Source organism: Molossus molossus, unplaced genomic scaffold, assembly GCF_014108415.1.
Source record: "Molossus molossus isolate mMolMol1 unplaced genomic scaffold, mMolMol1.p scaffold_m16_p_6, whole genome shotgun sequence".
In the NCBI taxonomy this organism is placed as follows: domain Eukaryota; kingdom Metazoa; phylum Chordata; class Mammalia; order Chiroptera; family Molossidae; genus Molossus; species Molossus molossus.
Window position 1 is genome coordinate 114,731,636 of NW_023425399.1, and position 72,089 is coordinate 114,803,724.

Sequence of the window (72,089 nt, forward strand, 5' to 3'; positions counted from 1 at the left end):
TGGATTTTTTTTTTTTTTTTTTTTTACAAAGAATGGCTTCCTTTTTGTACCCTTTCTCCATTTTCATGGCACCTTAATTTCATGAATAACCCAAGTTATATTCTACTCTAAATAAACATACTTTTTATTTTTTTTTCAGAATGAAGAGCAAGATTTTTCAGTACTTAAATGGTTTGACTCGAGGGGACCCCGAGGGACCCCCTGAAGTGACTGTGAGCCACTTGACGGTGTGACTCAAGAGCACCGGGGACAAAAGTCCCAGATTACTGGTTCTATACAGTAACTGAAGGGAGACTTTTAAACAAACCTATTGAGAGAAACGGATCTTTCAAAATGGTTGTGAATCACAAGCTGGTAAAATAAGAATCACAAGCTGGTAAAATAAGAACAAATAAAATTCCTTAGACAATTCAATATGTTGATTTAACTGCTCATTCTCTTCAGAAATGTTTCTAGGGAAACGTCACCCACTGAATTCGTTCAGTTATTTTCAACAATGAACTTTCTGAATTTGAGTTTTCCAAATTGCTGGTGCACAGGCCCTGAACAGTTCTGAAATGTCTCAAGTAGAACAAATTATGACGCCAAAGTGATTCCTACACATTTAACCACAAAGTAAAATGAAAAGTTATTCATTACAGCTGTCTTAATTCCTGTTTTGCTTTCACAATAATTTTATTTTGATTTACTTATTTATTTATTTTTTATCCTCACTCGAGGACATTTTTGCATTTTTCTTCAGATAGAGCGGGAGGAAGAGAGAGAGAGAAACAGCGATGTGAGAGAGACACGTCGACTGGTTGCCACCCACGCGGCCCTGGCCACATGACCCCAACCGGGGCCGGGGACAAACTGCAACCGAGGTACGTGCCCTTAGCGGGAATCGAACCTGGAACTCTCTGGTCCACGGGCTGATGCTCTAACCACTGAGCAAACCGACCAGGGCAACTTTCACAATAATTTTTAAATAAATGTAAATTCTTTTCGATAAAGCAACACATTTCAATGGTACAGAACTTTACAAGGAATCTCCTTGACTCCTTCCATGGCCCCCAGGCCCCTCAGTCAGCTTTCCAGGGCTTCTCTTGGGGATCTTGAGAGGTGCACGTGTACACAAACCTAAAGGCATCGGTGTACAATGAATATGTACACACACACACATGCACATACACCCCCACACCTCTGTGATTTTTTTCACAAATTATAGTAAACTCTACGGAATTTCCCGCGTCTTACTTTTTCATTTGTCCGTGTATCTTAGAGGGTCTATGGGGATATATGCACCGAGCTCTCTTACCATTTTTCACAGGTATATGGCATTTATTGGACCAAGTGGCATTGTTCCCTTAACTACTTTTTACAAGGTATTTAGATATTTATATGATTCTCAATTTTTTTTTTTAATCTTTGAAAAAGTGCTGCCATAAATGTCCTAAAAATAAATTCTCAGAAACGCGATTCCTGGGTGACAGTGTTGTCATTTCACTGTGGCAGACCTGTCCCTGTCACCTGCCCCAGAACCATGTCATGTCACCCTTGCACCACTAAAACATGAGTCTCCTTGCTAATAGTGTTTGCATATTATGCTTTTCTCCTTTAAATAAAATACTATGTATTTTATTAGCTTGCCTTAAAGGTTTTTAAATTTTACCAGAAACCATTTGACGATTTACGGGGTGCCAGACATGCCGTAGCCGCTGAAAACCCCGCGGAGCCCTCGCTTACCCACAGGCATCCCTGTGACAGGAAGGAGGACAGGAAGGGGCGTGTTACTATGATGATTGGCACCAGTTAGAAAGCATTGTCCCAATGACACAGTGAAACTGGGCAACAAAGGTGGGTGGGGATGAAAGAGGCTCAAAACTCAGCAACTCCTAAAGGGGGGCTTGTCCTCCTGAGGGAGGGGTGGAGCTCCAGTCCCCTGTATGAATTCCCTTCCCTGCTAGCAGGACTAGAAGGGCCGGATCATGTTCCTCCTTCTCTCAACCCTGCAGAGACCTCCTGGGAAATCATATAAAACGTCATGAAAGGTCTGAACTGACGCTGTCATCACCAAGCAATTTTCCTGGATACACACGAGCTCTGGCTCCCGGGGGCCCGTGCTCCCCTCGAATAGTACAGGCAGGGTTTCATCTGGGGCGGGTGGCTGCCTGCTGACCCTCCAGCAGGGCGCTGCAGCCCCAAGAGGCCATGCCCCCCGACAGCTGAGCATGAGCAGGCGCTACACTCTCTCCAGACGATGCACACTGTTGTCTGACTGTGTGCACATAAGCTGCACCCCCGGTTAAAGAATAAACACTCACAGGAAATGAACACCCGGTCGTATCTGTGACGGAGATTGCTCGGAGAACCTGGCACACTGTAGAGTGGGCACCGCCATGCTTCTGAGGCGTTAGTGACTGGGAAGACGGGGGAGAGGAGTTAAGCCTTGAAAACCAAACACATACTCAGGGTTTATCAGCAAATCAACACATTTTCTTCCACAGAACAGAAATCAAAATTCATAATGCGGGGACACCACCTATTTTAAACATACACGTATCTTACATCGTTGGACTTGGTATATCCTTGCGAATGAACAGATTACTAGCGAGAATGAAGACATGGTCTAGCAACCAACCGTCTATCAGACTAGGTAGGGAACAGCTTTCTTACTCTTTGACCCACAGCATCAGTTGCATAGTGAAAACAAAAATAAAATGCATATACATATTCTACAATTAATTTTTCTGCTTGATCTCAACTCATTACTTGCACTGAAGGAAAGAAAAAAATAGTATCTATAATTAAGTCATTTGTTTTTATATGTTGTCATTGGAGCCCGAGTCTTCAAAAAAAATCATAAAATTTCAAATAACCGTAGTGCTTTTCACCAGCAGTTACAGACATGCGCAGAGTGGACAAATGTGGGCGGCCCCAGGCTCTTTGCCACCCGAGGCTGCACGGGACCACGCTCGGCCTTCCTGGCTCAGCTCTGACACGGTGAACACGTGTCCCTTCGATGGTATAATTGGTGCCCGTTTCATTTTTTAAATTTGTGTGTTTGTTGCTGGTGGTTCCTGGTTTGAAATGGTCCCCAAGCACAGTGCTGACGGCCCATCCAGTTCCCCGCGTCACGAGGAGCAGAGATGTGCCTCAGGAGAAAGCGTGTTGGTAGATGAACTCCATGCAGATGCATGTTCTAGTCCTGCCGGCCACGCGGTCAAAGCTAATCTATCAACAATACACGTTTTGTTTTGTTTTTTTAAAAAAGGGTCTCTTTTTACAGAAACACACATAAAACAAGATTCTCTATTGATGAGTCATTGAAAACTGTGTGACCCGCGTCTCTCGGGAACCGAATTCTGTATCGGTGAGGAGCAAGGGCTCAGCATTCACAACCTCAGTGTTGACGGCGAGTTTATGCGGCATCGCTACCAGTGAGCGGGTGATGAGCATCAACGACGTTTAGATATATTCAGACACCTCTGGGGTCTGGTAAGGAAAACTCACGCGCCTTTCTTTTCCGAAGCTCCAGCTGTCCCTGACGTACTCGATACTTTGATGTTCTGTCTGGAGGAAGGTCGTGTTTGTCCGCTCACTGCCTCGTGCACCTGACACACGGGGTGGGAGTGTACTCACAGCCCGTGGGAGCTGGAGCGGAGACCAGACTGGCAGCTCTGTCTTCAGCATAAAGCCACACAACTGGGCGGCCAGAGAAGAAGTGAGCAGTGGGGACGATCATCTCTGAAAATGCTTCGCAAGAAACTCCTGCTGCATCTTCTGTTTGCCCCCCCCCCCCCAGTTTGCTCACACCCCCTGTCTGTCGTGTACACTTCTGGAATAACATGAACACTTCTGGACACGGTCAAGGTATAAGGGACCTAACGGCAGGATAGCAACGTAACTTCCTCAATAACAGTGAAATGAGCAAAAACGGAAAAGAAAGAAGAAAAGGAGAGAGGAGGGGGAGGGACCATGCCCAGGACGGCAGCCGGCGCCGCTCCAAGTGACGGACTCCCGTGGGAATCCACTGCTCCCGAGCCGGGCGGAGAGAGACCCCACACAAACGCAGACTGGAACGTGCGGAGACGCGGTGTTCAGAGGTTCTCAGCCTTAAAAGTGCACCAGAACCTACCTCTAATCAATTAAACCCATCTTTGGGGGTCAAGCTCAGCGACTACTACATTTTGTAAAGCCCCCAGTTGACTGCGATTTGCTGAGTGGTCCGAGAACCCCCTGAATAAGACAGCTTAAAGAACAACTCTATTGTAATGGTTTTTACGTCGTTAACAAAAACCTTTGCTCCTGGTTGAAGCATGACCTAAGGCATGAGTGACACCATGCTCAGAGAGCCCCCCTGTCCCCAGAGCGCTTACAGGGAGCTCGGGGAGACAGCCCACAGAAATCCGAACTTGGGTGGTGAGCGCCACAGCCCAGCAGTGCTGGGTGGTGCGAAGGACCAGAGGAGCAGCAACGATCGGAATAAGAACAGAATGTGGCCACTGCGAGAAGAGGCCCCTGTGCATAACCATGAAAGGCCAGGCTTCTTCAAGGAACATGAACAGCTCCGAAAACCAGCGGCCTGCGGTGGGTTAGTGAATTGATACTGGACGTGTCCGGCTGGGTTTCATCGTCTGAACACTGTTATTCAGCCTCTACCGTAATGAATAGACTGAGGGTAGTAAATGGATCAAGAAAGAACAATGTAACCATTATAATACAAATACAGAGCATTCCTGCTGAAAAGGATGCCAACCGTATCATTGCGATTTTGATAAGATAATGTAGCAATATTGAACTGAGGATGACAAATAGAATGTCTTTATCTTCCATCTAACGATGACCTTCCCTAAACCACTGTGTGCTATCAAGTTTTAAATTCTCTTTCTCTTTCTCATCACATCCAAACTTCCTTAATAGTCATGATTTTGCGAATTATCTTTATATTTCCAGAGACTAGAGGGAGCGCTCCCAGGTATCAATAGGGGAATGGATGACCTCACTCTGAACAGCAATATTGATGGAGCTCCAGACTCTTCGTTTTTGAAGATGTACATTTGATGGGTCTTGTGACCAACATGAAGTGAGAGGAGAGAGGGAAGGAAATATTAATGATTTCTGGCAAGGATTTCACTGTGTGATTGGCTTCTAAGCATTTCGACCCTTCCTGCTTAAAGCCCAGGTCTCAGAATTCCCTATATCTATACAAAATAACTTTGGACTGGGATTAAATCGTTATTATGTATTTGTATCTGTATTAGAATAAAGAAAACAATTCATTCAAAATACCTTTTATTCAGGATTTTTAAATAAAATGAATTTGTTGGTTTTTAAAACCTACACTCTAACCTTAGCATTGTAGACAATGTAAGATTTTCCGAAGCATGTTCATATTTTTTTAAATGTAGTCCTTAACATGATCTTTAGAGGAAAGTATTATTACTACCATGTTATAAGAGAGGAAACTGACTTTCTAAAATGTATATAACTCCTCCCCCAAAGTTAATCAGCTAGTAAAGCAGAGGACTGAGCCAATAATTAAATCTATGAATGTTGATCACAAATTCCATTCTCTTTCTCTTCTGCACCCAAGACAGTCCTCAAAGCCTTTGGTAGGTCTTCCGATTCAAGTGACTGTCGTTCTAAAACTCCAGGAAAATTACAGGAAGAAACTAAAACGGGAAAGAAAGGTATGACAGCAAAGAAAATGAGAAATCAGCCACGTGAAGCTGAGAGATGCCAATGCAGTTATGAACAAAATTTATAGAGCGATTTGGAGTTAATGAGTTACCGTGGAGAAAGTACTGCCTAGACTCTATCCTTAAGAAATGAGTTCTTTGGATTTCACATAGACGTGAAATAACATGTCCTCTGTCAAAAGAGAAAGAAAGAAAAGAGAGAAATAGAAACGGTGCTGGCTGCCCATGTCCACGCCGAACCCCCAGAACATCCCTGGTTCCACCGTCTCCAGTCTCAGAGAGAAGTACGGTGGAGAACAGGGGGACTAAGTACAGTTGACCCACAAAAATGTTCTTCCCACTTTGTATCATCCCCAGATTATCAGTGTAAACGTAGAGACAACACGCAGAAGCCAAAACGTGGTCTGATTTGGGCGTTAGGTCACGATTCCAGTGTTCTCCATGTTGATCCTGTGCAAGTAAGTTCAGAGCGAGCTAAGGACAGACAGCTGACAGGGACAGAGAGACAGATCCAACAATCAGGGCACAGAAACCTTTCTTGTATCTGTGGGTACAGTGGGAAGTCAAGAGACACTTTCTAATGTCGATCCACCAAGAAACAGAGGATTAAGTAAAAGTTTAAGTGCAAAGAAAAACAATACAACTGAAAACAACACGACTGGCCAAAATTACAAGGAAGAAAGAAGGGCGGACGTTGGAGGAGGATAAGGTAAATAAGCAAAACGTCCATCTTTTGAAATTGAGAAGCAATTGGTGTGTCCACAGCTTTCTAGAAATTGATGCATGTGTGTATATTATTTAACGCTGATGCAACAACCAAAAGGATTCAAACAGGGAAACGCGGAAAGGTATAACCGGGAGGGAGAAGACAGTAGACAGCTTCTTACACAAGTACGTAGTTGATGTAAAAATATTCATGACGTTCTATGCCTTCTTCCGTGTGCATGCAGTGCTTTGACAAAAATAAAGATAGTTAGCTTCTGAGAAAAGCAAAGCATATTGTCCTCTATAAATGTGTCTCCATTTTTCTGGTCTGACAAACATCCATTGCTTTCCAACTTTGAGAGAGAAGCATTTCATAAAAACCCTAATGCCGTTTAAAATTTTAAAAGAGCTTTAACCTATCTGACTCAGAACACAAGTCCAGCTTTTTAGACGGACGTTCTTTGTCCAGTGACCTTGACGCGTCCAAGTGATCTCCAACCTCATCGCATTGAACCCTGTCCTTTGCGCTGTCTTTCTTGTATTTTGCTACCCGTAAAAGACAGAAGAAGTCAGGGTAATTAAAGTAAACAGACATGGGCAAACGAACAAAAGCAGCAGCTGAGACTCAGGTGGCCAGAGGGCTTGGAAGGTTTGGATGCCAAGGCTGGATGGGGTCCAGCGCCAGCACTCGGACCTCAAAGCCTGGTAGGTGCGCATGCAGAATACGAACAACCAGAAAAATGGTCTAAGCAAATGAGCTGAAGTATGGTTTGTTTTAGAACTTGTTCTTTGCTTCCTAAACGTCTTCTTGGTTTTTTTTTTTTAATTAAATTCGAAGTTTCTTTGGAATGAGAAAGCAATGCAAACCGTGGTCCGGTGAGCATCCGTGTAAGACGGCTATGCACCAGGCTCGCTCCGAGGCGCCCGGAATACATCGGTGAATGAAACAGGCCAACCTCGGCCTTTGCAATCAATCCAACTGCATGAAGGCGGATCTGGGATTATGTAACTACAGAGTCAACTTGTTCAGGTCCAATTGTGGCTTTATTGGATTTATCACGAATATTCACTCACAATTACTGAACTATGTAGATGTAACATAGAGAACAAAGAATGAACATTGCTGCCCAGCCGATGTGGCTCAGTGGACTGAGCCTCGTCCCATGGACTGAGAGGTCCCGGTTCAACTCCCGTCAGGGCACATGCCCAGGTTGTGGGCTTGATCCCCAGTAGGAGGCGTGCAGGAGGCAGCCGATCCATGTTTCTCTCTCACATTGATGTTTCTCTCTCTCCCTTACTCTCTCTCTCTAAAAAAATTAATAAAAAACCTATATTTAAAAAAAAGAATGAACACTGCTTAGAAAGCAAACACTACACTGCAGCGGAGCAGTACACTGACTCTCAGAGGCGTAGGAACGGAATCAAGATGAGCTGCTAATGTCAGACGGCTGTTTCCTATCACTGGGGTTAGAATGGGGTAACTAGCCCTGGCCGGTTTGGCTCGGTGGTTAGAGCATCAGCCTGTGGTCCAGAGAGACCCGGGTTGGTTTCCGCTAAGGGCATGTACCTCAGCAGCAGTTTGTCCCCGGCCCTGGTTGGGTCGTGTGGGTGGCAGCCTCTCGATGTGTCCCTTTCACATTGATGTTTCTCTCTCTCTCTCTCTCTCTCTCTCTCTTTCTCTCTCTCTCTCTCTCTCTCTGTCTCCCTCCCACTCTATCTGAACAAAAAATAGAAAAATGTCCTCGGGTGAAGATTAAAAAAAAAAAAAAAAAGAATGGGGTAAATAACGAAAACAAGAACATTCTCTCAGGACAGCAAATGTTTCAACCTCCGAGTTATTAAGAAAATGTATATTTAAATGAACAAGTCAGTGGCAACATTTGTGCGTGTCTGTGTTTTGGACTGATTGAACAAGCACAGACCGTGTGGGCCAGGCACACGGTAAACACTTGACCCAGAGGACTGCATGCTCCTCGTCACACTCTGAGGACCGGGTGCTACTGTCCCCCCATTTCACAGACTGGGCCTTCAGACACAGAACTTAGAAAGCTCGACCAAAGCGCCCATCTAGGAAAGGGTGGGGCTGCGATCAGCCTCCAGGAGCCTGGGTCCCCCTATTCGAACCCGCCGCCTGTGCCGGGCGGACAGGTAAGCTGACACCTGACTGTTGGCAGAATCAAATGCTACAGCTTTTACAAAAGAATCTCACTGTGTATATTGTCATTCAAAAGGCATACGTCTTTCGCCCAGACATATCACTACTTAGGAGAATTTATTTCTACAGAAATAATAAACCAAATCTGAGGATGCATATGCAACATTGAGTGTAGCAGAAAAAAATAAAAAACGTAACAAACGAAACTCACGCACACACATCCCGCCTCAGAAACACACAGGATGATTAAGAGCAGATCAAGTTAGAATAAATTAAGCACACCCCTTCCAGAAAACCATGCACCTCTTAAAATAAGACAGTTTGATATCAATGTGTCCCAAAGGGCTTAATAATACATGTTTCAGAGAAAAGTAAACAAGGCACCGCAGAGTAATGTCCAATATAATGCCCACTTTTTACAGAAAAGGAAATGCTACTTATGTGTGCATCTGCGTTTGTGTGTGGTGTGCAGGACTGTAGGGGAGAGTGTGTGACAATACGTACCAGGGCAGCAATGAATGAATCAGAGAAAAACGACAACAAGAACAATAGACTACAAAATAAAAGCAATTTCTTTGAAAAAGGTAATAAATAAAACAATAATCTATGCCAAGACCAATTTGTAACAAATTACAAATAAGCAAAATAAAGAATAGATTGGAGAAGATAAATTCAGACATAATCACACCTAAGAAAATGATTTAAAATACTGTATAATAATGTGTGTCTCAACAATACTAATGAATTCTAGTACCTGATTCCAAAGTAGACAAAGGACATGAACAGGTGCTTCTCCAAAGAAGCCGTACAAGTAGCCAACGCCTCTGTGAAAGCTGCTCAGCATCGCTAACGGGCAGGAAGGTACAAACCGAAGCCACAAGGAGAAGGCGCCATGCACCTGTTAGGATGGCTATGCTCAAGAAAGCCAGCGATAACAACTGGTGGAGAGGATGTGGAGACATCAGAACCCCCATTGCTGCTGGGCATGAAAACGGTGCGGCTGCTATAGAAACTACAGCAATTCCTCAAAAAACGACCAGCAGAATCCCGTGTGATGTCATGGCTTAGAGAACGCCTCTGGCGTGTCCTCTGCTCCGAGCACCCTGCCCACCACGCCGCTCCTGACACCAGCTATGTGGGAACCCCCGCAGCCAGCAATTCTGCAACCCAGCAGGGTGTCCTACGATTTAATTCAATTCCACTGTGTGCTTAGTTAGTGCAGGTCCCAGAGGTTAAGGGCCTGTTCCCACAAGACGGCCCTCCACACCTGTCGCCCCATTTCAGATGCCAATCACAAGTCCATGTTGCCCCCAAAGCTCTGATCCACTGGCTCTGGATCCGAGCTTCCCACACATCCTCCTTGGGTTTGATGACTTTGCTAGAACAACTCAGAGAACCCAGGAAAACAGTTTACTTCCTCCCGTCGGTGACCCGGTTAGGATTTGAACTCATTCGTGTCTGACCTGAGGACACTGTTTGGCTCCAAGGGTGAGTTTGTTTACATGCTCCTGGCTGCACCCGGCTGTTGTCGCTGACATCTGTTGCTGTGGATAAGATAAGCACTCGGTAGCTTATCTGGGGACTCACAGATAAGAAGTCTAGGACGCGCAGCCATGAGGTCATTGCCATTTAAACTTGAAACAGGAAGAGTCACTGAGGAGTCGCTGAGAGTGCGGGTCTGGGCGCGTCTACCCTTTGCTGATCTAATAGCTCTGTGCAGATCCCCGCCGCCCCGCTGTGGCCAGGCCACCTCGGTGTCAACCTGCAGAACCTCAGGAAGGGGAGGGACATCTGCCCGACCTTGGGGAGGCTGCTTCTCAGTGGCCCCGCCGGTACTGGTCTCCGTAGTGAAGACCTGCAGAGCAGCCCGCCTGCCCGCCACCACCATGCCATCTCCCCCGAGCACGTCCCAAGCTGGCACCCGGCACCCAGCTTTGAGTTGGGGGGCTGACTCTGCCCATAGAAAAGTGCCCTTCAACCAACCTTGGGCTTGATTTCTTTTGTCTCCCCTTGGCCCGGAACAGCAGTGTAATTCATCTCTCCTTGATTTGGAGAATGTTATTTCTCTATTGGTTTATTAAGAGACATTATCCTCTATGCGACTGGCTTGTGAAATATTATTATAAATTACACTTCCTGCAGGGAGCCTGTGTTAAATAAATGATTGGCAAAGACTGTCTCGGTCTCTGGGCATAATGTGCCCTGGAAGAAATGATAGATCGCCAGGTGATTACAAAGGATACAGATGGACAACCAGGCTGAGAAGATACCAGAAGCCCCCCCCCCCAACAGGAGCTGTGGTCCCAGTGAGCACCCTCCTGGCACACGGACGCATTCTATTCCCCACCCCCTACTTCTACACACCCCAAAGCACATGGGTTTTTACGGAGCTTTCATTCATTCTTAACTATCCTCTTAGATGTTTTTAAAGAACAAAGTCTAGTTTCTTATTTGGCCTTGTTACCAACTTCGCGTACAAGGATTCTGAAAACTCGGAGTTGATGTGGATTTGAAGAGTCCTCGGGGTGAAGCGATGCCCAGCTCGCTGTACTTGTGAACACAGAGATCGGCTAGGATGTTTGTTAGACTGTTAATGAGCCCGAGGCCCCGGGAAAACACAAGGCCACCAGCAAGCCGGCAGGGATTCCGCACTCCTAGTGGGTCTGAGGGTAATGTAGTGAGCAGGCCCAGGGTATCCCACAGAATCGTTCGGTCTCATTTCATGCCTCAGCGTAATGAACCTGAAATCCCAGCACGTACCTAGTCTACCCGGCGTGTTCTCCTCCAGCGCGCTGTCTGATGACACGAAGCCGGGTGGGATGCTCCCGGCTGCCCTGCTCAGCCACATCGGCCCCAAGGGACCAGCTGGGCCACTGCACTCGAAGACGGGACCTTTCACCAAACAGCAGGGAGGGAGTCAGCGTCGCTCTCTGCTGCGGTGGCTGCCTAGGATCCTCTATGGACCCTGGAGCTTCACCGAAGGACTGGGGAGGGCTGCGCCGGGGAAGACAGCCCGGTGTTAGTGTGAGCTCGGGTGAACCCCAGCTGCACCACTATTGGTACAATAGTGGTATCAATGGCATTTGAAAGTGTTGCATGCTCATCTACAGAATACATGGGATTGTGGTGAGGACTAATGAGCTTAGTGCACATACAAGTTGGCACGGATCAGCTGAATAAATATACTCTTCCTCCCCCGTTCCTCCTCACCTCCTCCCCCTATTCCTTCCCTTCCCTCCCCACCTCTCCCCCTTTTATCCCTCTCTCCTTCTCTCCTGTTTCACCCACTACCATCACAATCACAATCTTTTTATTATTATTTTTTCTTTATTGATTTTAGAGAGAGAGGAAGGAAGAGGGAGAGAGAGACAGAAGCATCCATGAGAGAGAACACTGATTGGCCGCCTCCTGCATGTCCCCCACTGGGGATCGGGCCCACAACCTGGGCATGTGCCCTGACCGGGAATCCAACCGGCGACCTCTTGGTGCAGGGTCGACGCTCAACCACTGAGCCACACCGGCCGGGCCACAATCACAATCTTTGTGACAATCCACTCACAGAAAAGGAGGTCATTCCTGGTGAACACAGGAGTGACTTGGAGGATGTCATCTCCTCCAGTTTGGTCCCAAGATGATGCAGACACAGAGGGAGCGTGACAAGGAGGCGGCCCAGCCTGAGGAAGTGGCTCAGCACCAGTGTCCGGCCACTCGCCGCGGAAGCCTCCTGTCCTCGCGCTCACGGGCTGGCCGCCCCAACCGAAACCCAAACCTCGCCGCTGCCTCCCGCTCCCTCTCGGAATGCGAGAAAGCCTGGCCCAGACGGGCTGCTGTTTCGTTCAGGGAACAGGACACGCTAGGCCAGTTAGTGGGGGAAACAGTCTATTTTCTTTGAATTCTGAGAAACATGAGACAGTGTCCTAATTAAGGCCATCAAAGAGAAGAGTGGCTGAGGCCGGGCAGGCCCTCTGGAGGGGGACACTGCAAACAAAGCAGCCTCGGGCCTGAGAAAGAACTGTCGGAACAGGACAAGGACAGCCCAGGAAGCGCCCGCAGAGGACGGTGACCTCTACCGCACCACGAAGCAACAAGGCGTGCTATGCAGAGGTGAGGGGTGCCGGCTCCGGGCTCTGTTCGTGTTTGCTCCAATTCTTGCTTTGCTAGGTTAGTGCCAAAGTCTATACACTCGAATCCTGTCATCTCTCCTTACAGAAATGTTTGCCGACGATCCTCAGACTGAGCACCTAGCAAATCGGGGATACATCAATAAATCTGTCACTTACATTGATATGTATATGTACATATGTGTTTATTGGGACCTACCGCTAAGATAGCTCTTAGTTCACCATAGTGAACTCTATGAGAATTTTGAAAACAAGTTGAATTATTTTTATGTCTTTGAAATATTTCATTATAGTTAAATACTATTAATTATACAGGACTCCATATTTCTAGATAAACTACTAATCCCAGGCTAATTTGATTTTGTATTTGATTGTTTCACTCATATAGTAAGTCATACTGCCAATAACTAAGTTGTTTACAATAAATGTTAATTATAATTATCTCAATATTATGTGGCAGTCATTTTTCCACATTACGGCATCAAAATTGAGTAGGTGGGGTCACTTTTCAGCGAACAAGAAATCAAGAATTAATCAACTCTGACACGGAAATACAGAGCAAGCATCTGTTTCTTTTGACTGGGAATTTTTTTATTCTCAGTTCTCTCTCTCCCAACCCTCTCATTCCTAATTTCCATTAAGACACCCCCAAATACTGTAGGGCCTCACAGAATATTTATCAGCGGTCACTAGCATGTAATTTCGGTTTCCCTAAAACAGTCACAATGGTAACATGAATATTTTGTAAAATAGAAAACTTAAGAGAAGGAAAGGTAACCGTATAGTCCCTTTATAAGATGTTTTCTTTGTCAAGAAGAAAAATTCTGATGTGAAAACTGTGGGGCATTTAAGAACGTAACATTTGAATGACATACGTAGAACGTACTCTCCTAAACACACACTCTCCGCTCAGACACCGACTTCGTGCAAAGCTGGGTGATTCCTGCCTCCAAGGTTTTGCATATTCAATTATTACCAAAGGAAACGCGTTTTCCTTTCATCCAATTTCTGTTTCCTTTGCCCATAATCTTATTCAAACATCCCATTAAAAAATAAAATATCGCCCAGCCGGTGTGGCTCAGTGGTTGAGCGTCAGCCCTGCACCAAGAGGTCACTGGTTCGATCCCCGGTCAGGGCACATGCCCAGGCTGTGGGCCTGATCCCCAGTGGGGGGCGTGCAGGAGGCGGCCAATCATTGTTCTCTCTCATCGACGTTTCCATCTCTCTCTCCCTCTCCCTTCCTCTCTCTAAAATCAATAAAGGAAAAAAAATTTTTTTTAAATCTTTCCACCATTTACCCTGAATTTTGTGACTCTTCTGCTCACTTTTCTCTCAATCTCATCGACACCCCTTTTCGGCACTTACACTGATGTAGCATGAATTTCAGCACCAGGAAATACGTGTCGCAAGAAGGGATGAAAGGGCGCGACGTTCCGTGTGGCTGTAGCTCTGTTCCGCCTTATCGTTTCCATCCAGAGGGCAGCAATGTCCTTGTCACCTTCTAACGGACTGTGATGGATTCATAAGCCACATGGCTTGTTCAGCACCAACTGGCTCGCTTCCGTCCCTCCTGCCCGCTGCCTCCTGGAGTCACTGCCCCGTGAACAGCACCGCAGGGGCCCCATCTGTCCCACCGTGACCCCAGGGAGCCGTCTCAACGGCCGCCGTGCCGGGGCAGCGCGGCAAAGCCAAGCGGACGCAGCTCCCACGTCTGAGCCCACACGCGAAGGGGTCAGTCACGACTCTGTGAGTACCCGGGAATCTCTTCCACGGGGTATCCGGGATCCGACCGTTCTCAGGCACTGTTCTTGATTTCCTCTGACATTCAAATGCGATTCCCGAAACTCGTCACAAGACGGGACGCGTGACCGTAAGCTCGGGGGAGCTGCTGCACTCCTTTATTGCCCTTCTTTGTGGACACTGAAGCCACCCTCAGGGTTGCCCCTACACGTCTGGCCAAGCGCACGTATGGGTCACACGCGTTTGGATGAAATGACCAAATACCTACAACGAACCGTGTCTTCCCTTGAGTTCCCATTTCCCACAGCCTTCCGGACGGCAGGGTTCACAGTCTAGAGCACAGGGGTAATGCTCTCGAGCATCATCTTTTCGGTCCTGCTCGTAACATTCCCCACCAGGCACGTGACATGGGGACAGCAGCCCCAGTGACTGACTTCGCTGAAGAGCATCGCCAGGATGAATTTGATCGAGATGCCCATTCCGAAGGCTGTGGTGACGAGAAGTCCTTTTTCTAATGCTGACTAATGAAAAGGAAAGTCAAAGGTGGACGAACTGTGCCGAAATCATCGATTCCCATCTCACAACTGACCACACATAGGAGCATTTCTGGGCCGATTAAAACAGAACAGTCATGGACTGAGAGTCTGCTGGCACCTGACACCTTGAGGGAATGTCTGATTTAGCATCAAAAGAAGCTTAGACACACGCTTTGAGTAAATTACGGCCATGAACTTGGTACCTGAGAATCTGGGACAACAAATCATCACAGCACAGTGCACATGCTCAACCTTCTCGGCCTTACTCCTTGATGACCCCTCCCTGTCCCCCCAGCTTTAAATCTCTTCTCTGCGAAAACGTGGTCTGAATGTTTCCTCCAGTCACAAGCTGACCTTTCAAGTCCACTGTCGCCTTTCTACCTGCTTGATGGAGACCCGTCAGGTTTCACGGAAATCTCAACGGAAGCCTATCCGTCATGTCACATCTCAAAAATAACAACATATCAACCAATGTCGGCTGCGTTCACTCAAGGTCCTTCATCCATGTAAACTGGAAGGTTGAATTTGAAATCAGTGGAAATCTCTGACGAGTGCCCAATCGAGGGAAATTAAACTACTCCTCTCTCCCTCCCTGAGAAACTGCAGATGAGTCTGGGCTGGCAGGAGGAGGTTCTGACAGGTGTGCAGGAGTTAGCGCACCTTCAGGAAAGACTCGGGATTGGAGGGGGGCCCAGGTGTGCAAGGCGCAGCCTGTGGACGTGTGTGAAAGTGTGGACAGCTGAGAGCATGTGCAACCTAGTGACCGGAAGTACCATGTGTCTGCGTCCTTGCTGGGATGGGAGGGAAAGTAGCAGGGAATGAGGCTGGGGAGGTCACCAGGAGCCAGTTGTGAAGGGACCTATATCCGCTCTGGGCAGGGATCATCACTCACAGGTTGGGAGGGGCCTCTTCACTGGTCCTTTCTTTCCCAGCCTTCCCTCTGCCGTGCGCTTGTACACGTGCCTGCTCATATCAGCGTCCTTATGCACAGCTCTGATAACTCCGCCCCCCACCTGCCAATCTCTAAGAGCCCATAAGGCTTCGTTACACCCACAAAATACTATTTTCTAGACTCCAGCTTTTTTTGCCACTTTCTCCCTAGATGTGTACATATGTTACAAATGGTTTAAATCACCTAGAAAACCTCAACCTCTTAAAATATTCCTCTTCAAGCTGTTTTCTCACCTCACAATAAATTATGTACCCTGGTAGCCTTTTTCATCACCATTACCATCATTATCATCATCCCCACCACATAATAACAACTAGTACTAAATCATATCTAAATGTTCATAGGTATAGGTATAACACTTTTTTTTTTATCCTCGCCCGAGGATATTTTTTTGTTTTTTGTTCAGACAGAGTGGGAGGAAGAGAGAGAGAGAGAGAAACATCGTCATGAAAGGGACACATTGAATGGTCGCCACCCGCACGACCCAACCAGGGCCAGAGACAAACTGCAGCCGAGGTACATGCCCTTAGCGGGAACCGAACCCGGGTCTTTCTGGACCGCAGGCCGACGCTCTAACCGCTGAGCGAAACCTGCCAGGGCGCCCTGGCCAGTTTGGCTCAGCGGTTAGAGCGTCGGCCTGCGGTCCGGAGAGACCCGGGTTCGGTTCCCGCTAAGGGCATGTACCTCGGCTGCAGTTTGTCCACGGCCCTGGTTGGTCGTGCGGGTGGCAGCCACTCGATGTGTCCCTTCACTTCGGTGTTTCTCTCTCTCTCCCTTCCTCTCTCTCCCTCCCACTCTATCTGAACAAAAAACTGGAAAAATATCCTCGGGTGAGGATTAAAAAAAAAAAAAAACCTTCCAGGGCTATAACACTTTTTTCATGACCCCTTTCTTATCTATCTCCCCAAAAAGTGTCACAACATTCTTCTCTGTACCCACTTATAACTTGACTAAACATTTTATGAATTTGTCATATTTTACTTCCTGTTTAATCATTTATGTTATACTTCAAACTCTAAAATATGAGATTGTGGCTGACTCATTTAAAAAACTGTTTAAGGCATCCAATGTAAGCCATCATATATAACATATGTTCATTGTATATTTATTGAATGCATTTGAATTAATACTAAATTGAATTAATACTCAATCAATACCTTGTGCAGAATAGTCTGCAGAATGTATTGTTTCTGGTACAACCATTTTGTACATTTTTAGTATTATAATTGGAATTCTTCTATGATTTAGACCAGGTGATCCCTAAGAAAATAAATTATAAGAAAATAGGAGACCAAGATAATACCAGCATGTACCTTTAAACATACTGATTTTGTAACAAGTTAAAAAATCTATATGCATGCATATAATTTATAAATGACATTTTACTTTTTTTATAGGAAGTAAAAACCAATTTCAATCCAATTGCCTTAAATTTGCTGAATCAAACATAATTTAAATGAGAAAATAATTGTTCCATCAAACACTGAGAGCCCTATGATACTTTATCGACTAAGTTAACTTTCTATTATTCTTGTGGAATGCAGAAGCCCTTGAAAAACACAATTCAAAATTCCATTTACCATTGCAACAACAACAAAAAAATAAAATACCTAGGAATAAACTTAACCAAGGACATAAAAGACCCATTCTCAGAAAACTACAGGACTTTGAAAAAAGAAATACAGAAAGATATAAAAAAGTAAAAACATATACTATGTTCATGGATTAGAAGACTCAACATCATTGAAATGTCCATATTACCCAAAACAATCTACAGATTCAATGAAATCCCTGTTAAAGTACCAGTGGCATATTTCACAGATCTAGATAAAATACTCCAAAAGTTTATATGGAATCAAAAATACCCCAAATAGCCTGAACAATCCTGAAAAAGAAGGACAAAGTGGAAAGGATCACAATACCAGATATCAAGTTATACTACAAAACCATCATAATCAAAACAGCCTGGTACTGGCACAAGAACAGACATATGGATCAATGAAACAGAAAAGAAAACCCAGAAATCGACCCAAGACAGTATGCACAATTAATATTTGACAAAGGAGGCAAGAGCAAACAATGAAAAAAAGACAGTCTCTTCAATAAATGGTGTTGGGAAAATTGGATGCTACATGCAAGAAAAGGAACTAGATCACCAACTTAGACCACAGACAAGAATAAACTCAAAATGGATAAAAAGACTTAAATGTAACTCATGAAACCATAAAAATCCTAGAAGAAAAATCCCAGACATTATACATACCAGAATTTTCACTGATACATCATCTAGGGCAAGAGAAACAACGAAAAACATTAATAAATGGGACTACATCAAACTAAAAAGCTTCTGCATGGCAAAAGAAACCAGCATCAAAATGAAAAGGGAACCTACTCTCTGGGAGAACATATTTTCCAATGATACATTGAATAAGGGGTTAATATCCAAGATATATACAGTACTCATACAACTCAACAAAAGAAAGACAAAGAATCCAATTTAAAAATGGGCAGAAGACCTAAATAGACACCTCTCCAAACAGGACATACAAATGGCCAGGAAACATTAAAAAATGCTCAACATCACTAATTAACAGAGAGATGTAAATTAAAATGACTATGAGGTATCGCCTCACACCTACCAGAATGGCTGCCATCTACAAATCATCAAACAACTGCTGGTGAGGCTGTGGAGAAAAGGGGACTCTAGTGCACTGCTGGTGGGAATGCAGACTGGTGCAGCCACTATGGAAAACAATATGAAGTTTCTCAGAAAATTAAAAATTAAACTGCCATTTGACCCAATAATCCCACTACTGGGAGTATATCCTAAGAAGCCTGAAACACCAATAAGAAAGAATATATGCACCCCCATGTTCATAGCAGCACTATTTACAATAGCTAAGATCTGGAAACAGCCCAAGTGTCCACCAGTAGACGAACGGATAAAAAAGCGGTGGTACATATACACAATGGAGTACTATGCAGCTGTAAAAAAGAAAGATCTCTTATCCTTTGAGACGACATGGAGGGACCTGGAGAGTATCATCCTAAGCAAAACAAGCCAAACAGAGAAAGACAAGTACCACATGATCTCACTTATTTGTGGAATATCATGAACAAAATGAGCTGTCAACTGAAGTCATGGAAATAGAGAACAGACTGAGGGATGGGCATGGAGGGGAGAGGGAAGAGATCAACCAAGGAGCACATATGTACAACCAATGGACAAAGACATGAGTTTGGGGAAAGCAGGAGGGGTTGAGAGTGGAGGGGAGGGAATTATTGGGGGGGAAAAAGGGGGACATTTGTAATACTTTCAACAATTTAAAAAAAAAAAAAAGAAGAACCAATTCCATTCTGGCAGGCAAATCAGAAATGATCAGTGCTGAAGCCGTCCTGTCATTCACTGCACTTTTTTTTTATCCTCACCCGAGGACATTTTTCCATTTTTTGTACAGACAGAGTGGGAGGGAGAGAGAGGAACAGAGAGAGAGAAACATCGACGTGAAAGGGACACATCGAGTGGCTGCCACCCGCACGACCAACCAGGGCCGGGGACAAACTGCAACCGAGGTACATGCCCTTAGCGGGAACCGAACCCGGGTCTCTCCGGACCGCAGGCCGACGCTCTAACCGCTGAGCCAAACCGGCCAGGGCCATTCACTGCACATTTCATCAGAGTTAGAAATGGAACCAACTCTCCAAGTTCAAACTACAATAGGCAGTTTGCAGGCAGGAATGGCACAGTTGATGAGAATCTTGAGGTGCGTGGATGGACCTAGGAAGAAACACGGTTTATTTGTGCCGCGAGGATCATCGGTCTTTCTGAGAAGCCAGAGGGAGCCTCTCGGCAGCTTCACAAGCACATCTGAGAATCCTGTTGCCCCAGAAACTTCCACAGGCGCCATTTTGCAAAGCCATTGTGGCGGGATATTTTATAGCTAAGAAAGCACAGTGGGATGGAGACAGGAAAGAAAGAGGAGACTTCACCAATGAAAAAATGCTGCCAGGATAATTTAGCAAGAAGCTTTGCCCTCGGAAGACCTTGCAAAAGCTCTCGGTGAAGGGTTTTCTAGGACTAACGGGAAATGGAAATGGGGCATCATCACCACTCCCTCCCTCACCAGCCCCAATCAGTGAGCTCTTACCTCGCCTTCCAGTGATCGGAGCCAAGCAGAGCACGTCACCTGGGCTCAGGGAAGGCTCGCACAGTGTCGCCAACCTGCTTTCCAGGAGTTCTCATCAACGGCCGATGAGGAATCTCTGCGAGGAGGCGAACTGTGTTAACTATCCACGTACACACATGGCTTTGATCCGCGTCAGCCGACTCGGTGGGCCTCCAGACATTTACAATCAGGAAGAATGAGCGCTCTTTGTAAACATACCTTCTGTATTTAAAATGAGGCGCTGTTTTATACCTTTTCATTTTGCCTAAAGAGGAATTAAGAGAATGGGAAAATACACAGATGGTAAATCTACCAAGTTTTCAAATACTCGTCAAACTCTCTGAAATCAGAGGTAATCGTGAGACAGCAATGCCTTGGGCCCGTGTTAGCTGCCAGGAACAAAAAAATAGACCCCTGGATCTGCAACACGACAGAGTCATTCTAAGGACCTTCTTAGCAATATCACATGTTTTGGAGGTTAAGCGACATGTTTTCCAGTGTCCTACCAAAGTGGCTCAAACGACGTAAGCAGGATGATTATTTTCTACTGAAGAAAATAGAGGTCTCGCCCACAAATATGAAACCTCAACATTGCCATGAAATGGGGGAGGTGAAGAAACAGGGGCGTCTTTGACCCATTCACCGACCGTAGCAATGTGTGAAACTGCGCATACGGGAAGCCGCGGCGTGTGTGCAGGGCGGGGCCAACGTAGGTGTACGGTCGTTACTGGAAAAATAATACAATTATTGATACATAATAGTGCCAGAATCAACTGCTTATCACACACTCACAACGGTAACCCTGACGTCGCCCCACCCTGTCATAGTGGGGAGGGCAACGGGACACAGGGTCATCACAAGTTCTGATACTATGGTGTTTTGGCAGGGTCTGCAGAGAAAAAACAAAAAATGTGGCTCCCACCAATCTGACCCTGTATTTACCAGCCGTGTGGATGGAGCAAGAGGTATTTCCGTGGGCAGCGTCCACAGGGAGAGGCCACGGTGTTCCGCCAGCAACCGCCCGTTGTCTGAATGAACACAGGGTGGAGAGTTCGACAGAAATGCGGACATCTCTCTGGGCCCTCCTGCTCCCTCCTAACAGCGGCCCATGCTTAGCTTCTCTAACTTAAATGACTGGAGACCAGCAAGGAAGGCAATGACGAAGAGTCTACGGTACTCGTGAACCACGCGTTTGATCAAATGAACGCGTGGTATGTTCCGCTCAGCATTTGGAGAACAGTGTTCTATTTCTCCGGATCTCTGCTTTGAACAACAGAGAACTCACAAGCCATGTAAGTGTCTTTCCGTTGAGGCCATTTATTGTGTTTATTTAAAGATTTTACCTTTGTCTTCACTATCCTGCTATTTGAATATGATGCCGTTAGAAGTGTTTCATTGTCTTTGTCACCTTGTGGTTTCATTTATCCAGCTTATCAAATGCCTTTTATCAAGTCTAGATAATAGTCAACTATTTTTTTTTAATATCGCCTGTCATCCATCTTCTCTATTCTCTCTCTGAACCTTCTCCTGGATGAATATTAAATCCAGTCATTCTCTCATCCACGGCACTTTTCCCCTGAATGATACATTGAGAGCCATTTCTCTCGGTTATTAATTTACTGCTCCGCTGGGCCTAATGTCCAGGGGACTCTGGCTGCTGTGTTGCAAACATGTTGCAGGGGCGTCCGGACTCGATGGGAAGCCTGGGAGCAGACTCCCAGAGGTCCAGGTAGGAAGAGGTGGGGAGTGGAGGAAGGGGGCATATCCTGGGTCTATTTTGACGGCAGAGAAGCACAATTCCCTACAGATCGGATGAGATAAAGGGAACGACAGGAGTCAGGGGTCTATTGAGGTTTTCACCTGAGCACCATGAGAGCGGAATTTCCATGGACTGAGATGGGAGAGGGTGTGATTAAAGCAGAGGAGCCTGGGATTCAGCGCCGGACGTGTTGGGTTTGAAAGTCTCTTAAACATCCAGTTGGCGATACTGACGAAGCAAGAGAAAGAGTGGGAAAAATGAAAAGCAGCCAGCAAGATGGTATATTTTTAAACTAACCATATACCAAACACAGAAACTCACAAGATACCATCTCTAAGGACACAGAGAGGCTAAAAATAAAAGGGTGGAGAGAACTTATCCATGCACACACACACAGCGCTGTGGTAGTCATATCAATATCAGGAAAACATAGACTTGGGGGAAATGAGCTGTACTGCAGAATGATTCAATAATTACTCAAGAAGACATAAAGACCCGAAGTGGGTACGTCCCCAAACCGAGCAGCAGAGCAGGGGAGGCGTCCACAGGCAGAACCAGACAGCCCTGCATCTAGACCTGGAGTCTGCCACCCCTCTCTCAGCAGTCTGGGGAACTGAAGCATTAACCTAGCAAAGTATACCTACAGGAATCCTACGCTGACCTACTGGTGAGAGACTGAATGACTCCCCCCTGTGACTGAACACAGCCCAAACTTCTCTCTCACCCTTTGTCGTCAGTGTCACAGTGGAAGAATGTGAAGCTATATTTTATGTGTCAACTTGACTGGGCCAAAGGATGCCCAGATAGCTGGTCCGTCGTTACTTCTGGGTGTGTCTGTGAGGATGTCGGCAGAAAAGATAAGGATTTGAATCAGTAGACTAAGTAAGATGCCCGCCCTCACCAATGCCGGTGGGTACCATCCAACCCACTGAGGACGAGCAAAGCAAAGACAGGAGAAGGGAAAATCTGCTCTCTCTGCTTAGGCTGACAACTAATAAGCATGTAGAGGTAAATGGAATAGAATATAAATCCCAGAAATAAACCTACAAAAATATCTTCAACTGACACCAACACATGTGTAAAGGCAATTATGACAAAAAGACAGTCGTTTCAACAAGTGATCCTGCAAAAGTTAAACACGCATTTGCCAAACAAACAAAAAAAAAAGGTACCTACCTCACGCTTGATACAAAAAAAATAAATTACAATGCATCATATACCTAAATATGAGACAGAAAACCATAAAACTTCTGGTACTGTGGAAGAAAATATATGTGACGTTGGGTTTGGCAATGAATTTTATTTGTAAGGACAACATCAAGAACCGTGAAAAAAGCAAACTGATAAGTTGGGCTTCATCAAAATGAAAAACTCTGCTCTTCAAAAAACACTGGTAAAAATTTATAAATAGAAACTTTTACTGTGAGAAAATCTTTGAAAACCATATATTTGATACAGGACTTGAATCCAGAATACATAAAGCAATCTCAAAACTCAGTAATATGAAACAAACAGCCCCATTAATAAATGAGCCAAACCTTTCATCAAAGAAGATATGCAAATGACAAATAAGTATCAGAAAAGATGCTCTATGTTATTTGCTATTTTGGAAATTAGGTGTCTTTAAGAGTACTTCTTGAGCTACTCTTTTCTGAAAAAACTTTTACACTGGGTCTACTTAAATTCATATTTATTTCTGGTTACTTCATGTATAATAGCTAACAAAAAGCCAGGTGAGGTGCACGTGTCCTTCAAAACCCAAATAGCTTAACAAGCATTAAACTTTTTCTTTTTAGCTCTGTATTTTATCTGACCAAACAAACCAACCTCCCTGTGACGTGTGCAAGAACACTTCTAACATCCCTGTGACATTCTGCATGATGTCATCACCACGGTGATAAATGAAGTTGCTTTGATGATGAATCATAACTAAATCTTATCTCACCAGGTGGATGTTGTGCCCTGGAGGACTTCAACATTCTCGAGAAGGACGATGAATTTATTCTGTGGTCTTGCCTGGGAGAAACAAGCCATGCCTGTCTTCCCTCCACGTTCACATTGCAAAGAAAGAATCGGCCCAATTTCTCAAAGCGTACAGGTCCCTTGTAGCTGTTGGATTTCCTGTGGAGTGACAGCTACACCTGCCTCAGGCAGAACCATCGATACAACCACTTTGTTCAGGCATCAGTCAATATTTAGTCTCTCGGGTCCACCTCTTTATCTCAGCAAATTGGTGCAGATAAGTACTTTCACTTGCTTTCTTTTTTTTTTTTCTTGAAAAATGTCTACATTTCCTATTGATCTCCAGCAATTTAGTACAGTTTAAAACGTACTGTTAGAAAGAGTTTGGACAATTCTAAAGGTTCCCATTAAGTGACCAATTGAGATGGGATAGAGGATGCATTTGTCTGACATTTGAGCACTTTCCACATGATCCCTTCACTTCAGTTACGGACTCCGCTGCCGCTGTTTAATCCACACGGCGTTTGTAAAGACGTTCTTGCTTTCTCATCTGGGTCTCACCAAATCCTGAGACCTTCTACCACAGTGTCCCTCTAGCTGGGAAGTCTTAGTTTCAGTCCTCTGATGTTGTCTTCCTGTTCCCAAGGAGATGCTGTATAGTTCACTCAGCATCAAAAATCAAATATTTGCCGAAAGACCTCTTCTCCATCAGCAGCTGGTCATTCAACTTTGATCAGTGCATTTGGCATCGGATTCCTTTCGGGGGACAGAACATTCTTGTTATTTTCAGTGTTTTTCTTTCTTTCTTTCTTTCTTTTGAATTTTTTATTGACCTTTTTTTTTTAGAGAGAGAGAGAGAGAGAGAGAGAAACATCAATGTGAGAGAGAAGCATCAATCGGCTGCCTCCTGCACACCCCCTACTGGGGATCAAGCCCGCAACCCAGGCATGTGCCCTGACGGGGAATTGAACCAGGACCTCGCAGTCCGTGGGATGATGGTCAATCCACGGAGCCACACTGGCCGGGCTTTCTTCTTTTTCACTCATAGCTGCCCTCACAGGTGTGAGGTGCTACCTCGTTTTAGTTCTGGTTTGTTTTTCTCAGTGATTCGTGACTGCCTTTTCCCCTATGGAATGATCTTGGCAACCTTGTCGCATACTCTGACCTGTGTGAGGGTTCTGTCCCGAGTCTATATGTCTGTTTCTACGCCAGCACTACACCATTTTGATCACCACAGCACTGCAATGAGTTTGCAACCAGGAAGTGTGAGAACTCCTACTTTCCTTGTTTGTTTTTATTTTTTGGCTATTTGGAGTCCCTGAGATTCTATGTGACTCTTAGGATAGTTTATTCTATTTCTGCAAAAAAATAAAATAAAAAATGTCATTGAGTTTTTGATAGGAATTCTTTTTAAATTATTTTTCTTTATTGATTTTAAAGAGAGAGGAAGGGAAAGGAAGAGAAATAGAAACATTGATGAGAGAGAACATAGACTGGCCGCCTCCTGCATACCCCCTCCCTGGGGATCAGGCCCACAACCTGGGCATGTGTCCTGACCAGGAATTGAACTGGCGACCTCTTGGTGCAGGGTTGATGCTCAACCACTGAGCCACACAGGCTGGGCTTGATAGAAATTCTTGACTGAATTCTGTCCACCTCTACTATATAAGGAAAACTTTTAGAATATCCTATTGATATTTACTATTCTAATATTTCTCAATAATATTAGCAATCATGTGTGTGCATGTTTGTATTCAATTAAATGTACTTATTTCTTATTAAGTTCTTTCACTTTGAAAATTTTCAAATATGTCTTTGTTTATTTGTCTTTGTTTTGTTATCTCTTGGCAACTCTGGTTGGCAGTTAAATTACATTTTTTCATATTTTCTAAGTCTTTTTCCATATACTTTTACTGTTTTTATATGTATGTGGGAGGTCCCCAACTTTTTCTTCTAACCCTTCTTTTATTGTGTGTGTGTATATATATATATATATGTATATATATATATATATATATATATATATATAATTTTCAAAGATATATATCATTAACTTTTAAATAGCTTTTTCTTATTTCCAAATTAACCCCTTCTCATAGCCTCCTGTCTTTTTTTTTTATTCTCACCCGAGGACATTTTTTCATTTTTTGTTCAGATAGAGTGGGAGGTAGAGAAAGAGAGAAAGAAACATTGACGTGAAAGGGACACATTGAGTGGTTGCCACCCGCATGACCCAACCAGGGCCGGGGACAAACTGCAACCAAGGTACACGCCCTTAGCGGGAACCGAACCTGGGCCTCTCTGGACCGCAGGCGGACGCTCTAACCGCTGAGCAACCGGCCAGGTCACCTCCTATACTCTTTATAGTAGGAATACACACTTGAATCTCTATGAAATGCTAGTTTGATGTATTTCATATTTGTCTTGGGCACGCTGAAGGATCATTTCCTGAATCATTTTCACCGTTCTCTCAGATCATTTCTCTCAATGCCCAGCGAACTGGTTGTTCTTATCAAAGATGGCACTAGACAAACTGTATATGGGAGACATCGGAGAGGTTCCCTCACCACTAGATACAAAGTGGCGCCATAAATTAAATCAATGGAAATGTCATGACTTTGGCAAAATAACTGCCAATTATTTAATATTGTGCACGATAATTTAGGTTCAACAAAAAGGTCATAGGAATAAGATATGCAGCAGGTATTAAAACCACTAGCCATCTATTTAGCAGAAAAATTACCCAAACCCCCTGTCTAGCATTTTATAAATAAATGAAACACAGGAAAACTAAAAACCTGAATATACAAAATACTAGGATATAATTTTATACTACTGAATTAGTAATGATTTTCCAAAGAGAAGAAAATACTCATAAAATTAAAGTCTATATGAAAAAGGTCACTAAAAAGATGAATTAAAGACAAGAAACAGAATAAAAAATTATTGACATATTTAATATACAGAAGAGTAATATAAAATGTTATTAAAATCCCTATAAAATTTTAAATAGTAGTTTATATACATGTGTATTTTTATGTATACATATATAACAAATAAGAAAAAATATGAATAGGCAAAGCATACACATATGTTATCTCAGAAGAAATATAAACAGCTAGTAAAAATATTAAAATAGGTCCATCCTTAGTACTAACTTGGAAAATAAAAAAATCAAAATGTGTAAGAATAATAATGTGGGAACAATGTGGGAAAATTGTCACTGTACATATCTGTTTAAGGTTGTTCTTTTTTTTTTTTAATTTTTTTTTTTATCCTCACCCGAGGACTTTTTTATTTTTTTATTTTTTTGCATTTACCTTCAGGTGGAACAGGAAGAAGAGAGGGGAAAAAAGAGAGAGAGAAATTTCAACGTGAGAGAGACACATCAAGTGGCTGCCACCTGCACGACCCCAATCGGGGCCGGGGACAAACTGTAACCGAGGTACATGCCCTTAGCAGGAACTGAACCCAGGACTCTATGGTCCACAGGCCAATGCTCTAACCGCTGAGCCAAACCAGCCAGGGCTGTTTAAGGTTGTTCTTTACAGCATAATGTTAACTAATAATTTAAGAAAATGAAATGTATGTCATTGAGCAAAGGCTAAATAAATGATAGTATATCATGATATAAATACAAAGTAGCTATAACATGAATAATTTAAAAGATATTAATAGATATATATGTAGAAAAAATCTCTAAGTCTGATTGCTAAAATGAAACACAGTATGTTTAATTCCCTTCATCAAATGAAGACACGAAAAAACAGAGTGTGGCGGGGGGGCTGTGTGTGTGTGCGTGTGTGCGCACGCACACTGGCACGTGTGTGAAAGAACTAAAGAATTCGGGAATTCTGCAAACTTTCCTCTTTGACTTGGGAAGAGTAGATAAGTGCCGTTGCACTCTTTGTTTTCCCTCCTTTGCAATAGGAATGCATTAAAATGCAATTTGTTTAATAAAATACAATAAAACCCTTTCCACGAGTATTTGAATAAATTTTGTCGGAGTGCATATATTTGTGGTATTTCAAAATGCTAATGGAAGGCCTGTTCTTGTCTCCCATCTGTCAGAGAATTACATTAATCAGAAAAAGACATTGCTCCATGGAGCATTTTAAATTCACATGTTCTTTGTAAATGAGGTGAAAAAATAACGAGGTACCAGTTTCTGAATTACACATCTTATCAGTTTCTGAATTACACATCTTATTTATAAGCCTAGATGGTCGCTGTATTAATATTTATTCAGAATTCAGGAACAGAGAATGTTAATCATTCAGGATTCTCTGCTGCAGCAGAAGCAGCGGCTTAAATGTAAGTCATAGATCTGTACAAAAGTACCAGGTAATGTCCTCACCGCTAGGATGGCTACACTCTTTACAGCACAATATTTGACTCCTACAGGCTCCTTTTTTTTTTTATCCTCACCCGAGGACATTTTTGTCCAGATAGAGTAGGAGGGAGAGAGAGGAAGAGAGACGAGAGAGAGAGAGAGAGAGAGAGAGAGAGGAAGAGAGAGGGAGAAACATCGACGTGAAAGGGTCACATCGAGTGGCTGCCACCCACACGACCAACCAGGGCCGGGGACAAACTGCAACTGTGGTACATGCCCTTAGCGGGAACCGAACCCGGGTCTCTCTGGACCACAGGCCAACGCTCTAACCTCTGAGCCAAACTGACCAGGGCTACAGGCCCCATTTTTATGAGACAGTATTTGTTGCTACCTGCAAACAAATCTTTTCTATCAAAGATCACTGGCATTTAGATTTTATTCTGTTGATCTGCAAACACCGCTAAGAGTGTCTGCTCGGCCAGGCCCCTTGTACCCGAGCACGCGGACTCTGCCCCGAACTGGTGAGTCCATTCCAGCCGCAGCGGCTCCCTCCAGGGCGGGTGTGCGGACGGGGCGGTGGTGAGAACTCAGTGAGCACTGGAGAAGCTTCAGGCTGATGCCGTCTGTGACGTGGGATGAGTAGGAGCGTAAATGAACCGGGATGTGAGACTCGGGATTAGTTCGTGAAAGGCCCGGAGAGGGGCAGGCAGACAGGCTGGAAGCTGACAAATGAGTGGGAGCCAGTTCGCCGAGACCCGGGAACCTAGTGGTAAGGAGAAGGAACAGCCATCACGGAGGCTCGGAGGACGGGAGGACGGGTGTGCTTGGAGCAGCGCAGCTCCTCTGCTGCAGCTCGACAGTGGAGCCGCAGGGAAGCGTGGTCGGGGTGAACTTGGGCAGGGGTCCAAGACCAGAGGCACTGCAGCGGAGACACCTGGCACTAATCCGGATTTTATTTGAGGCTGAGTAAGAATGCCGGCAAAGAGGGAAAGGTTCCGTGACCGCTTCGTGGGGAAAGAACTTCAGGGGAACAAAACTAGAGGCCAGAAAGCAGCTTGGGACCCTGAGGGGGAAGCCCAGGTGGGCAGCGATGCCAGCCGGGTGGCGGGTGCTGGAAAGAAGACAGCAGGAGCAGCCCTGGCTACATGCTGAGAGTTCACGATGGTTGTGGGGAAGCAAGAATAACCAGCACGCCGGCCGGTGCGGCTCAGTGGTTGAGCATCCACCCTGCACCAAGAGGTCACCGGTTCGATTCCCAGTCAGGGCACATGCCCAGGTTGTGGGCTCCATCTCCAGTAGGGGGCGTGCAAGAGGCGGCCAATGGATGGTTCTCTCTCCACCCTGCACCTAGAGGTCACTGGTTCGATTCCCAGTCAGGGCACATGCCCAGGTTGTGGGCTCCATCTCCAGTAGGGGGCGTGCAAGAGGCGGCCAATGGATGGTTCTCTCTCATGTAGACGTTTCTCTCTCTTTCTCCCTTTCCCTTCTCTCTAAATATCAGTAAAAATATATTTAGAAAGAAAGAAAGAAGAGCCGCCAGGATTTGTCAGTACAGGGAGCAACGTGACATTTATGCCTCTTAGGACATCCTGTGTATATTTATGAAGTACTGTTTCTCCTTTAATAAAAAAAGTCTGCAATTCACATATAAAGCGATTTTTCTAGTTACTTTACATGTGACTTTCCTCTAATTACTCTGAATTAGAAAATTTTTAATATCACTTCAATTCAAAATAATAGTGACGTAGCAAGTAGAATCCCTTCATATTATCATGGTTTTAATCGAAATCAAATGGACTTCAAATACTCAGTTAATAGAAGTCTCATAACATCCTATAAACACTAAATGTGCAAATCTAAATATGTTATTATTATGTGACTCTCTTTGAGTCATTGCCTGGAGAAATTAGGTGAATATTTATTTTCTTTTTCTTCTTTTTTTTTTTTTTAATCCTCACCCGAGGATATTTTTCCATTTTTTGTACAGATAGAGTGGGAGGGAGAGAGAGAGAGAAACATCGACGTGAAGGGACACATCGAGTGGCTGCCACCCGCACGACCAACCAGGGCCGGGGACAAACTGCAACTGAAGTACGTGCCCTTAGCGGGAACTGAGCCTGGGTCTCTCCAGACCGCAGGCCGACGCTCTAACCGCTGAGCCAAACTGGCCAGGGCTGAATATTTATTTTCTACGTACCTGCTTTACAGAATGTATTAATCTATTGTTTATAGACTAATGACGCGGTGAATCGTGGGTCAGAACCTGATTCCCCCCCCACCCCCAATATCTATTCTCTCTTTATTTCTTGTTAAAAGATTCCTGGTCAGTTTCCTCGTCACCTACACAGCGAGCTGCAGCCCTGCGACAGAGTCTGGGCCAATGGGATGGAAGAACAGTGTCATCCGTCACAGGGCCCCCAGCGATGCCGGAGACGCAGCCGGGATGCGGTTTTGCCTCTCTCCCTTCTGGGGTGGTTAACTGTATGCGTCAACCTGCGCAGGTCACATTTGGTCCCTTTACTTAGAGTGTGTCTGAGAGGATGCTTTTGGATGAGACCAACAATTTCTCAGGAGAATACCTCCTCCTACGGGAGTGACGGAGCGGCGAGGAGGTAGGTGCCTGGATGTTGACTGTCATCAGCTCCTAAGAGACAAAGCATTGCTGCAGGCCAGCGAGATACTGAACTTACAAGTGATTTCATCCTGCCTTTTTAAGCCTTAATGTTTTTTCCAAGTTTGCTCACCACTCATTTGAACCTTGTTGTTATATTCTTTCATACAGGAACACATACATTTCCATAAAACCCCTGAGAAAGGAAACCATTTAAAAAAGGCCAATGATCATTCACCAGAAGGGATAATTGTCACGATCCTACTTGAGTTACCGACGAGAGCATCAGGGAAAAGGATGACCCCACGTAGAGCAAATATGTACATCCCCCACCGGTGTGCAAACAGGCGTGTCCTCACACCCAGCAGCACCAGCATCCCCTGAGACCTGACAGACACTCGGACACGTGGACTTCCCTCGGGGACCTGCAGAATCTCAACTTAACCCGCTGCACAGATGCCTCCCAGTGCAGAGCCTGGAAGAGCTGCTATTTCTCCAGTGCTTCCCAGAACGTGATAGCAGCCGCAGCTAAGGAATAAACCACTTGCCGGTTCAGCAATGCGTCCCAGACACAGGACAGGGGTCAGGTGAAGTACGCCAAACACGCCCAGGAGCGCGAAGGGAAAACAGAAGCAGCTTTAAATCCCGGACAACCCATTGCTTACAATGGAGGAGTGTCATTTCATGAGCTTCACTGGGTTCGTGTCACTGAATCTTTGTGTAGTGTCTGCGCCAGATTCCATAAATATCCTCCAGTTTGGGGAGAGTAAAAGGAAAACGAATGATGAAGTGCCCTGTCTCGAGATCGCACAGTTGATGGAAGCCGGGGTGCGGAAGCGCCAGCCCCTCCCAGCGCGTGGGGCAGACAGCCTCTCCTTGACTGGCAGGGATAATTGGATTTTTATCATTTCTAGATCCTCTACTCAGCTTATTCTGAAACAGGATCTTATTAATAAGCGCAATGTTCGTTTTAAAAAGGATGCATATTTTAGGAATGGCAAGCATCATCCTTTGCAGGTTTTGAGGTCAAGAAACAAAATTTCTGGATCCATTTACAAGTCTGCTCTGCATTTTGGGCTGTGTCGTTGACTGTGTTCGGACGACTGCTCACTATGAATCTTGAGCTGTTGGAAGATATTGTTACCTAAGACTCCCCCCTCTCTCTAAAAATCCAAATCTCCATAGAGGGTTCTCCTCACGGGATTTTGCCCTTTGAATATTGGGGTTCCTTTGGTCTTCTCAGTAGTTTATATCTTCCTATGAAATCACTGGACATGAAACCCCGTTGTATAAGTCAACACTGAATTTCATTTAGGAGGGGATCACTAAAGTTATTCAAGCCTAACATCATGCATCCAAAAATATATTCGGGTCTTTCTGAGAAATGTCTCTGGAACTAGCCTGTGAAGGGCACACAAATTTCAACACATGTCAGCATTAACCAAATAGATTGAGTCACAGCAGCGTGTACTGCCTGCCCTTAGTCTCATGTCATATATTATGTGGTTTCAAAGCATTTTATTGCATACATGTACCATAACTTTTTCCTCTTTATTGACCAATTACAATGAACTGTCGTTATGATCAATACCCTTGATGTGAAAACGTGGTTCCCATTCTTCTTTATATCCTTGGGCTTGACGTCTTCAGACGGAGTCGCTATGTAAATAGTACGTGCATCTCCCAGCCCTTGAACACCTGGCACCATCGCCTGCAGAATATCCAATGGAACGTCACCGCCACACACAGTGCCTCTGAGTGACAGCTGTCCCTGGGTGGTATTCTTCTACACTTTGGACCATCGAATTAAAAAATGTATGTCATTGGAACTTTTACATTTCTTTGGTTTCGAGTGAGGCCATCCTGGTAAACAGATTTTTGGACTTACTTCAATGTGCTTGCCTTTTTTCAAAAAAATAAAAAAATATGGAGCACTCCATGAATGGGTGTATCGTCCCTGCTCAGGGCCCATTAGATGTGCTTCAAAGTGAGCACGGTGTCCTTTTCTTAAGTGTTGGAGCTACTGTCGCCTATCATCTTCATGACATCCCTTTGTGAAATCGTAACTCTGAGGTCTAGTCCTTCTTCTCTAAGTGGCTGTGGACAGACTCCATTATGTCCCCCCTGCCTGGCGTCCCCGTGCCTAGAGGTGACGAGCCTCATGGCATGTCGTACACAAATGAACTGTGAGGGACTGTGCAGCTGAGACCGTGACTCCAGACACGCCCTGTGCTTCCTGGCGAGGGGCATAGACATGTTCATCATCACACCCAGTTCGCCGAGCGCATGGACCGCAGTAGTTACAACATAATTAGTGACACATTTGTGAGTTGGACAACGGCATGGCAGCCCCTTCTAGACTGGGGGAGGTGAGCGCGGCCGATCCTTGCTTCCCTCTGCCAGTGTTTGTTTATCTGTTGGCTGAGTCTCTGGCAGTCAGTAAGGCATTGGCGTGAAATCAGGAAAAGAGAGAGCAGTTCCCAAAGCCACGTCTCGTACGTGGAATTAGGGGTCGGAGCAAGCTGGCAGACGGCTGAATTCCAGACTGGCCATGACTGCGTTCTCTCCAGGACAGCGTCATGCTCCTAAGTGACAGATTCTGGCAAAAAGAGGGTCAGAGCCCACTCTGTGCCAGGCAGGTGTTGGAGTGAAGATTGGGATGAGTGGGAAGCAGGCAGCCCATGGACCATATCTGAAGTACAAAGCGGTCCTCTCCTCTGTGAGACCTGTCTTCCCAGGTCACTTTCAATTGCCAGATAGAATAACGGAGGCATGAAAACAACCAATAACACCCCATGCAAAGGAACTCCTGGATCTGTTTATTAAATTCTCTTGGAACACAATCAGAAAACTCAAGAAATCACTAAACCAGAAAACACCCCAAAACTCCCACTTGGAATAATATATAATAAGTGATATTTGGCCCAACAGGTCTGGTTGTTGCTATGAAGATGTTCTTTTGGATGAGATTAATGTTTAAACCAGGAGAGTTTGGATAAAGCAGACTACCTTCCGTGATATCTGTGGACTCATCCATTTGGTTGAAGGTCTTAAGGGAAAGAGACCTCCCTCCTCGCAAGGAAGGTCACCTTCAGGCTCCACCGTTTCTAGCCTGTTCTCTCTCTCTCCTCCCCCCAACACAAAGCACACGCGCACGCGCGCAAACACACACACACACCCTATCGGTTTTGTTTCTCTGGCAAACCCTGACTACTACTACAATATAAATATACATCAATATGACTTCTAACCCAATTGCTCTATTGACTTAATGTAATTCCAATAAAATATTGCTAAGGTTCATGTGTGTGTGTATGCATACTTTTACATAAACTGAAGAGCAAATATGAAAATTTATGTGAAGGTTCAAAGGACTTAGAATAAGAGAACAAGGTGAAGACATTTTTCTTAATCTATATCAAGAATTAAGGTGTCATTTTTTTTTTTTATTAACTAGGCTAACGTGATATAAGGACAAAGATAAGCAACTGAATGGAAAAATAAAGCGCCCCAAAAGGGACAAATCCCAAAGTAAAAAGTTGATTAATGACAAAGCTGGGTGTGCAAGTGAGCAGGGAAATATACTGTGTATAATGAATGATATTAGGTCAACTCAGAATCCACACAGAAACTAAAATTGGACTTAAACTCATGCCAAAATTAATGCTTGTATATTAAAATTCCACTACAAAAACATTTTCAAAGACAATATAGAAACACATTTTTATGACCTATGATAGGTAAGGACTTCTTAAATAAAAAACAATAAATACAACACAGAAGAAGACATTTGCAAACATTAAAATCAAGGCCTTTGGCTTCTAAGGAACCCAGAAATTACCTCTTTCACAGAGCCATCACCATTGTTAGCCAACAATGTTCACAGTGTACCCGGCCAAGAAAACAGTATGTTGTCTTTCTGTGTTGAAGTCCGTGTCTTCTTCTTGCCCCGTTCTTGAAGACCAGCCATTCAAGAAAGAGAATGGAAGAGCAAGACGGTGAAGACAGAGATGAGCCAGCAGGACAGTGACACCCCTGGCACCCATGGCAGGGCATCTGGGCACCTGCCAGGCCAATGCTGGGTAAAGGGAGACAACTTTGGAGAAATTATGAAATATACTGGACTGGGCTTTTTAAATCCTGGGAATGAAAAGAAAGCTCTGTTTTTACTTCTGCTGCAACTATAGGTAACTGGTACATTAACCAGAGATAGAAAAATAGAGACAACTGGAGTTCTGCTCCAGCTAATCATTACTTATATAGAGTAGCAAATTGATTGCAGAGACACAACTCCCGGTGACTTAGGAGAGGGAGCAACTATACCCACAAATGAAGTAAAACGGAATCTGTGCTCAATGGTCCATAACACAGCCATAGCTTATCAATGAATCAGCACAACTGTCTATTCCCAGAGCACATGCTAAAGTAGTCACTAAAGAACTCAGACAACTCAACACCAGAAAAACAAACAACCTAATTAAAAAATGGGCAGAGGACCTGAATGGACACGTCTCCAAAGAGGACATGCAGGTGGCCAGGAGACATATGAGAAGATGCTCAATGGCATTAATCATCGGAGAAATACAAATTAAAACCATAATGAGATATCATTTCAAATCTGCCAGAATGGCTATCATCGATACGTCAGCAAACAACAAGTGCTGGTGAGGATGTGGGGAGAAGGGAACCCTCACGCACTGTTGGAGAGAATGCAGACCGGTGCAGCCACTGTGGAAAACAGTGTGGAGGGTCCTCAAGCAATAAAAACGAAACTGCCTTGTGACCCAGCTATTTCACTGCTGGGTATGTATACAAAGAAACCACAAACAATAATTCAAAAGAAATATATGAACCCTGTGTTCATTGCAGCATTATTTATAATAGTCAAGATATGGAAGCAATCCAAGTGCCCACAAACAGATGAGTAAATAATAATGCGGTGGTACATATACATAAAAAAGAATAAAATCTTACCTTTAGGACAGCATGGATGGACCTAGATGGTATTATGCTAAGTGAAATACGTCAGAGAGAGAAAGATATAGACATATGATTTCACTTATATGTGGAATCTAAAGAACAAAATAAATAAACAACAACAACAAAAAGCAACAGACTCACTGATACAGAGAACAGACTGATGGAGACCACCAGAGAGGGTGGGTGGAAGGTATCAAGGAAATATAGCCCGGCTAGGGTGGCTCAGTGGTTGAGCGTCAACCCACACACCAAGAGGTCGCCAGTTCGATTCCTAGTAAGGCACATGCCCGGGTTGTGGGCTCAATCCCCAGTTGGGGGGCATGCAGGAGGCGACCAATCAATGTTCTTTCTCATTGATGTTTCTATTCCCTCTCTCCCTCTCCATTCCTCTCTCTCTCTCTCTAAAATCAATGAAGAAAAAAAATTTTAAGGAAGTACAGATTGGTAGTTACAGAATTATCCCAGGAATGTGAATTACAGCATAGAGAATACAGTCAATAATATTGTAATAACCATGTCTGGTGCCAGGTGGGCACAGGGAACATTGTGGGGACCACTACGTGAAGTATATGATTGTCTAACCACTACACTGTACACCTGGAACTGACGCAGAATAACATCGAAAGTCAACTAAAATTGAAAACCAAGTAAATAAATAAAAAAATGAAAGCACACACTGAGTATGGCATGAGTATTAAGACGTTTAAAGTTGTAAAGTGATGGGGATTCGTGCTTTCATGGATCTATCTGCTTTTTATGTGTTCACTGCTGCCGAGTTGGTCCTGTTTGATGGCAGTGGATCTGCAGACCAACATCTGACTCACTCGCAGTGTCATTCCCTTTGTGATCCCCCAGGAGTGCCGCGGGTCCACAGTGACACAGCAGATTGTGGAGCTGGGATCAGGGACGGAAGATGATTCGACTCCACCCATGCCCGTCTGCTCACGAGGAGCCTTCACACTGGATTTAGCAGAAGTCACCTGAGCACTGGCCCAAAGAGCAGGTGCAGGAACGGAGCATGAAAGCGATTTCTGCAACACATTCGTGGGGTGGCAAATCTTGTTGTGTTACAGTACTAAATTTTGAGAAATTAATCAGTACATATAAGTAATTGTTTTTAGGGACACTGACATTGTTTGAATGTCTGTCACATTTTATCTTTACTAGTACTAACAGACAGATCGCTGCGACTGTCCTTTATACTCAAGCACCAGGAAAACGGGCTCTAAACATTGGTATCTCACCCTCGAATATCCTACAGACCTCTGTTAATTAAAGAGGAACGTGCCCACCTCAGATATCCCAGCGGGCCTCGTGCATGCCTCCTTCGCTCGTTTGAGAAGCTGACCTAAAAAACAGGACACGATCATTAAAAATACTTCTCAACTTATAAAACATCTGACTTTTTCAAAAACCCAATTTCAAATATTCTCAAAGACTTCATGAACTATTTATAAGTCTCCACGCACCAAAGCGTAAGAACACTAGTTTGACTCATTCCCCTTTTAGTTTTCAGCAAACGCTCAGCATTGGGTGTCCAGCCTCCTCCCAGGGAGCTGGAGCTATCAGGAATGACAGAACCAGATTCGGACACTCCGGATCTACTCTCCATCTATTGCTCGGTGAGTGTTTCAGCCCATAACCACTGCATTATAAATTAAAGGATATATTTTTGGTAGCTAATGAAAGGTTCGCCATTAATACACCTACTAGTCTCCTTAATGATATCTAATTAGGACATCTGTTAAGGGTTCACAATGTTACATTTTTCATTTGGTTGTTCCCATTAAGTTAGCACTAAGGTGCTCTTTTATTAAAAGTTCATTACTAATGACTCTCTCTATATGCAATTTCTATATATGTGTGCAACTTTTATGATACTAGAATATGCTTCCCACATAGGCTGAATGAGCATGTTCTTCTTTTCAGTTAATAATTAAATTAATCTTATTAAGGATTTAGGGTCTCCTTTTCCACTCTTTCTCAGAAAATCTCTAACTTGGCATCCCTCCATAGAAGTTCTGTCGTTAACTAGATATTTCAAGGGACAACGACTCCGTGATTAAAGTGATGATGTAATGAGGATACAAATGCCTGCGATCTTTCTCCTCTTTTAAGATTTCTACTCTGCCTTAGTATTACAGCAAGTGGTCTTCGAAATGTCTTCTTAAAGGAACAAAAACCATTTTTGTCTCCAACCTGTGAAATGTATAGGGCCCAAAGACTCATTAGGAATTATACTTGATGGATTTTTCAAAACATCAATGGAAAACTCTTTCTCCAAGATAAAACACATGTAGCAATTTTCTTCAGTCTTACAGATGACAAAATGAAAGGACTTGAGGGATGCTCCTTTTTTTTTTGTCACATGAAACTACCACATTAATATTTTCACTTTTAAAGATATACCTGTCTCCAATGTATATCTAGTTTTACCATGAAACGTTGATTATAAGTTCAGTCATAATCCATTGTATACATGTATTTAATTCTCCCAATTAATTTTACTGGCTTTCGGAACTCCTACATTCTATTAAGTGTCCACTAGTATAAATAAATTAAGTGTATCAGAAAACTATAAACTCATTCTGGTCACTGGTTGATCATGTTCTTTGAGTTAATATTATTATACAAATATCACATAATCCTATATTATCCATTTCTACATAAATCTATGCAAAAGTAAAACATAAAATCTCCCCCCAACAGCTGTCAGCCTGCTGTCTATAAGTCTGTCTCTATTTTGCTTGTTGGTTCATTTTGTTCTTTAGATTCCAATATGAGTGAAATAATATGGTACTTTTCTTTCTCTGACTGGCTTCTTTTACTTAGCATGATACTCCCCAGGCCCATCCATGTTGTTGCAAAGGATAAAAGTTCCTTTCTTTTTTACGGCTGAGTAGTATTCCACTGTGTAAATGTACCAAAGCTTGTTTTATCCACTCATCTACTGATGGACACTTGGGCTGCTTCCAAATCTTGGCTATTGTAAACAACGCTGCAATGAACATAGGGGTATGTATATTCTTTCAAATCAGTGTTTCAGGTTTCTTCAGATATATTCCCAGAAGTGGAATCAGTGAGTCATATACTTTCAGGGATGGAGGGTTGAGGAGGTGGTTGGGTTGAGGGTGGAAGGATAGAGCAAAAAAGAAAAAAAGAAACTCATGACCATGGACAACAATGTGGTGATTGCTAGGGGCTGGGGTGTTGAGGAGGGTACAGCAGGGATAAATGGTAATAGACAGAGATTTGGCATGGTGGTATATACACAGTACACTGTACAGATGATGTGTTATTGAAGCGAAACCCATATGATTTTGTTAACCAATGTGACCCAATAAATTCAATAAAAATAGTTTTTAAACCCATAAAAGCTCAACAAGAATCATGAGAGAAATGGTATTTGTTGAAATATCTGAAAAATATAGCCTTGTCTAAAATACAACAAATAACTTGAAGAAATAAAATTATCAGATCTCAAAGAAACAAAACACTGAGATCTAACAAACATAAGATCTAATATATGGTAGTTCTGTGAAAATCTCCATATATATCAGTGATCCACACTATTTCTATCACAGTTAATCTTCTGGTTTTTGTTTTTTTATTTTATTGGGATGACCTTGGTAGTGCTGTTTTTTTCTATTGAAAATAACAATTGATTAAAGTCTTTCTGAGAAGTGGGAAGATTTTCTCCATGAAAAGTCTATTTTAAAAATATGGGTATGGAGCTGAAGAAACAGATTACAAATTAATAAATCTTCTACAGCAGGCAAAATACTATATAGAGTAATAAAATATATACACATTTTAACCTTAGAAGATCTATTGAACATAACATAGATTTCAAGATAAATGAAACACTACAATAAAAATAAATAAACTTGACAAATTTTGAAGACATTCTAAGAACTAATATATTTTTTAATATTTTTATTGATTTTTTTTTTTTAGAGAGAGAGGAAGGGGAGGGAGACAGAAAAAGAAACATCCATGTGAGAGCGGAAGATGAATCAGCTGCCTCCTGCATACCCCCTACCCGGGATCAAGCCCACAACCCTGGCATGTGCCCTGACTGGGAATTGAACCAACAACCATTTGGTGCACAAGACAACACCCAACCAGCTGAGCCACACTGGTCAGGGCAGCACTAATATTTTTTAAGTTAACAGTAGTTACTTATAGAATGAAGAAGTTAGCAAACTTCTAGCCAAGTGCAGTTCTCCTATAAGTGTTCTGAGGAGTATCTGTGAATAAAAAATTATTTTCAGGAGGATAATCATGGTAATTATCATTATGAACTAAAAACTGCAGTCACTATTGATGTGGTACAGGAGTTGTAACTCAAAGTGCTCACATAATTTTCTTCATGAGCCTGAGCGATAGATTTTTTAATAGAGCAGGCAAAGAGAGGAAAGCTAACTAGAGCTCTAGGCATGTACACAGTGTCAGAAAATCCAAAACGAGAATCCATGGCTTCCAAGCCAGGTAGCCAGGAGAGTCAAGGTGCCAAAGGAAGTTAAGTACTGAGAAGGATGCTTAAATTTGGTTTCACTTTTCCCTCAATGTATTTGCAAACCTGTAAGGTGGAGAAGTGGAGAAGTCTAGTAAAAGCAGCAGCTAAGAGTTTGAGAAGCTAGTCAGAGTTTTCGGTAGGCTCACAATTCATGGGAGAAAAAAAACAAAGGTATTTGTTATTTTATGTATTAGACAGCAGATTTAAATCCACAGTATCAGCTATTATATTAAATATAAATGGTAAAATTCTTCAATTAAAAGACAAAGATTGTCAGATTAGGTTTTAAAAACAGATATGTGCTAAAATTATATACTTTTCAAAAGAAGAGGGCAAAACAATGAATCTTTATTTTTTTAAAGAATGAACCTTAAAATATGAATAAGAAATACCAATTAAGCAATAGCTAACACAAATTAGTGTAGCTAATATTTTTATCAGAGTAAATTTGAATGTAAAAAGAAAAATACTAGCATTATGAAGAATATTGTATTATAACAATAACACAATTCATTCGCAGTAAAATTATAATTCTGAATATTGGTCCACTTAATGAAATAACTTAAAATATTTATAGTAAAAATTGATGAATATTAAAAGGCAGTTGGAGATAACAGTTGGCAATTTTAACCCAATTCTCCCCTAAATGAGAAGATATATAAAATAAAATTATATCAAATCATTAATAAATACACAAGAACAAGAATATAGTGCCAATAATTTCAGAATATATTTTCTTTAGAAATGTGAATGACATAGTTATGAAAGTTACACAACAAATTTCAACAAAAATATGTTATAAAATAAACTTTAAAGGACTGAGATCAAGCAAATTATCTTTGATCACTGTAAATTAAAATTAGAATAATAATGTAAGGTATGGTATCTTAACAAAACACAACAAAACTTTACGTTAAGGCCACTGATAGCAGTATATATATATCCCAAAATGGTATATTTATACACATAAAATGGGCTGATGATTTTTAGCAAACAATATATCACTATCATTATTAATGTCAATATGTGCACAATTATTTATATCCTCTGACCTAGAAATTCTACTACAAACTTGTCATATAAAAATAGACAATAAAGAATACAGAAGAATAACTTTTATGTCATTATTTGTAGCAATAAAATGTTTAAAAATCAGAAACAATACAAAATTTCTTCTCACATATATTTAGTTAAATAATTTGTATGCATTCATAAATAAATGCACACAATAGATAACAGTTTGCAATTATTTAAAAGAAAAATCGTTTTCCACATACATATAAGAAGATGTGTATGCAATGTATACTTTTAAATTGGAGAATAATGCATATAGCATATTCTTATTTTTGTATAAATTGTGTGTTTTTAAATGCATATAGAAGTCTGGAATATCATGTATCTGATATTTTTTAAGGTTAAGATTAAGAGTAATCATAACATTTACTTCACAATTAATAGTTGGGTATTTCATAATGATGGATATTAGAAAAATACACTAAAGCGGAATTCATTCCATAAAATTACAGTAAAATAAAATTTATGGCATGAAACTATGTTCAGAGTACCAAAACAATTTCACATGTCAAGGATATTTTGTACAGCAACTTCTTAGAGGTGGCATCAGCTGATTCTTAGCAATGATATATTAGATTCAATTTATAAGTCAAATAATCCAGAGCCCACTTTCATAGAGCACTCCATAGAAAAGCCTCAAAGTTGAAGCCAACGGTCAGGATTACTATCAGTGTCTTTCTTTAATGGGCTCATTGAGAATTTCTTGTGAAGCATGTTTGAGAGCCTTCTCTTGCATCTAAAAGATCTATTCTATCATGAGTGTTCCCATTATATAATAAAAGACACTGTGTCTCCCTGAGGTCTACAGTGAATGAGCCTGCAAAAATAGTTTTAATGGAAAGATAGGCCCTTATTACTTGAGTCGCACACTGAATTTTGCATGTGAGAACCTGGGTTCAGAGTGCTCAGACTCAGTGGCCAGATGTCACCTAGTCATCTGGGGTCTGTGTCGGTGACCGTCAATGCCATGTCTGCAATGAGAAAATGCGCGTCTTTTTCCCTCGTGCTTAATTCATTCCAGATCCTTAAGCACAGCAACAAAATAAGTTGCAAATTAGTGCCAAGAAAGCACTTCCCAAAATAAAAAGTTTGCTTGCAGAATATATTCAACGCCTGGAAGAATTTGACATTACAGTTCCCGGGATGTCTCAAGCTGGAAAATTCTAAATAGCATAGATATTTAGTAAGTACATCAAACTTTTCAAAGTCATTTAAGTTTTTAATTGAAAAGAACTTCTGAAGCGTCCCTGTCTGTGGCGTATAATTACGGGAACACGGAGACAAGAAGGCGTTTCTCCATACGAGGCATTATTCCTGTGGTGTGAACCATCAATCTTTTTAAGAAAAAGTAAACGGACAAAGCCCCGTCTCGTATTATCAGAACGTCTCTGTTGCAAAAGGCAAGGATCCAACCCAGGTATCCAACATGTTTTGGCAAAAAAAAAGGAAATTATTAGAAGCAGGCGAATGTAGCTCATGCGATGCAAGATCGTGCGTAGCTATCAAAGCAACGAGAACGCAGAAGCAGGTGACAGCAAAGCTTCTCACGTCCGACCCACAGAAAAGCATGGGGCGTGCGGACTGAATTTCAAAGCATCTCGACAGGAACGTAAGTGGATTGTCCTCCACCGCCTTGGGGCTTGTGTTTCCTAGGAAATCGCCCCAGACGGCGTCCCTGCTTTAAATGCACCGATACTTCAGACGCTTTATTTTAAGCTTCCTGCTGTGAACACAGGCCTCAGACGACAACTGTGATTAGACTTCACGTCCGACTGTTGAAAGGATTGTCAGGCAAAACCTCAGCACATCTCTGATTGTGTTCTTCACCCCAGAGTGTCCAAGTTTTTTTTTTTTATTAGATTAATAATGAAAGTCGGCAGCTTCACCGAAGAAATCTCATGACTCATGGCTACTAAATAAATCACTATCCAGAGTAACTCAGACTCTCAAGAGGATGCTAAAGGAAGCCCTGGGGTGGGTTTTAAGCTGTTTGGACAAACTTTTACTCATCTTTTTCGTGTTCTCTGTAGATTCGAATTTTCTTTTGTTGTCTAGAAAGAGGAGGTTTTGCTTTGTTTAAAAGCAGTCTATTTTTCTAACGTTGATTTCATCAACACTTTTGGAGAGAGTCTCTGTGCCGGGCCCGTCTTCAGTGTGTGCGCTGGGGAAACCTGAATCCAGTTGCGTACCCTTGTCTGGCATCGGGGTGTCTGCCCCCTCCCCGGGGGCCGCGGCCACTCAGGAGAGATCCTGCACTATGACTGCACACTGACAAGGGCAGAGAGTTCGCGGAGACGAGGGCTAGGGGCCTGGGGAGGGGAGGGCCCTGGGGCACAGGGGAAGGCTGTGTGGACCGGCAGCTGCCAGGGCAGATGTTTCCAGATGTTAGCACCAGACGCTGCCCCGGCCCCAGTGCAGTCCCCAGGTCTGCTCTGGGCTGGCTCCCGGGTTCATGACCCAGGCTCTGGCCTTGATAGAGTGAACAGCAAAATAGCTGCTCCAAAGAGGCAGCTGCCTCAGTTCTGACCTGAGCCACCACCGAGGGGCCCCACTCGCCGGAACACGTCGGGCACGAGCCAGAGAGAGGCCCGTTTTCTCGGCGTTGACATGCTGCGTGGGAGAATCGTCTGGAGAGATCTCGCCAGTCCGTGTCCCGGCCTCATCCCCGGACAGCTGGGTCCGAGCCCCGAGCTGGACCTATGTCAGGACGGAATTCCTTAGCAGTAGCTCGGATAACGTGAACAAAAGGAACTGTTTATTATTTCTTTTGTTTTAAGAAATTAAAATATTACCCCCCCTCCCCAAATAAGGGAAGCAATCCCCAAGTAGTTCTGACACAAGGCTTGAAGGAAGGTTCTGAGGCAGCACCTCGGTGAGCTACCTGGAGAAGTACTGCGTTACATGGCACCGCCTAACATACGTCGAAACCGGAGGCAAACATCATCTGTGAAAAGTACCCAAACCCACTTACCACCACGTGGTTTAAAATAGGAAAAGAAATGAAAACTACCTCGATGTCAAACTCGGTGGGGTTGGGCACGTGCGTAGGGTCCAGCCATACAGCCAAGGACACTGTAAACTTCACTGCAGTCCACGTACCCTGACATGAGAACTGTCCGCAGTGTGCCAGTCTATGACGAACCAAATGCCAGCTAACAGTGTGCACAGCAAGAGCCCCTTCTGTAACAAATCAGAAAAAAAAAAACACATTATATATATTATAAATTTAAGTCTTTGAATGTGCACCATCACGGCAATATGGCTCCTCTGGGTGGTGGGCATATGAAAATCTCCATTTCCTTTTTCGTACAACTGACACTTTACCACAGAGCCCAGCACTATCCATTGATCCATTGCTAGGACTTCTAGCAACATCCACAGCCTCTGCCCAGCAGATGCCAGTAACATGCCCACCAGCTGTGAAAACAAAAATATCTCCAGACATCGTCACAAGGTCCCTGGGAAAGAGGGGAGCAGAATCCCTTTCTGTTGAGAACCTCGAGTCTGTCAGGCGAGATGAGAAAGAAACAAGCTATTAAAATACAAAAAAAACCATGCCCGGCCAGTGTGGCTCACTAGTTGAGCTTAGACCCCTGCACCAAGAGGTCGCCGGTTCCATTCCCGGTCAGGGCACATGCCCAGGTTGTGGGCCTGATCCCCAGTGGGGGACATGCAGGAGGCGGCCAGTCAATGTTCTCTCTCATCGATGTTTCTCTCTCTCCCTCTCCCTTCCTCTCTCTCTAAAATCAGTAAAGAAAAAACATTTTAAAAAATACAAAAAACCTAAATGTGCAATAGAGAAAGTCCTGAGTGCTACAGGAAGGGGGAAGTGGGAAGGGAGAAGAGCTTGCAGGACTACAGGACCGTGGGGTGGATCTGAACAAATGTAGGTCTTTTGACAGGCAGAAAGGGGGGGGCATGAAAGATGCTGTAAAAGCTTCAGTGAGGAGGGCATCGAGTCCACGCCCAGATGCCCGTCGGAGCCTTGTACCAGCTATAACCCCCGTGCTTCCCAATCCAATGCGCGTCCTGTATCGATGCCGTTGTTTATAACGGGTAATGCTATGTAGCTCGCAAGGCTCTAAGTGATTTATACGATTTGATTCTCATAACAGCTATATTTGGAAAGTAGTCCCACTATCTCCTGTTTGCTGATTAGGAAAATGAATCTCAAAATGTTTCATTTGCCCACATAGCAAATAAATGCCGAGCTGGGACATGAACCCAGGCCACCCAGCTCCATCCTCCACATCCTGCATCACCGCTGCGATCCAGACAAACAAACGTCCCCACGTTCCTTGCCGTCATCCCTGATCAGCACACGGCTCAATCCATCCGACACCCACGAGAGTGCCTGCGAATTTATGACGCGAAGATCCCGTTCCATCAATTTCCGAAGGCAGAGTTATGTCAAACAACAGTACTTAAGATTGTTAAAATGAACTAACCCCGTTGGACATTACTTGTCAAATGTTTTATTAACCTTTATACCAGTCTGGGCGTCGGGGCGTAACAAGCATCACTAACCCGCTTCGCTGTCAGACTGAAGGACATGGAGCTTGAGCCCCTGCGCACTCTGAGACTGTGTGCCTGGGAGGGTGGGGACACAAATCTTCCCAATGACATCTCTGTGATTAGCTTGGAAGCCCTCGCCACCGCCTCTGCTCACCAAACATATTTCTATCACCTGAAGACTTGAGCGTTGAGCATAGACTTCATTGATCTGTCTTTTCTCATTTTGTGCTGCAATCATTTGCTCTTACACCACATTTTTTTTAAGTCCTTTGGCTCCGGCTCCGGCTTTGTTCCAGAGCCTAATGAAACCCGCCCCTCAAAACGCCTTCTTCCAGCCTCCCGGCTCCCCGAGGCTGGCCTTCCCGCCGGCCTGTTGTTGCCTTGAGGGACCTACTTTGCAGACCGTGCTCCACTGTTCTCTCCCCATAGCTGTGAGATTCTGTTCCTCAGACATTTTAAAGACCTGCAGACCTCCGTTTCATTTTCGCTGAGAACAGAGTATGTCATCATCACCCTTGATCTCAGAGGGGAAATGCCAGCGATGCGGACCCTCCCGCGTCAGCGACGCTCGGAGTCCATTTGCACAGTTTCCTCCCGTGTTTTTCCTGCCGCCTGAGGCCGGAGCGGAGCCTTCGTCAGTGTGTCCGCAGCGTCACCCCAGAGCCCGAGGAATATTCCACGGAGTGCTGGGGACACATCAGTTAGAAGTGTCTGGGTCTAATGTTTAAGTGTATCTAATGGTACCTTTTTTATTCTTAATTAATTAACTTTTGTTACAGATATTTCTCCTTTTTCCCCCCAGACACCCTCCTCCTGACCCCCCCCCCAAGCATTGTTGTCTATGTCCTTTTATTTAATATGAGGCATTATTTTCATAAAATTGTTCAAAGCTAATCTGCATGCTCTGAAACTATTTTTTTAATCTATAGATAAAATGACTCTTTGTGAGGATTTCTATGTCCAGCGTTAAAACAGACAAGATAACCTGAAAAACTTTCTAGTAATAAACAACTAAAATGCTAAAGTCTGTGTGTGTGTGCGTGTGTGTGTGTGTGCGTGTGTGTGTGTGTGTGTGTGTGTGTGTGTGTATGGCTGGAAAAAAAGTAAGACGATTCTAAGAATGCATTGCCCTGCAAAAACCAAGCATGCCTGGCCAGTGTGGCTCAGCTGGTCGAGCGCTGTCCCCTGCACCAAGAGGTCACCACTTGGATTCCCAGTCAGGGCACACACCTGAGTCATAGACTTGATCCCCAGTAGGGGCCGTGCAGGAGGCCACTGACTGACATTTCTCTCTCACCCTCTCCCTTCCTCTCTCTCTGAAAATCAGTGAAAACATACTTTAGCAAGAAAACACAGAACTTGAAGCAGTCTCTGGAGACACACAGAAGCACAGAGGCCTCTGTCTGTTGTCAGTGCCTTGCTGATCCGCGATTTCTCTCTCTTTCTTTCTTTTTTTCTTTCTTTCTTCTTTCTTCTTTCTTTCTTTCTTTCTTTCGGGGAGGGGCAGAGGCCAAGTGTAGGTGGGGCGTTGCCACGGGGTCCCCAGTGTGAAATCATAGAGACTGTACAGAGAGGATCTGGGAAAATAACAAACAAGCCAGCAGACAGACAAGCCTCCGAGGTCTGCGAGATGGGTAGCACCAACCGACTCTCCCAAATGCAACTCCAAGTGTATGTGTGGAGGGGCACCTCACAGGACCCCAACCTTGTTTCCAAGTGCTTTTTATCTGAATGAACATGATCCACGCACACAGAAGCCAGCAAACAGCCTGCGGCGTCGCTGGGTAAATCCAGGAGCCGCCCGGCCTGGTTCCCGATGACTCGCAGACGAGGATGCGACCACTGCGCCGTCGGGGAGGTGTGGAGGCCACGCTGACACGTGATCTCGCTCGGGTTTGGGAGCACGTTCCCGCCGCTGCAGGAGGAGGAGGTGGGACGGAAGGCCCAGGCGAGCTGTGACCCCAGCGAGGCCCTGCGACGTGGTCGGACGGGGAATAGCGGCTCCGATGCGGTGGCAACAGCGAGAAGGGCCAGGCCTGGGCAGGACCACTCCAAGGCATCGCTGTCAGCGGCTCACAGGTGAGCCTCACCGCCGGTGGGGAGAGAAGCAGCCGGAAGGCCCACGTCCCGGCAGACCGGGCAGATGCAGGCTGGTGCGATCCAAACCATCCGAACCTCTCTGAAAGGAATCTGTACCTTCACTGCTTCCGAACCCCGACAACGAGACATGACTGAGAAATGAGGCCGATCCTGAAATTCTGAAGAATATGATCTTCATAAATCATCGGGAGCTCAGAAGACTCTCCATAAATCATGGGGAATTTCCAGTGACAAGAAGCAGGCTGAGCTGGAGACAGTCGCGGGGAACATCTGCCCGTGAGGGGTGACGGCCGTGCCGCAGCCCCCGAGCGATGTGCCGCCCAGCTGAGGTCCAGCTCTGCAGGGACCTACACCCCGCGGGCAGCCAGGGCAGGACCACTGCCGACTCGGGGCAGAGATGCAGAGGCCGCGGTCCTCGGGGTCAGCGTGGGCTGGGGCAGCCCCTGCAAGGAAGCCCCGAGTGCCAGGCAGGACGGGTCCTCCCCATCATTTGCTTCTTAGGGGAAAAGACACACCTACACCATAGAAAGGGCCTTGAGCACGTAGCAGAAAAGAAATGGCCTTTAGAGTCACCTGACCGAGCTCGCATGGAAGGTCTGTGCGGGACGGGCGAGGAACCCAGCCTCTTTGAACCCCGGTTTACTCCCCAGACCTCTGGTTAGTGGTGAAGAGCAGACATGATGAGTACGAAGGCCATCCACTCTGTGTGCAACGGGAACGCAGGCCAGAGGTGGAATGACATTAGATTCTCTGCTCATCTCACAGTATCTTGTTGATCACACTGTCGAAACTCCCCAGTCCCCTGTGTGCCATGAACACGCAGCTTTTAGGATGCAAACCTCATTCTCAGGAGGTTTCCACGGGCCATCTGTGGCTGTGGGTGCAAGCATTCTGCAGGACGCACGAGGGGTCCTCCCAGCGCCCCGCTTCAGTGTACGAACGTGGGGCGGGGGCCAAGGAGGAACAGCTAGGCTAAGCTTTAAATCACTGCATGCTTACTTGCAGCTTCCGTAACCATATATACTATTTCTGGGCATTTAACATATGCGGAGCACATTCTAAGTGTTTCATATCACTTATCTTTTACCTTTGGAGATGACAGCAGTAACCTTACGTGACTGATTCTATTGGGCCCACTTGACGGCCGAGAAAGTGCGACACGGGGAGCAGACCACGGATCCGAGGCAGGGGACCGACCCCATGTTGATGTCACCACACCCCGTGTGTCAGGTGAGTGCAGAGTCCACGTGAGGGGACCAGAGCAGGTCCATTCCTCACAGACACTGCAGCACAGGGAAGTCACACCGCTAGTTCCATCCCATCTGCGGAGTGACGTTTGTCATTGACAAGTCCCCCAACGCCATCCGTGCCTCTTGCTCTCAGCTCCCATCCTGTGCCCGTTACCTCCGGGGAGGACCGCAGCAAGGACAAAGGGGGACATGGCCCCTCAGGCCCTGCGCTGCGTCGGAGTGTCGAGGCGGGGGTGTCAGACAGTTCTGGAAGCCCACGCCCTGTGTTTCCCGCCGGGGATCACTGCAGAGCCTGGCACGGCAGATTCACTGCAGCTCTACAAAAACGGAAGGAACTTCTATAAACCGATACAGAACAAATTCTGAGATACAGTGTGGAAACTGCATGCAAACTGGAACCTGCGTTGTGTTACCTGTTGCGTAAGGAAAGGGCGGCGAGAAAGTGTGAGGTGCTCAGCGGGGCGGGAGGCTCGGCTCTGCGGGCTCCTCGTCGGCTCTGTCTGGGGACTGACACCGGGTGGAAGGAAGGAAAATGAGCCTGCGCGCTGCCCGGTCTGCGGCTGCATTCGGCTCTGCTGGCTGAGCGCTAAGCATGAAATATGTGTTGTTTAGCTTGGCTCCGGAATGAAAATGGAGCGGCTGCTCCGCGCGAGCCCGAGCCATTCATATTCGCCAAATCAGCAGCCCGCTCCGGGACAAGAGAGGCTCACCGCAGAAGGACCCGCGCGGCCCCCCACGGAGCACCTCCCTCCAGAAATGCGGTCCCAGTCTCTCCAAGACGATCTCCATGCAAAACGGGAATTTCACGGATCCCATCTACGCCACACGCTAACCGCGGGGTGTATGGTCCCTGTCTAACTAAGGTTACAGAATTCGGGGTAAGAGCGTATTTAGGCTGTTAAGTAGGAGGCTTTCTTTGGGAATGGGGAGCACGCCCTAAAATCCAGTGTATATGTTTCACTTAATCCTACAATCATATTCTGCTGTGGCACAATGCCGCCTACCTTCAGCAGAGAGCCTCCTAAATCGTTTCTAGTGGATGGTTGGGTGAGTAGATAAAGAGTTTATGAGCCAAAAATAGAAATAGAACCCATAATAAATCCAGTTATGTTCATTGAGTTTAAACCTTTATTTTTAAAACTGAATCAAGAAGGACACAGTGGTCTTGGACAGAGCCTGGAAGAGTGTGCGTGGGGAGAGAGCATTGCAGTTTTAGAGAAAAAGATCAGAAAGCACTTCACTGATCACGTGACATCCGAATCAAGACCAGAACATGGTGAGGAAGCAGCGCTGGGTGTCTGGAAGGGTCCAGCCGGGGACCGGGAGGACCGGGGCAGCTGGGACAGTCTGAGGAGGGCACAGTGTCCTCCCAGGGGACAGGACCCTGTACATCAGGAAACCTGGCTTGTGTTTGGAGTGAGACAGGAAGCTGTTGAGCAGAGAACCCTCGTGCTCTGACTCCGACGTCTGCAAGACACTGGGTTGCGTTGACACGAGACGACGGAACCGTCACCGGAGCGGGAAGCAACGCAGACGCCAGTGTGGAAGTCCAGAGGGCGGTGCCGCTGGCTGAGCTCCGGAGCTGCAGACCAGGGGCCGCTGCGGAGCTGGGAAGAACGATCCGACGCTGGATGTGTCTGGAGGCAGGCTCGCAGCGGCTTCTCTCTGTACCAGCGTCCGGTCGGTGTTGCACAGAGAAGGGACGAAGGTGCAGGTAACCGCACCCCTGATACAACCGTCGGAGGATCTAGGGGACAGAGGGGCCTTCGCTCCTGTCAAGTTCACGTTCAGAGACTCGGCAGTTTCTAACACCTTCCCGGCAGGACCTGGGCAGCCACACTGCTGTGAAAGGTGCCCCACCTCTGGGTGGTGAGAAGTTCGCTCCTCCGTCTTTGAGGAAGGACGGCATGGCATCGGCTCCTCTCCCGCCTTCCAGAGCCCGGCAGAGCCATCATGAACGTGAGCTCGCCAGGCCTCTGGGCTGAAGGTCACACACAGAGGGCACAGGAGGGCTGATGGTAAAACGAACAGAAGAAACCGCCAGATTGGAGAGAGACTGAGGAAATGTCCTGTTTTTCTTCAGAGACGGGAAAACTACATGAGACCTACAAGGGGGAAATGGGATCCAGAGAGGAGGGCTTGTTTTCGGGTTGGAGTTTTCTAAGGGGAGAAATGCCAGCCAATGTCTACGCTCAGGCGAGCTCCGGGAGGGAGGGAGAAGGCCCTGGGGCAGGCTCAGGGCGGCAACCACGGGCCGCGCTCCTCCAACGGTCTGGAGCCCAGCACACCCAGGACCATGGCAAAATGTAGTCTGGGCTCGACCCATGTGGCTCAGTGGTTGAGCATGGACCCTGCACCAAGAGGTCGCCGGTTCGATTCCGGTCAGGGCACATGCCCAGGTTGTAGACCTGGTCCCCAGTGGGGGGCGTGCAGGAGGCGGCCAATCGATATTCTCTCTCATCAATGTTTCTATCTCTCCCTCTCCCTTCCTCTCGCTAAAATCAATAAAGGAAAAAAATTTTTTTAAAAAGAAAGAATTACAGTCTCAGAATCAGAACCCACATTCCAACAGGACGATGCCCAGGGTCTGTGTGTGCCCGTTCCGGCTTCAGAGCGTGGTCTGTGCCCAGGGAGGCGCTGGCCTTCTCCAGAGAGATGCGGTCAGCTGGAGCGACCAGCAGGACACGGCCCTGGGCTTCCATGGGCTTAGCCGCTGTGGGGGCCAGTCTGTGGAATTCCTGCCTGGACGCCTCTACCTCTCACCACACAGCAGACGGATGCGGTGTCCGGACCTGCCCACGTGAATCCCCTGTGATTTCACGGACCAGCGTCACCCCAACAAAGTCAATAAAAAATGCTTTCTCGTGTAAGTAAGAACCACCATCAACTGAAACTGAGGAGAGGAGAAAAGGGTATCAGGAAGTTTTATTCATTTATTTTTTACCGACTTTATTGAGGTGACATCGGTTAATAAAATCATAGAGGTTTCAGGGGTACAATTCGACCACACATCATCGGGAGTCTATTGTATTGTGTGTTCGCGACTCCACGTCAAGTCTCCTTCCGTCACCTTTATCAAAATGTAGACGTATCCATGGTGGCTATGAAATAGTCCGCCGGCAGGTGGGGGAGGAGGTGGACAAGGGACCCCAGTGTGACTGCCAGGTTGACAAGCTCCAGCGGAGGCTGCTGGGCGGGACTCGAGGCATCCGTGCCTCATTGTCCAACGGATCCGTTTCCTACGGCCGCTGCAACAAATTACCACAAGCCTGGGAACTTAAAACAATACACATGTTTTATCTTACATTCCTGGAGGCCGGAAGTCCAACATGGGTCCGAACAGGCGACAGTGACAATGTCACAGGACTGCACTCTTCCTGCAGGCTCTAAGACGCAGTCGGTCCCTGGCCTCACCAGCGTCAGACGCTGCGCAAACTCCTTGGTCGGAGCCCCTTCGTCCCCCTGCAAAGCCAGGGACGCGAGCGTAACGCTCCGTCCTGCTCAGCTGCCTTCTCTCTGCCTCTCTCCCCGCTCCCTCGTGAGGACCCTTGGTTACCTGAGGCCCCCGGGGCAGTCCCCCCAGATTAAGATTGGCTGATCAGCAATATGAATCCCCCCTGCCGTGCAGACTAGCATGGTCACACGTTCCCAGGACGAAGATGTGCACAGCCTTGGGAGGTCCTTGTTTGGACGGTCACCAAGTGGTACCACCAGGAAGCAGAGCAGAATCACGTAGTGGGGTTTGCCCACATCATGAAGCGGCAGCTGGAACAGGGTTGAAGGTCTGTCCAGGCCAGTGGCAATAACGTCCACTCACGGAATTTCCGCTGAGTAAGGCGATGACGGGCACAGGACAGTCATGAGGCCCTTTGAAAGGAGTCAGAGAGGCTGGAATTCGAGGGTAGGGGAAGGGGCAGAGAAGAGGTGAGGCCAGAGATGAGATGTTGGCAGCCGAGGTGAAGGCAGGTGCCGGAGAGTGGTTAGGATGAGACCCCCGCATGTGCGCAGAACCGTCACGGAGGAGGAGGGTCATGAGAGAGGTCAGCTGTGGATACTGAGAGGGAAAACCACAGCAACCCTCCCTGTCAGAATCCACCTAGCAGTGTGTTCCAGCAAGCAAAGGAACCTTCATTTTAACAAGGAAATGAACAATTAACATCGTCCGGGCACGTAATGGGCTTTCCGTAAATGTTTGTGGACTACATCCGGTGACACTGGTCTGTGTGTGCCGTTACCCCAAACACAGGGCCGACCGCTCTCCCTTCGCGAGACCAGGTCACATCATGTCTCACGGGAAGAGTTGACTGCTATGTGTGTGTGTCTCACCGGCCGCTATTCCAAGACACCTGCCCACATGCTAGAACCTTCTAAACCAGCCCTCAGACACCAGTACTTCCCAGCTGTACTGAGGCTAACCCAAAGGAACACCTGGGATGGTTTGGGGTGGCGTACTGCTAGTAAGGCATTAAGATTCCTCAAAGAGTACACTAATCACCTCTCAGAAACAAATTAGAGAAACATTTTAAACCACGGATCTATGCAATCATCTCTATTCTAATTTTAAAATGCATTTACTCAACTTTTTATATTACATTTCAATTAAGAGCAGAGTCTTAATTGAAACACTGTGGCAGGTGATCAATAAAACCATTTTTCTTTTGCTATTACATTGTACATCATAGAGTATAATGTTAAACCTTCTAGATTTACAACAGGACTTTCACAGATTTATTTTGATGATTTAAAACAATGAGCTATTTCAAGAACTTAGAACAGCGTTTAACAGAGTAATTATTCACTAGGTATTAAGCAAGAAATACATTGTACAAGTAGCTGTCTAAACACATGTAAGCTGAAATACACAAATGTTGTTTGTTTTTGCTTTTAATGTATAAGAAGTGGAATGCGGCGTGGCCAGTGTGGCTCCGTGGATTGAGCATGGACTGAGAGGTCCCGGTTTGATTCAAGGTCATGGCACATGCCGGGGTTGCAGGCTCGACCCCCAGTGGGGGGCATGCAGGAGGCAGCCGATCGATGTTTCTCTCTCGAATCAATGTTTGTATCTCTCTCTCCCTTCTTCTCTCTCTAAAAAATCAATTCGAAAAATAAACCGTATTAAAAAGAAGTAGAATCTGAAAGCGGTTTCTTGATTAATTTCATTTCATTCGGTTGCAAAGACCGGAGTGTGGAAAGCAGTGGTCAGTTTCAGAATGCGAGGCAATAACAGAAACAACTGCCTTCACCTCTGAAGTAAACAAAAAAAATTGGGCCCAAACCGGAAACTAGAGAGCAGCTGAATTATTGATGTTAAGATGAGAGCTTGACAACATCGTCAGTTACGTGGTCCAGGTGCTCGGTCTGGTTTAAGGAACCTTCGATGAATGGAACGAGATCAGCAGATACGTCTCCCACCAGGGAGACAGCCCAGGAGCTGCAGAGGGGGTTACATTTTCTGCTCACCGTGAAGCAGCGAGGGCAAGACAGACACTGGAAAGGGGTTGTAAGCCGTAGATTAGGCTGAAACCCCTTATCAGGTTTTCTTTGATGAGTCCTTCGCTCTCAGCTTTAAGTGCGACTGCATTTAGAGTCTCTGTTGAAAATAAAAGTCACAACGGAGCCGCTGATTGCCTCGGAAAGTGGGGGAACCAATGCCCACCAGTCCCCGACGCCCGCCCTGTCTCTCTGTGAAGCGGGTGCTCACTGTCGCCAGAGGCCCGCCCCCTCCCCAGTCACTGGCTCAGGCTGACAGCAGCAGGACTGAGGGCCAGACTCCTCCCATCAAAACACCGACTTCTCCACGGGCGTGGAGTAGGGACCATGACTGTTTTCCAAACTGAGTGAGTAGCAGACGCAAGATTAAGATGGGACTACGCGGAGGAAAAAGGAAGAGGTCGGCGAGAGGGAGGCCGGCAGGGAGGGGGACTCCTGTATCCCGGGGCGCCCTGGGAGGACGGAGAAATCCCCGCTGTGCCTCAAAGGGACCTGGGAGCTCATCTGCGCACTGAGTGGCTTCCTGTGGGCGCTGAAGCAACACAGATTGATCATCTTACGGTTTGGGAGGTCAGAGCCTGCACTGGGTCCCCTTCAGGAGGTCCAGGGAGGGCTGTTCGTGCCTTCCCGGGCTCCCGGGCTCCCGGGCTCCAGGGCTGCCCGCCTCATCCAGCCCCCCGGCCGGGAGCGCCTTGATCCCACCAGCATTGCGAGACAGGCCCCAGGCCTCCAGCTCTCCCAGCTAACTCCTGTGACTCAGCAGCCGCACCTGGGTGGGCCAGGATGCTCTCCTTGAGGTCAGCTGATTAGCATCCTTAGCTCCCTTCACCATGTTCAGGAACATAGCCACAGGGGTCTGCCTGCGCAGTTTTGGAATCTGTTACTCTGTGACCCAGCCCTGTCCCATACTGCCACCATCACCAGCAGGGTCAGAGCAAACCATCTGTATTTCCCACGTTTCCTCTAGCTACGTTTTTCTATACAATATTTAAATGTTCCTCTTAGCCCCGCCAGTGTGGCTCAGTGGTTGAGCATCAACCCTGCTCCAAGAGGTCGCCAGTTCGATTCCCGGTCAGGGCACATGCCCAGGTGGTGGGCCTGATCCCCAGTGGGGGGCGTGCAGGAGGCGGCCAATCGATGTTCTCTCTCATCGATGTTTCTATCTTTCTCTGTCTCTCCTTTCCTTTCTCTCTTAAATTAATAAAGGAAAAAAAATATTTTTTAAATGTTCCTCTTAATATGGACTGGCAGAGGGGTCAGTGGGATCTCAAAGACAAAAGATGAATGAAAGAAAATCTGACTCCCAAGGAGCTTGTACCTGAAACCTTAATCGTATATATCAATGATGATGTCATCAATTTAGATGTGGTGGTGGCTTTAAAAAAAATTAAGAGGCCCTGGCCGGTTTGGCTCAGCGGTTAGAGCGTCGGCCTGCGGTCCGGAGAGGCCCGGGTTTGGTTCCCGCTAGGGGCGCGTACCTCGGTTGCAGTTTGTCCCCGGCCCTGGTTGGTCGTGCGGGTGGCGGCCACTCGATGTGTCCCTTTCACGTCGATGTTTCCCTCTCTCTCTCTTCCTCTCTCTCCCTCCCACTCTGTCTGTACAAAAAATGGAAAAATGTCCTTGGATGAGGATTAAAAACAATAAAAAAAAATTAAGAGAATTATTTTGATTATGTATACTTGCTACAAAACATTAGAATATTTTCCAACAATAGCTTTTGCTTAAATGATGTCCCCTAAAAGTTTTCTCTAAGAGTCTATGGATACCGATAAAAATTATTTATAAAACATTAATACTCTGGATAATCTCAATATTTTGGTAGTAGTCAAACTATCAAGTATTAAGAGTTTGCTGCTATGAAATTAGTTTTAGATAAACATGTTAAGTAAAATATTAAAGAAAGGTTTTAAGTAATATATATTTTTTCATTACATCGAATCTTTGTTTACACTGAATTTATGCCTATTTTTAAAAGATGTATCATTCTGCACAACCCATTCATATGGAAATCAGAGCAAAGGGTCTCATTCCTCACTCTATGTGCCCTTCGTTGTACATCAAGTCACTTGATTATGGAGCCATCAGCTGAAAAATCCTGAAATGAAGACATTGGACTGGAATTCTGAGATACATTCTAGCTGTAATTCTATAGAATTGAACAGACTACTTCAAATTATGAGCGTGGGAGAGCAATTGGTCCACTTCAGTGACCATGTCAGGGAAAGTGACATGGCTATGGCAGAGATGGAACAATTTCTGCACACAAAAGCTTCTGAAAGACCCTAATGAAGTCACTATGTACCACTGCGTAACCCAGAAACTTCTTTTTTTATCCTCACCCGAGGACATTTTTCCATTTTTTGTTCAGATAGAGTGCAAAGGAGAGAGAGAGAGAGAAACATGGACGTGAAAGGGACACATTGAGTGGCTGCCTCCTGCCCAACCCAACCAGGGCCGGGGACAAACTGCAACCGAGTACGTGCCCTCAGCGGGAACCGAAACCGGGTCTCTCGGGACCACAGGCCATTGCTCTAACTGCTGAGCCAAACCGGCCAGGGCTAACCAGAAACTTCTATGTCGATCCACAGAATGAACAATGGGAAATGCTGGTTTAGAATATGATAGCACAGTTTTAAATGATTTTTTTAATAATATGTATTAGGCAGTTTAAACTCACACATTGTGATCGAAATGCAGGATCCTTGAATACTAATTAAAGAACCAATAGATGTTTTTCTCCTCTATGTTCCATTTATTTCAAGAATATCTGGGGTATATAAGCTGATTTTAAGAAGCAGAAAACGCTTACAAAACATATATTTTAAATTCAGAAATGTCAGATTTTCTTATGGGACTCACTGAGGGTAGATGTATTTATGTGGCAGGTGCCAGATACATGTTCTGTATCATTTAGATTTGTGGGGAAAAGCTGAAACAAGATTGGGTCACAGCAACGAAGCCTCGCTATCCTATGAACAAGCAAATGCAAGTGAAACATGTGATGAGATCTTGAAAAAAAATCTCATCTAGAGCAATTTGGGCGCAATCCATAAAAATGTGAACATTTAAACTTCAAAAATAGAAATTCCAAAATGGCGGCAGAGTGAAGGGAAGCTACACAGACCGTCTCCCAGGACCAAACTGGAATTACAATTAAAATATAGACAAATCATTGGGAAAAAGCAACAGAAAAGCAGCTTGCGAGGACTATATAACCAGGGACACTGAATCGATCCTGGTAGAATTGCAGAGGCACGAGATGGGGGCTGGGAGCCCACAGACAACAGCGGCCTTAGCTGTGAGCAGCGCCCTCGGGTTACACTCCCAAACGGCTCCACAGCGCAGAGACAGGACAGACACTAAAATGGCCACAGCCACTCACCTTGAGCTCTGGCATAGGGAGGGCATACTGGACTGGAACTGTGTGAAGACACTCGGGATTTGGAGGGCGCTCAGAGCTTTTGCTGAGTTGCAGCCACACAGGACAGTGGCCATCTTACTCTTTCCTAGGGTCCTGGAAAGAGGCAGCAGCCCCTCCCTTGGAGATTCAATCCCACCCAGGAGGGCCATTGAAATTCACATTGAGATTCATTAACAGCCAGCATCTGCCCCACCCTCGAAAAATCCCCTTACACTGAGCACCTGAGGGAGTTTTTTATTCAACTGAGAACCCAAGGCTCTTCAAGTAACCACTACTGATAGCCTCCAGGCAAAAAGCTAGAGGATAATTGCACCATTCCTGGGCTATAAACTCTAACCAGGAAAGTAAGACTTGACAGTTGTGTTTAACGTGGGTCCTCCCTCGCTCATTCAAACCCAGGAGAGGAAGCCACAAACAGCAGAACACCAACACCCACAGGGAAAATTTGACAGGCTCCAAAGCCCACTGTGATAGCCAAAATGATGAAACAAAGAAACAAAAGCCAAATGAAAGAACAAGATACCTATACCGAAGATGAGATAAATGTGGACCAGTTAAGCAAGTTAACAGAGCTAGAATTCAGAGCCATGATCTTGAGGAAGCTCAACAGCATGAATAAGGACATCAACACCATAAGTAAAGACATAGAAATGTTAAAAATCAACCAATTGGAAATTAAAAACCACTAAGAATAAATCAAGAATGGCATATCTGAAATAAAGAATACATTGGAAGGTCTAAACAGCAGAGTTGAGGAAGCTGAGGACCAGATCAGTGAATTAGAAGACAGGGTAGAAAAAAATCAACCAGTCAGAAAAACAGAAGGAAAAAAAAAAAAAAAACAATTAAAAAACAGGAAGACAGCTTAAGAGAACTCTGGGACAACTGAAAACATAATAATATTCGCATCATAGGAGTCCCTGAAGGAGAAGAAAATGAGCAAGGGTTAGAGAATATATTTGAAGAAATAGTGACAGAAAACTTCCCTAATTTGGTGAAGGAAGAAGGCATTCAAGTTCAAGAAGCACAGAGAGCCCCAAGTAAGAAGAACCCAAACAGGCCCACACCAAGACACATAGTAATTAAAATGCCAAAAATTAAAGACAAAGAGAGAATCCTAAAGGCAGCAAGAGATAAGCAACAGGTTACCTACAAAGGAACCCCCATAAGGCTCTCAGTTGAATTCTCAACAGAAACACTACAGGCTAAAAGGGAATGGCATGAAGTAATCAAGGTCATGAAAAACAAGGATCTGAATCCAAGACTACTCTACCCAGCAAGGCTATCATTCAAAATAGAAGGTCAAATGAAGAGCTTCCAGACAAAAAAGGCTAAGGGAATACATAAGCACCAAAACAGCACTGTAAGAAATGTTAAAAGGACTGCAGTAATTAGTAGAAGAAATAGGAAGAAAATTATAACCAAACTAAATAAAAATGGCAATAAATAAGTACATACCAATAATTACCTTAAATGTAAATGAACTGAATGCTTCAATAAAAAGCACAGAGTAGCTGATTGGATAAGAAGCATGACTCATCTATATGTTGTTTACAAGAGACCCACTTACAAAAAAAGGCTCACATAGGTTGAAAGTGAAGGATTGGGAAAAAAATCTTCCAAGCAAACAGAAAGGAAAATAACAAGCTGGGGTAGCAGTACTCATATCTGATAAAATAGATTTCAAAATGAAGGCCATAACTAGAGACAAAGAAGGCCACTACATAATATTGAAAGGATCTATCCAACAGGAAGATATAACCTGGATGAACGTATATGCACCCAATATAGGAGCACCAACAAATATTAAAAATCTTCTGGAGGACTTCAAAGAAGAAATCAATAGCAATACAATCATAGCAGGGGACTTCAACACCCCTCTAACATCACTGGATAGATCCTCTAGACAAAAAATTAGCAAGGAATCAAAGACTCTAAATAAAGCACTAGACCAAATGGATTTAATATCTACAGAGAATTACACCTCAAAACTACAGAATTCACATTCTTCTCAAGAGCACATGGGACATTCTCAAACACAGACCACATGATAGGACACAAACTAAATCTCTACAAGTTCAAGTAGATTGAAATCATATCAAGCATTTCTCAGATCACAAAGGCATGAAACTAGAAATCAATTGCAACAACAACATGGAGGCTAAATAGCATGTTATTAAACAATGAATGGGTTAACGAGGAGATCAAGGAAGAGATTAAAAACTTCCTGGAAACCAATGAAAATGAACACACAACAACACAAGATCTATGGGATGCAGCAAAAGCAGTTCTAAGAGGGAAGTTCATAGCACTACGGGCCTACCTCCAGAAACAAGAAAAACTTCTAATAGACTATCTCACCTCACAACTTAAAGAATTAGAAACCAAACAAAAAGAAAACCCCAGAGCAAGTAGAAGGAAGGAAATAGTAAAGATTAGAGCAGAAATAAATGACATGGAGACCAAAAAACCAATTCAAAAGATCAATGAAACAAAGAGCTGGTTTTTCAAAAAGATAAACAAGATTGATGGACCCTTAGCTAGACTCACCAAGAAACAAAGAGAGAGAACCCAAATACACAAAATCAGAAATGAAAGAGGAGAAGTAACAACTGACACCACAAAAATACAAAGGATCGTTAACAAATACTATGAACAATTATATGGCAACAAATTCGACAATCTAAGTAAAATGACAAATTTCTAGAAACACATAGTCTCCCAAAACTGAACCTGGAAGAGATAAAAAACTTGAACAGACCAATAACTAAGGAAGTTGAAAATGTAATCAAGACTCTCCCAGCAAACAAAAGCCCAGGCCCGGATGGCTTCACAGGGGAGTTTTACTGAACATTCAAAAAAGAACTAATATCTATTCTCCTCAAACTATTTCAAAAAATTCAAGAAGGAAGACTTTCAACCTCGTTTTATGAGGCCAGCATAATTCTAATTCCAAAACCAGAAAAAGACACTACATAGAAAGAAAACTACAGGCCAATATCCCTGATGAACATAGATGCCAAAATCCTGAACAAAATACTAGCAAATCGAATCCAGCAATACATCAAAAAAATTATTCACCATGACCAGGTGGGATTCATCCCAGGGATGTAAGGCTGGTACAATATTCACAAATCAATAAATGTGATACACCACATAAACAAAATGAAGAATAAAAACCACATGATCATATCAAGGGATGCTAAAAAAGCATTCGACAAAATCCAGCATCCATTTCTGATAAAAACGCTCAGCAATGTGGAAATACAGGGATCATATCTCCACATAATAAAGGCCAAATATGAAAGACCTACAGCCAACATCATACTCAATGGGCAGAAAATAAAAGCATTTCCCTTAAGAACAGGAACAAGACAGGGATGCCCACTTTTGCCACTCTCATTTAACATAGTACTGGAATTCTTAGCCACAGCAATCAAACATGAAGAAAAAATAAAAGGGATCCAAATTAGAAAGGAGGAAGTGAAACTGTCATTATTTGCAGATAACATGACATTATACATAGAAAACCCTAAAGACTTCATCAAAAATCTACTAGACTTAATAAATGAATTTGGCAAAGTAGCAGGATACAAAATTAACGTCAAGTAATCGACAGCATTCTTATACTCCAAAGATGAACTCACAGAAAGAAAAACTGAAAAAACAATCCCATTTACCATTGCAGCAAAGAAATTAAGATACCTAGGAATAAACTTAACCAAAGAAGTAAAGGACCTATTTGCAGAAAACTACAGGACATTGAAAAAAGAAATAGAGAAAGATATAAAAAAGTGGAAGCACATACCTTGTTCATGGATTGGAAGAATTAACATCATTAAAATGTCCATATTACCCAAAGCAATCTATAGATTCAATGCAATCCCCATCAAAATACCAACGACATACTTCACAGAACTAGAACAAATACTTCAAAAGTTCATATGGAACCAAAAAGACCCCAAATAGCCACAGCAATCTTGAAAAAGAGGGACAAAGTAGGTGGGATCATAATACCAGATATCAGGTTATACTACAAAGCTACTGTAATCAAAACAGCCTGGTACTGGCACAAGAACAGGCATATAGACCAGTGGAACAGAACAGAGAACCCAGAAATAGACCCAAGACATTATGCTCAATTAATATTTGACAAAGGCGACATGAGCATACAATGGAGTAAAGACCACCTTTTTAATAAATGGTGTTGGGAAAATTGGACAGCTACATGCAAAAAAATGAAACTAGACCATCAACTTACACCATACACAAAAATAAACTCAAAATGGATAAAAGACTTAAATGTGACTTGTGAATCCATAAAAATTCTAGAAGAAAATATAGGCAACAAAATTTCGGTCATCATACACAGCAAAATTTTCACTGATACATCACCTAAGACAACAGAAACAAAGGAGAAAATGAACACATGGGACTACATCAAACTCAAAAGCTTCTGCACAGCAAAAGAAACAACCATCAAAATGGAAAAGCAACCCACTGTATGGGAGAGCATCATTGCCAGTGATACATCAGATAAGTGGTTAATTTTTAAAATATATAGAGTACTCATACAACTCAACAAAAGGAAGACAAAGAACCCAATTAAAAAGTGGACAGAGGAGCTGAATAGACACCTCTCCAAACAGGACATACAAATGTCCAAGAGACATATGAAGAAATGCTCAACATCACTAATCATCAGAGAGATGCAAATTAAAACAACAATGAGGTATCACCTCACACCTGTCAGAATGGCCGCCATCAACAAATCATCAAACAACAGTTCTGGCGAGGGTGTGGAGAAAAGGGGACCCTAGTACACTGCTGGTAGGAATGCAGACGGGTGCAGCCACTATGGAAAACAATATGGTGTTACCTCAAAAAATTAAAAATTGAATTGCCATTTGACCCAGTGATCCCACTTTTAGGAATATACCCTAAGAAGCCTGAAACACCAATCTGAAAGAATATATGTACCCCCATGTTTATAGCAGCACTATTTACAATAGCTAAGATCTGGAAACAGCCCAAATGTCCATCAGTAGATGAATGAATAAGAGAGTTGTGGTACATATACATAATGGAGTACTACGCAGCTGTAAGAAAGAAAGATTTCTTATCCTTTGAGAAGACATGGAGGGACCTGGAAAGTATTATCCTAAGTGAAACAAGCCAAGCAGAAAAAGACAAATACCACATGATCTCACTTATTTGTGGAATATAATGAACATAACAGTCTGAGGAACAGGATAGACCCAGAAACGGGGAAGTAGGGTACAGACTGAAAACCCTCAGAAGAGGGGGTGTTGGGGGGAGGGAAGAGATAAACACAGAACTTACATGCATGTACGCATTACCAATGGACATGGACAACAAAGCCGGGGACGGGGTGGGGGAGATGGGGAGATGGGTGTCAATGGGGTAAACAAGGAGAAACAGCTGTAACAAAAATAAAATTTTAAAAATAAAATAAATAGAAGACTGAGCCAAAGTAAATTTCAGAGAGATATTGTAATATGCAGAAGTAGTAATTAGGTTAAGCTTCTTACAGAGACAAACCAGGAATAGAGAGACAAATGATTAGCAAAGCAGTTGCGTACTCAATTCGAATCATTGTCCGTGGCAGGAGGTAGCACTGGCTAAGGCAGCCGTGTCCAAGGGGGGCCCCATCATCGCACCAGCCTCCCGGGGACGTATTGGACATGCATGTTCCTGGGCCTCCCCTCAGGCCTGAGAGGCAGTCACTCAGGGAGAGGGAGAAGTGTCCGGTCTGATGTCCCGAGCACTTCTGTGACTCGGACTCGGGCTAGTGTGGGAACAGCTGGCCTGGATGTCCACGTGACATGTGAAAGGACATGCATGACATTTTTTTCTCCTCTGGGCAATTAGGTGGTGTGCTTGCAACTTTGTGGGATCCTAACGTCCTTCTCATAATTACGAGAAGGACAATGGGACCCATGCTGTCACCTCTGAAATCAGTGATCCCATCTGTGACTTTGTAAAAATGTGGACAACTGAGTTGTGCATCTGCCCTGTATGTTCTCAAAACCTTTGCTTTTCAATCATGGTGTTTTGTCCTCGAGGGAACTTTAAACTTCAGTGAATAAATAAATAACAAAGTGTCCACACTGGCTTTGGATTAAAGATTCCTATCCATAGATATACATTTTTTTGTAGATATATTGAGCAGCCGTGATGGATTAACATCAGTTGGTTTTCTCATCTAATATATGTTCTTATATATCCAATGGCTCAGAAACTATTCGAAAAAATCAATGTTGTTGTTGTTGTTTTAATTATAGTCACAGCTGGTGATTCTGAATTTGACCTTTTAAATGACTCTATAATTTTATATATTTGATTGGGTTATATTTACTGCAAACATTTGGCTTTCACTCTTGTCTTTAGCAAATTAACGTTTCAGAAGTTAATCTCAAACACAGTTGCTAGCAAGTCTTTCCTCGGTTCGGTAGTTTGCTAGTACAAGATATTAACAATAAGCCTAGGGAATTCTTCTTAATCGGAAACAAAACAAACAATCCAAAACTGGTCTGGGAAACGCAGACTGTCATTCTATGATTGTTGCTATGGATACCGGGCTCCTTCACAGATCAGAGCTGTGTGTGGAAGAACGGAACATAGTATCCATTTGATTAATTTGTGATTTTATTCAGAAATGTGTAATTGACATGTTTTATATGTTCTGCCACAGATGTATGTTATTTTCATTCACAGATAAAACAAGTTTGAGAAGAACACTCTGCCAACTGATTTCCAATTTCTTTGGAAGAGTGATTAGAAAGACAGCAAGAAGGTATAAAACTTTTTTGTTCCTGCCATCATTTTCAAGCTTTTTGTTCTTTTTTTATAGATTTTTCTTTTCTAGAGACAGAGGAAGGGAGAGAGAGATAGAAACATCCATGTGAGGGAGAAACATCAGTCGGCTGCCCGCTGCCTACTGGGGATGGGGCCCACAACCCGGGCATGTGCCCTGACAGGGAACCAGGGTCTCTCAGTCCAGGGGACAGCGCTCAATCCACTGAGCCACACCGTCTGGGCACGCTTTTTATTCTTTAGCCTTTTAGTAGTCCACTCATTTTATCTCATTTTAGGTCAAAGCATATTACCCATACAATGTAGATTTCTCATATTCATTTTGTGTTAAAAAACTGCTAAAGAAAAACAAATCTTCTATCATTACCTTTTTTCTTTTTTTAAGTTATCCTTTAAAAAATATCTTAATGTTATAAAGCAGAATCCTTGCAGACAAGCCTCAGAACTTAGAATTGAGTAACACATAGCTTGGAAGAAAACTAAATTATTTAGATAACTTTTCTTTTTTTGTGTGTTAAATTATTTTATACATTATAATTATAATAAATTTTAAAAATAAGCTCTTCTTTTACTTTCATATCTATTTATTGGCATATTGGAATACATAAGAAAGCAATAAGGTCTGGTATAAAGTTGAAATTTAAATATGATTTAAATAAACAATCTACAAAACTGTTACATGATCATTATGCAAATACTGTGTGTCTACATGTAATGGTCATGGATGTGAAATTGAGGGGAAGATATTTTCTGGTTTTTCTACATTTAATTGGACCTTATTAATAAAATTTTGACAAGAAAATATGTACATTAAACTTTCCAGTTTGTTTTTTGCTGAATTTTTTGCATGCAATAATTTCTTTTTATGTTTTATTAAGAGTATCTGTTCTCATATTATAAGGGGGGGTGTGTGTGTGCGTGTGTGTGTGTGTGTGTGTGTTTGCGAAGCAGGTCATTTCAAGTTATAAAGACTGATTTTTTTACCTGTATTATTGTAAAAAATCTCATTTATAACCCCGTTATAATAAAAATATAAAGCAACCATAACCTTTGACAAGAAAAACACATGCCGTGTACCAGGATCTCTCGGGAACTATTAAAAGGATAAGCCAAGGGTTTTCGCATTTCCAAGGTTCTTGGTCCAATTTTTACCGAACAAACAGACGAAGATGTGCTGAACACTGGATATATTTTCCAAAGGTGAATGCCCAGGACTGAGGCTTTACCACTTCAACAGAGCAGATAATTAAACAAATGCATTAATTATAAGTTGCCAAGGCACAAGCAAACCTGATGAATTATTACTGTCGGTTACAAGCGTAGCAAAAAGAAACTCGGTAAAAGGTATTTTTGAGGACAGCAATAATGCCATGGACTTTCTTTCAAGTCCTAGGTGAAAAATAAATCTTACATTTAATGTATCTCATAATCCTCCACTGAATGATGTGAAAAATCTCTTTTTCTAGGAAATGATAAATCTACGAAATGAGAGGTACTTTGGATATGACTAAACTATTAAGAAATAAAAATGCCCAAGCCTTAAAGTCGTTGCCATATAATTCATCACTCAGCCCGTATATAGACGACACGTAGGCATTTAACTCAAAAGCCGTCGGATGTAAGGAAGATTTCAGAGAGAGCGGCTGCGGGAATACTGTGTATTTAACAAACAGCACTGGAACGTCGGTGAGGATGGGTCTATGATACCGGGGGCAGGGACATCGACAGGAAGGCTTAATGGAGAGGAGCTGGGCTTGACCCAGAGGGAGAGCCGGAGGGGAAGGGATGCAGCTCAGAAACACGCAGCGGGAGGGACTCCGTGGTGACCGTCAGGCGAGCTCAGTGCCAAGAAAGAGTCCACCATGACGCCAAGGTTTGCATGAAGACGACTGGCTGGGTGAAGGGGCCACCATCCACCTTAACAAAGACAACCGAGGGGGGTGCGGGTGGCAGGGGAGGGGTGCAGGCAGGGCGAGCTCCCTTCCGACGCCGGACATGTGGAGAGGTCGAGGCACCCTGGAGCGGAAGGCCAGACGATGAAGAGAGAAGCACCCAAAGCGGAACCAGCCCCCACCTTGAGCCATCGCACCTGCGGAGGGACAGAGGCAAGGATGAGGCCGGGGGCGGGAGGGGGCGCCAGGAAGAGGGCGAGGGAGCGGGTCCCGCAAACCAGGGCCCAAAGGCCTGCAGAGGAAGGCAGATCGCGGCGAGCTAGCAGCCTGGGGCGCGGCCAAGGCGCAGAGCCCGAAGCCCCTGGCCGGCACAGCCCCGCACCTGGCAGACGTGTCTGCACATGTGCTGCAGGGAGGTGTCGGGAGGCTGTCCGGTCTGTCCTCCTTGGCCAGAGCCCGCTCCATGAGTCTGCTGCCTCTGACTCCCCTGTGTACCCCATGGAGTGCATTATCAGAAGGCCAAGCGCCGTAGGTACGTGGCCTCTATTCTGAATTTTTCATGCTTTATATCAACGAGGGGGAGCAAAACCTGTCACAGTGTGTCTTCCCAGAGAGGGTTGCCACTGAGATCTGGTACCCGTGTTACATGAAGACAGAGGAGAGAGACTGGCCCCACTGGGGGAACACCGGGGAATAAAATGGCCGTGTCGTTCGTACCTACTAACAAATACGCTCTGGCCCTGGCCGGTTTGGCTCAGCGGTTGGAGCGTCGGCCTGCGGTCCAGAGAGACCCGGGTTCGGTTCCTGCTAGGGGCATGTACCTCGGTTGTGGTTTGTCCCCGGCCCTGGTTGGGTCGTGTGGATGGCAATCACTCAAAGTGTCCCTTTCACGTCTATGTTTCTCTCTCTGTCTCTCCCTCCCACTCTATCTGAACAAAACATGAAAAAAAAAAGTCCTCGGATGAGGATAAAAAAACAAACAAGCAAATACACTTAGAAAAAAAGAGCAGAACACACCACGCCTTTTCTTAATTCCTTCATCAGGTACTTTTCTTCGCCAGTCTTCTGCTTTATTGATCAAGGAAAAATCTCTCTCTACTCGCTAATCAGGAAAAGAAACTTGGAGCCACACTGATTCCTGCGTCTGCCGATGAGAAAACTTCATTTGCAAAGTGCACCACTGTTTTTCAAGACAGAATAATTCACCCTCCCACCGAGTAGCAGGGAGGTCAGGGCGGTCGTGGTTTCTTTAGACCTCACCATTTCCTCCTGGTCTGTCTCGTTCGGGGAAATACTGGGGCAGGGGGGAGCTGGGACTCTCACCGTGCGCTGTCCCACCCTGCTGGTTGGAAGACAAGTGAAGACGGATGCCAGAGCACGGAGCAGTGGCCACCCTTGGATATTTCGCGGGCATCTGGTGTACCAGTGGGAAAGTTAGACAGGTTTCCACTGATAGTTATCCAAGCAGATGGAGAGAGCACATCCGTGCTCCGGACCACCGGGGCTGCCCTTGCCAAGGCCTGTGGTTCATGGCCATACGCTGGGCCCCGTTCCTGCTGCCCGCTGGGCTCCCGCTGGGCTCCCGCTGGACAGAGATGGAAGACACTCAGCTTCCCAGCTGATAAGAGCGTATGATCAATGAGTTTCCCCCTCGCAGCTGAAGGGAAGGTCTTTTACTGGCGGAGGGATCCAAGTCCCATTTGAAGTGAAGCCCTGGGACAGAACAGCTCTAACGCGAGGCTTCTGAGACACGTACAACATCCCCCAAACGTCGCCCAGACGGCGGGATGGGGCGGAGGGACTGCAAAGTTTCACGTCTTATTTTATCACGGTGCGAGATGTTGGGGTTGTATCCCTCTTCGTTAAACAGAACGACACAGCATGCGGAGAGGGGGTTACGTGTGATGTGCAGGCATTTCCAATCCCCAACATGCTGTTATTTCCAGCTATGAACACCATTTATCCCCTCAGCCCGGGTCCTTGAAAATAAACGAGCAAGACGTTGGCCAGCTGTGTGTGGCCGCCCTGTGCCTAAGGCCTGCGTTACCTCTTCGGGAAAGGTTTCGTTCTGTTGGTGACATTGTCTGATGTCTAGGCCAAGATGTTTTTCCTCTTATCCCACTGGGCTTTTGCACCACAATCTCCTAAATGTTTTTTTGTTTGTTTGTTTTTTACTTCAAATTTATGTTTTCATTTTTTTTAATCCTCACTCGAAGACATTTTTCTATTTTTTGTTCAGATAGAGTGGGAAGGAGAGACAGGAAAAGAGAGAGAGAGAGAAAAACATCAACTTGAAAGGGACACATCGAGTGGCTGCCACCCGCACAACCAACCAGGGCCGGGGACAAACTGCAACCGAGGTACATGCCCTTAGCGGGAACCGAACCCGGGTCTCTCTGGACCGCAGGCCGACGCTCCAACCGCTGAACCAAACCGGCCAGGGCTATGTTTTCATTTTAAATTCACAGAGAAGGCACCTAACGGGATCCAAGCAGGTTTCTGTCTTAGGGAAAGGGGTGCACGGAAGGCTCATGGGACAGAGGTCAGGGCTGGGGCAACAGGCTGGGGGACGTGAGGCAGCCCCGGGGCTGGAAGGGGTGGCACCCGCTGAAAGCAGATGCAGCGCACTGGGGCTCTCGGCATCTTCGCCGACATGGGAAGAGAGGGCATGGGAGAGTGAAATTCTCAGGCCAGAACAGAAGCCCCAGCACTATGCTGGAGAGGGTGCTGAAGGCAGGGCCGTCACTAGGGACCTGCAGAGTCCAGCACCACCGGAAGCTCCGTGAGGGGCGGAAGCCGAAGACGGAGGCTGTCACACTCAGCGGGACTGGAAATCACCCAGGCCTGGGATGGCAAAGCAGAGTGCGCTCTGGGTGCCAACATCTGTGATTGATGAGTGCACAGGGCGAAAAAGACAGTGAGTAACAATGACCAACAGTGTGGCGATCCCATGCCTCACCCCTCAAATTATGGATATTTTATCTTATACGGCAGAAAGGACTTCACATGTGGGATGAAGGCTACTAAGCAGGTGACTTCAAGGATTTTCCAGGTGGCTGCAAGTGATCACACGAGCCCTCACAGAGAGAAGGCGGAGTCTGAGAGCGTCCAAGCACAAGGGTGACTTCACAACCCCTCTCCGGCTTTGATGAAAGGAGGGACTACCTGCCAAGGAATGTGGGCAGCCTCTAGGATCCGCGGTTGGCCCCCCGCTGTCATCAGCATGTAAATGGGGACATCACAACATCAGCAAGGAACTGGATTCTATCAACACCCTGAATGATGCTGGAGAAAGATTCTCCCCAGACCTCCAACTAAGAGGCCAGACCCTGGACCCCTGGTTTGAGCGAAGGGGAGCGCCCAGTTGCACCCCCTAGACTTCTGCTACTTCCGAGCCACAGAGTATGAGACAAGAGATGGGTGTTGTTTTCAGCGGCTAAGTTTGAGGTAACTGGTTACAGTAGCAATAAAGAAGTAATTCATACCTACTCGTAATGATCATTACACCTTTCATAAGTTTGCAGAGGACAATAATATGGAATTAAAAGTCTGAACGGACAAGGACAGTGACCCTCAGGACTCGGGACATAGAATCATGCAATTTCAGAAGAGAAGAGGGACTTTAATGTTTATAGGGAAGGAGAGAGTTCAGTTCCGGCGGGCTGCGGAGGGACCTTCTTGGCAAGGACTGAGAATATACACACTGGTGAGAAGCTGGCCAGTGGGCTGGGCAGGCAGGGGTGCAGTTCCGAGCCACGAGGGAACATCACTGTCACATTGAGTGGGAAGGGCAGTGATGGTCAGCACGCACCTTGGGCACAAAAGATTGTGTGGCCTCTGTGCAGAGTGAAGGACATAAAAACCATGCTAGGTGAGGATAGGAGAGTGCATATGTGATGTTACCTTGTAAACATTTTCACTTAAAAAAGGTTAGTTTTGAATTGGGTATTTCTGTCCCCCAGCCAAACACCAGGTCAATCTTACTTTTCCCAATCATCAGATTTTTTTTGCAAAGCTTCTTTCTTATTTATTATTGCTCCTTGTCTCCCTTGTTTGCCACCTTTTAAAAATAGTCAAGCTACCAATAAGCCCATGAGTAATTTTTAGTAAAATCATCATTCACATGTGTTTAACATTTTAAATTAAACCTTGATCTCGTCATGTCAATGGGTGCTGTCACATTGGGTCACAGAATTACTTTAAATAAGTGTAATGTCCTCCACATTTTGAGAAGGAAATAATATATCACAGTATACCTTACGTGGCTGGGTCATGGGACCCTGTGCTATTGAGAGATGATCATGTAACATACGATTTCTGTTGCCAGGAGAAGGGTTGAATGTAGGTAAGGGACGAGTGTCTCTATAAATCACGTTTGGTCGTGGAGTCCATTTAGACCTTCCACTAGCCCATAAAACAGGGCTAATGGCCGAATTTAGTGTCATAAAATATTGTTTAGGGAGATTTACTATTCCTTCTGTAAGCGGCAGCTCAGTTTTAGAAATATTCTTATGTTTATAACAACGAACTCTCTGGTTGATGGAGAAAAAGTGCTGTATCAGTTGAGCGCCTCACACACTGCAGTGAGTGATCGTACCCTTATAAAATGTCCTTTATTTTGGAGCTGAAACACAAATGATGCTGTTTGCTGAAGACGTAGCGCGGTGTGTGCCCTGGGGAGGGAGCTTTGGGAAGTGAACCGTGTTGAGTAGGTGGATCTGGACGAATACAGCAGAATCAGGTCCACAAGGGATCAGATCTGATCACCATCACGTGTCGGCAGGGCTTATTAGATGTTTCTCATGAAAAAGACTTGGCCCGTGCTGTCAGAATGCCTATGCTCACGTCACCTCCTCACTTTCCCTTCCTGCGAGTACGCTCGGGTGCTCATCAGGGTCCTTTGTAACGGCTGCTGACCACAGACATGTCCCGAAAGTTGAAGAAATGAACTCAGTCGTCGGTTACTGCTACCAAGCTTTCTACGCGAGTCCTTGGTCCCGCCGTAGCCTTTGAGTTATGGCCTCTAAAATGCAAAATATGATATAAGTATGTCGCTGCCTGAGACAAGGTAGGTGCCTGTGTCTTTTGTGTGCAAGGTCATAGATCACTACCTCAAGGAAGCATCTTTTATCCTAACTTGCCCTGAGTAAACACATCCCCCATTTATTATACAAGGGGTTAGAGCACAGATGTTCCTTGCAGACCGCCATTTGATAATTCAGAATCCCTCCACGTAACTCGGATTTTATGAAGCCAGCTTAGACTTGGCAAGAAAGGGAACACAGATTTT